The sequence below is a fragment of the Muntiacus reevesi genome, chromosome 1, assembly GCF_963930625.1.
Source record: "Muntiacus reevesi chromosome 1, mMunRee1.1, whole genome shotgun sequence".
In the NCBI taxonomy this organism is placed as follows: Eukaryota; Metazoa; Chordata; class Mammalia; order Artiodactyla; family Cervidae; genus Muntiacus; species Muntiacus reevesi.
The window spans coordinates 221799876-221867181 of record NC_089249.1 but is presented as its reverse complement, the minus strand read 5'-3'; the positions used below and the strand labels follow the sequence as shown (position 1 = coordinate 221867181).

Here is a 67306-nt window from a genome sequence, read left to right as displayed (position 1 = left end):
ATGGGATTCTCCATGCAAGAATACTGGAGTGGGTTGCCATGCCCTCCTCCAGGGGAGCTTCCTGACCCAGGAATCGAATTCATGTCTCTTGCATCTCCCGCATTGCAGGCAGATTCTCTACCACTGAGCCACCTGGGAAGCTCCAGTTACACAGAGGGAGCCCCAGATGTGCTGTGAGTGACCAAACCCTCTGGACCTCAGTTTCCTTTTCTGAGAAATGGGTCTTCCAAGAGGATGCAGCTAGAAGCCACTCCTCAGAGGGCAGATGGAGCTAGTGCAGGCAGGAGGGAGTGGGGTGAGGGGGTGGAGGAGGCTGGGGGTTCCTGTTGGGGATGGATCCAGTCCTGAGCTTCTGGGAGGCAGGGGACAGCCTGGGGCCGGTGGTAACACCTGAGCCCACTCAGGCCATCCACATTTTGAGCCTTCCTGCTCCATCCCTACCCAGGCCCCACCTGGATGCCCCAGCCTCCCCCTGGCCCACCAGGGCCCTCACTCCTGCCTGTGCTGGGAGCTTGGAAACAAAGTAACTTAACCATACCACTCTCCCACTCTCACCCACCATGGCTCCCCAGTACCCTCTGCACAAAACTAAAGTGCATCACCCTCTCCTATGGCATAGGAAGGTCTGGAATGGGGGTGGCCTGCAGCCCACCTTGGGGTGGGGGGAAGCTGCCCCCTGCTGCAGAACGCTCAGCCTGCTCAGGATCCCTCAGGCTCCAGGTCAGCTGCAAGGCCACCTCCTCAGAGAAGCCCACCTGTCTGCCCCGACACTGAGTCCATGCCTGGGGATGGGAAGCTGGTCCTGAGGACCTGACCAAAAGGATTCTTGGATGCCCCTGCACGCTAGAGGCAGGCAGCCTCAACCTCCCCGGACACCTGCATCCGCATGAGACAGCCTGGTCAGGAGTCGGGGGTCAAGGTCGGGTCGGTGGTGGGACCTCACCGAGCACTACGGACCCGCCCTTCCGCCCCCCACGCGCACCCTTCCCAGGCTGTCCCGGCCCGGGGGCGGCGCGCTTCCCTGTTTGCAGGGCAAGGGGCTTGAGCGCGGAGCCGTCCCGGGATTCCGCGTTCCAGAGCGCGCGTCCTCCCGCGCGGCGTCTCCGCCGGCCTCCTCGCTCCACCTAGCGGCGGCCGGAGCCGGAGCCGCGTGGGGCCCAGGGAGGGCACGGGGCCGCTGGACACACAGCCTGGGTCAGGCCCCAGGAAGGGCGCAAGGCCATTGGGCGCACAGCTGGGTATGCGCGCAGGGACCACCAGGCGCGCCACTCGGGTTGGGGCCGGGGGTACCCCCTCCCCGGGCGTACAGCAGCGGGGATGGGGTGTCACCCACCTCCCCACCAGGTGCACAGGGCAGGTCCAGGCCCGAGCAGGGCTGCAGGATGTGTTCACAGCCAGGAGCGGGGAGCTTCATACCCTCCTCCACCTTATTCTGAGAGTGAAGAGTCTCCTACAGTCTCTTGTTACAAAGTGGGAAACAGAGGCACAAAAAGGACAGGCATGACCCAAGGTCATCCAGAAGGACAGGTGAATTCAAGTCAGACTCTAGGGACCCTGGACCCAATTTATGTCCTTCCTCACCCCGGAAATTGAAGGGGTCCTGGAGCCCCTGAATAGCTGGGAGGAGGAGAGGGGTGGCTGGGTTGGGGTGGGGGGGTGGGTACGGTATGGTGACTGACTGCACTGCAGAAGGTGCGATGGGCCCTACCACCGTCCTGCCTGGGACCCTGGGACATATCTGAGTGCGGACCAAACCCCAGCTCTGCCAGACGATAGCCCTGGCCAGAGACCCCCTCTTTGGCTTCAATTTTCAATCTTCCCCCAAGTGGTCAGTGGTAAAGAATCTTACTGCAGAGCAGAAGGCACAGGAGATGTGGGGAAGATCCCCTGGAGGAGGAAATGGCAACCGCCTCCAATATTCTGGCCCGAGAAATCCTATGGACAGAGGAGCCTGGTGGGCTACGGTCCATGGGGTGGCAAAAGAGTCAGACATGACTGAGCACATAAAGGGTAGTTGTGAGATCCAGGGATATGAGGCAAACAATTGGCACTAAATAAATGCTGTTGATTAACATTGAGTAATACTGTCACTGGGCTCCTCCAGGCTTCCCCTGCCAGATCTCCTAACCTGCTCCTGCCACATGGGCCTCCCTGTGTTCCTCCGGCTGCCTCGGGGCCTTTGCATGTGCTACCTCTCCCCACCCCAACCCCTCCAGGCCCAATTAACTTGCCCTGAAGAGGAACTAAAAAAACCTCTTGATGAAAGTGAAGGAGGAGAGTGAAAAAGTTGGCTTAAAACTCAACATTCAGAAAACTAAGATCATGGCATCTGGTCCCATCACTTCATGGGAAATAGATGGGGAAACAGTGGAAACAGTGGCAGACTTTATTTTTGGGGGCTCCAAAATCACTGCAGATGGTGATTGCAGCCATGAAATTAAAAGACGCTTACTCCTTGGAAGGAAAGTTATGACCAACCTGGATAGCATATTTAAAAGCAGAGACATTACTTTGCCAACAAAGGTCCATCTAGCCAAGGCTATGATTTTTTCAGTGGTCACGTATGGATATGAGAGTTGGACGGTGAAGAAAGCTGAGCAGCAAAGAATTGATGCTTTTGAACTGTGGTGTTGGAGAAGACTCTTGAGAGTCCCTTGGACTGCAAGGAGATCCAACCAGTCCATCCTAAAGGAGACCAGTCCTGGGTGTTCATTGGAAGGACTGATGTTGAAGCTGAAAGTCCAATACTTTGGCCACCTCATGTGAAGAGTTGAGTCATTGGAAAAGACTCTAATGCTGGGAAAGATTGGGGGCAGGAGGAGAAGGGGACGACAGAGGATGAGATGGCTGGATGGCATCACCGACTCGATGACATGGGTTTGGGTAGACTCCAGGAGTTGGTGATGGACAGGGAGGCCTGGCGTGCTGCAATTCATGGGGTCGCAAAGAGTCGGACACTGAGCAACTGAACTGAACTGATTAAGCCCATCTCAATTTTGTCTACTTTGGTTCCCACCATGTTCCCAGCATCCTATGTAGGATCTGGCATACAGTTGGCATTCAAGAAATGTAGGAGGTCAGATGAAACAGGCCTGACCCCAGGCTGCTTTCCCCTCCCCATTTCACTATTTCCAGGAAACTGAGGCCCAGAAAGGGGGCAGCAACTGACACCAGACACAGGTGCTGGGACACGGGGGTGGGCAGGCTGAGGAAGCCACCACCTCCTCTTCCCAAACCCCAGCCCCCACAGAGGGCCAGGCTGCAGAGGCAGAGACCAGGCCAAATTGAAATTGATCGTGGGGAACAGCTCGGCAGGGTGGAACAGACACGCGGCCGCCGGGGAGTGCAGGGGCGCCCGAGCGTGTGAACGCATCCCAGCCAGCCAGCGGTGGGGAATCGTTTAATCTTCAGTGCAGGTTCCTAGCAGCGGCCTCCAAGGAGCCGGCAGTCTAAGTCACCTCAGCTGCCAGAAGCCAGGACACCCGCCTCCCCTCATCCCTTCACCCCGTTCTTCCTCGGGCATTTAGCAAGCATCTGCTTATTAATTGTCTCACTCTCTCGTCAGCCAGCCCTGCCAGGCCAGTAGAAGCAGAGAGAGGCAGAACGCTCATGCACGGTGGCCCTAGGTCAGGACCAGAGCCAGGGTTGACGTCCAGCACCATCCAGAGCTGCATCTATTGAGCGCCAGCTGTATGCCCAGCACCGGGCTCAGCCTGATTACTGCATTTCCTCATTTTATCTTCACAACAGCCCTGGCCACCAGGGGAAGGCCAGAGAAGGTGGCTTACCCGTGGACTCACCCCTGGGGAGGGGGAACTGAGATAAGAAGCCAGGCCACGGAACTTGATGGCCAAAGCTTTCATCACTGTTTCTGCAGCCTTTGTCTGGATGGGGAAAACTGTCTTGACATAAGTGGGAGCAATGGAGGGATCTAGATTAGAGGAGGGCAGTCCAATCAGAAAGCCCCTCCCTCACTCCAGGCCAGGGTCTTTGGGAGCCTATGCAGAGGGGACACCAGGGCCATGTACCTTCTTAGCCATCCCTCAGCCCGGAGGGGTGCACTGAGGCACAGAGCCACTTGGGAGTTGGGACCCCCAGCGTGGCGGTAAGCCGCCTTCCAAGACCCCCAGCTTTTCTAGAGTTTCGTTTTCAGAGCCTATTTTCAGGCTCAAAAAGGGCAACTGCTGGCCTCCGGTCACCAACCAGGAGGTGGCAGGGCCTTGGGGCTGCCGACAGCTCTGCCGGCCCTCAGTTTCTTCTGTGGGCCTCTGCAGGGTGGTGACCGGACACGTGGCCAAGGGGACTGATGTGTTCTCCAAAGCCCCTGTGACCCTGACCCGGAAGCCCCCCTTGGCGCCTGGGGTGAGGGTCACACCCGGGCCCATCTCTCAGGGCCCCTCCCAGTGAGGGCCTCAACCCTGGGATTAGGGGGCCGGGGTCAGGGGTCAACAGCATTTGCCTCGGCTCCTTTCAGGACTCCAGCAGATCCGTTCTCCCTGCCACCTCGAATTTCCTGGACAAAGGCTCGGTGGTGGGACTGGGCGGAGGGCCGGGCCAAGCACCCCTGGGAAAACTGCAGCAGCTCAAGGAGGGTGTCTGCCCCTGCCCCGCACTTCTGTCCACACGGCCCCATCAATCCTCAGACTACCTGCGGGCAGCCACGGCGGACACACCCATGCTACAGATGGGGAAACTGAGGCTGGGGAGGGGCTCAGCTGGGGCTCTAGGCCAGAAGCTGCTCTGCCAAAGGCCCAGTGGAGTTTTGTGCCGGCCTTGCCTGCTGAGCGCCGGGCTGGGGGCTGTGCTGTGCAGTGCTAGAGGCGGTGTCTGTGAAGGCAGGCGGGGCTGGCGGAGGACAAAGGCGGGCAGGCCTGGCCCGCAGGGGCGCGTTCCACTCGTCAGCGTCGGTTCCACTTGAGTCCATCCTGGACAGGCTGGAATAATCCCTCCCTCGACCACTGCTGGGCCGTGACGACTTGAAGGGGCCCCGCGGGCCTGACTGACGGCCAGGCCGATGGGGCGGGCACCTGGGGCCCCCCCTACACCCCCTAGTGCTGGGAACAGCCTCAAGCCATCACTGATGACAACGCGGGGAAACTGAGTCACGGGAGGGCACACATGACCTCTTACATCACACAGCGTGGGCTGGCAGCCCATCGAGGCCTAGACCCCAGGTCAGCTTCACCAGGGCCTCCCCATCCCCACTGGCCACACAGCCTCGCTGGTGACCTGGGGGAATTTTGGGGCCTGGACCCAGCTGAGTCATGGGAACCACCGGCCTCCTGTTCATTTCCCAGCACCTGGGAGGCAGGTACACACAGGTGGCTGGACCAAAGCCAGGCCAGGGGCCCAGGGAAGGCCCCACTGGCTGCTGCCAAGGCTGGTAGACACAGCTAGTTGCCATGTGCTCAGGCCGCTCAGCAGGGTGCGCCTCCTCCTCCTCCGCTGCACCTGGGTGCCTGGAAGGGATTCTGTAGGGAGGGATCAACGACCTCAGGAGGAGAGGAGGAAGCAGCTGGGCCAAGGATAATTAGCAGACTCGTGGAGCATGAAGGTCAGATGGGGTCAGCGGGAATGTGGGGACCACTCTGGGGAAACTGAGCCCCAGAGGGAGGTGGCCTGTGAGGGTCAGTGTTCCGCAAAGGATGCTGGAAGGGGGACAGGGATGGGGGACAGGGGTCAGTTGGACTAAAAACCTCACAGGGCTCTCTTGTGGGCCCTCAGAAGGAGATACTAGATTCTTTTCTGCCAGCCTCCTCCCACACCAACCTCGGCCCTTCCTGGGCTCCAGCCTTCACTGCCTCCACCTGCGGCAACCTCCTCAAGGACTCATCCTTCGTCCAGCGGACATCTATCTCCCACCAGATCCCAAGCTGCCCAGGTGGCGCTAGTGGTAAAAAACCCGCCTGCCAGTGCAGAAGCCACAAGTAAATGCAGGTTTGATCTCTAGGTTGGGAAGATCCACTGGAGAAGGAAATGGCAACCCACTCCAGTATTCTTGCATGGAAAATCCCATGGACAGAGGAGCCTGGCAGGCTACAGTCCATGGGGTTGCAAAGAGTCGGACATGACTGAGCATATACGCACGCACACAGACCCTAAGCTGCCCAGGCCCCAGGCTCCCTCCTTATTGTTCACTCTTTGCCCTCAGCACTGGTCTTCACAAACTGCAGGTGCTCAATAAAGGCATTCTTAAAGCACAAAGGAATTGTTGTTTAGTTGCTAAGTCATGTCCGACTCTTTGCAACCCCATAGACTGCAGCCCACCAGGCTCCTCTGTCCATGCGGATTCTCTAGGCAAGATACTAGAGTGGGTAGCCATGCCCTCCTCCAGGGGATCTTCCAGACCCAGGGATCAAACCTGCGTCTCCTGCATTGCAGGCAGAATCTTTACCTTCACTCTGGTTCTATCTGGACCTCAGACCCTTGCTGAACACAGGTCCTGGTTTCTGCAGAGTGAGATTGCTCCCCCACTGCCCACCCCTAGGGACAGCTTCCCCCAACCCTCCAAGGGCCTCACTCCACTAATCCACTAGCCAGCCTGCGCCTCGGTTTCCCCTCCCGGAGGCCTAATCCCAGGATTGTGGAGGCTGGTTTTACATACATTTAGAGGCTTTTCATAATAGATTTACTGGGCCCCAGAACGGCCCTTGCTGGGTGATTAGCTGCTCCTTAATTGAAAACTCCCTTTCCGCCCCCTCTGGCCCTCCGGGCCGAGCTCAGGCAGAGGGATGGGGCCCGGGAGCACCCCTCAGCCATGTGGGCCCCACAGGGGCCTCCCCCTGAACTCAGAGGGGGTCTCTCTCACAGCCAACCTGACGGGGGGTGGGGGGGGTTTACTAGGATTGTTACCTCCGGGAGGGGAGGGGCCCAACCAGGATTCAAACCTGTTGTGTCCCAGCCCCACGTCCAGTGCCATGGACTGGGGGGGGTCTCATTCAGTACGTCCAGGTCCTGGACGCACACCCTAGGGCTCAGAATTCAGGTCTCAGACCCAGATTTTGCTCTCTGACCCCTAAAGCCCCTCCAGGTCCCCAGCAGGCTCCAGGGGAGCTGGGATGTTCCCCAATAGAATGAAGGGCGGTCCAGGGGCAAGAAGCCAGCAACGCCTCCCCACCCCCCACCCCAGCCACTGCTGCAGGGTCCCCAACCGGGCGACTTAATTCCGCCTGTCACCAGGATGTGGGCTGGGTTATTTATCTGGTGTATATATGTATTTTAATTTAAAGATCTGCCAGCCAGCAGGGCTGACTCCTGTGGTGCCCCCTCTGCCCCCCTCGTCTGAGACAGGCTATTCCCCACTACCTCCCCACACCCAGGCCTTCCCTGAGGAACCAGCGCCAGAGAAGGAGGCCAGCACCGCCAGCCTTGCTGGTGAGCAGAAGCTCTCAATTTGGAGTCCATGCACCAAACACATTCAGTAAGTCATTCAATAAATGTTCAGTGGGGGCTGGCTGACATTGTGCCAGATGCTGGGGCCACCGGGGGTGGGGGAGAACTGAAAGTCTTGCCTTTACGGGGACATTTGGGGCATCGAAAATCCCCCAGGCAAGGAACTTCCCTGGTGGTTCAGGGAAGACTGGCTAAGACTCCACGCTCCTGATGCAGGGGACCCAGGTTTGATCCCTGGTTGGGGAAGTAGATCCCATATTGTTGTTCAGTTGCTCAGTGGTGTCCGACTCTTTGCAACCCCATGGACTGTAGTACACCAGACTCCCCTGTCTTTCATTATCTCCTGGAGTTTGCTCAAACTCATGTCCATTGTGTTGATGATGCCATCCAATCATCTCATCCTCTGTCCCACTCCCTCAAGTAAAGGGTCCTGCATGCCTCTGCTGGGACCTGGCACAGCCAAATAAATAAAGGAATAAAAAAAACAGACTTAAAAAAAAAGAAAAAAAGAACCCCCCCACCCCAGGCAGAAGCCCCACCATGTGCCACTATAGCATCATTTTCTGGGCCAGCAAACTGAGGTTCTGAGAAGAGCAATGACCCAAGCATGGTGGGTGGCAGAGGCCGCTATGATGGAACCTCAGTCTGCCTGATGCCTATAGCTATGCCCTCGGCCAGGTAGGGCATTAACCTCTCTGGGCCTCAGTTTCCCCTCCTGGCCACCGTACGTCTCTAACCTCAGTGGGGCTGCAGGCATGATGCATGATGCTAATAAAGACCCCCGGGTGCGCGGGGCCGGGGGCGGCGCTGCGTCATTAACACCCGGCCCGGAGGGGAGCAGGATATTGCAAACCATAACTCTGGCGCGCCTGCCGGGCGGCACGGAGGCAGAAGCGCGGAGGGAGGGCCCTTTCGGCGTGCCCCCCGCAGCAGGGTAATAGCAGGCTCTCATTTTTGCCGTTTAAGGAGGACTCCCAACGTCGGTCCTGCCGCCGCGCCCCGCCCGCTCAGGCGCCCCAGCCGAGCCGCTGCGGAGGATTCTGCCCATAATAAAGACTCCGGACCCGCCTGAGCCGCTGGCTGCCTCCCTCCCCATCCACCCCTCGCTGACGGCCAGGTCCCAGCTGTGGGGCCCCCTCCTCCGGCCTCAGTGTCTCATCTGTAAAATGGGTCTCAGCTGGGTCTCTTCTGCTAGTAGAAAGGTCAACTGAGGCCCAGCGAGGGGGGGGCGTTCCACTGGCGGGGGGCCCAGTGGAGAGAGGCTGAGTGCGGGCTGGGACCCAGGCCTTGCACCACTTCGTACACCTGGGGAACTTGAGTCCTGGGGAAGCCGACTGCTCGACCTTGCCTGCCCGTCCTCCCCTACCCCCAACACCGGAGCTCACGCCCCCACTTCGTAAACGCGGATACTGAGGCCCAGAGCCGGGTCTTCGAGGACGAAGTGACGCCCTTTCGCAAGGGAAGGCGCGCAGGGGACCGTGGCGCGGGTGGGATGGGGGACCCGCCTGGGCGGCGGGGCGCAGTGGGCGGGGCCTCACTGGAGGGGTAGGGCCCTGTCCTAAGTGTTGGGGAGCCACTCAAGGATTGGAGCAGAGGAAGAGGTGCGGGAGCCGGGACCTTGGGTTCCGCGGCGTGGGGTGGTGTGCCCGGATGCCCCTCCTATCTCAGGGTCAAGGCCTTTTCCGGTGGGGGCGCCCCCAGCCTCAATCCCCACTGCCGTCCCCCCCACCCGCCCGCGGGTCCCAGGGGCCGCAGGAGGCTTTTCAGCACTTAGAACCGCAAACTTTTTGAGGGGAGCGGCTGGCTCTCCGGTCCCAACTCCAACCCACCCGAGGGTCCCCGGGGCCCAGCACCGCCTCTTGCCTCTTCTTCCTCCCATCGTGCGCCGTGGGGGTGGGACAATGCCCCGAGGCTGCCTCAGTGCCCCCCACCCCATCCCGCCGCCTCAACAGGTCAGTGCAGACCCCTGAATCAGGGAAGCCACGGAGGAAGGAGGCCCAGGGGACCAGAGACTCTGAGGGCGCCATAGACAATAGCCCCCTACGCCCTCTGCCTCTCTGCGCTCCATCCTTGCACAGAGGGGCGGGAACTGGTGGAGTTGCCCACCGCCAGGGTTCAGGCCCTGAGGGGCTCAGGTCCTGGGGTGCGCCCCCCAATCCGACCCCGCACAGCCTGGTGGGAGAAACTGTGTTTCCTGGAGGACTTGCAGGGTGGCACCCACCCTGGCTGCTTTGGGGAGACCCAGGCCTTGTCCATCTCCGGCTGCCCTGGGCCCAGCTCAGATCCAACTCCCAGGTCCCAGGGAGGCCTGGGACTCCCCGTGGATCCACCCTCATTGACCTGTGGGGCCTCAGTTTCCCCCTCTGCACAGGAGAGGGGTCTCCTTCACCACTCATCCATCCCCTTTCCCAGGGACTGCATCGTCCATTAGGGCCCATAGGTCGTCTCTGGGACTCAGTCACTGTTTAGGGATCAGTGGGGCAAGTCAGGGCTGTCAGGCAGGCGGCCCCCTGGGAGAGTCTGTCTCTCTGGCCTCAGAGGAAGGGGTCCAGCCCCCAACCTCCCTGCCTCCACCCCGAGGTTCCCAGCTGGCTCCCGAGAGCGAGGAGAGGATGGCTGGTGTGCAGTTCTCCTGCGGCAGGCGACACTGCAGGGAGGAGACAGGGAGGGCCAGTGGCCTCCTGAACACCTCCCTGGGGGAAGCTGAGGCCTCAGGCTCAGCAGACCCCACCCAGAGTTCACTCCTCCTTCCTGGCCTCCAGTCCTGCCCCAGAGCTCCTGTGCACACCCCCGCCAGCCATCTCTTTGCCCCTGCCCCCTCCCTCCCAGCCTCCCAGCCTCCCACAAGACCACGCAAAGCAGTGCCTGAATCCCCAGCAATCTGTCCCTGTCCTGCACCTGCCCTGAGCCCCATATTTGAGCCCCTCCCTCCCCTCTCCAACTGCCTTGCCCCAGCCCTAGTGATCATCTCCAGTATAGGTCCAATAAGGGCCATCGCCAGCAAGCTGGGATGGGAAATTGAGTGTGGGAGGGTCTCCTGGCTCCCGCCTACCACAACTGCCCGTCTCAGCCTCACCGGCCTCACTAGCCCAGCTGTAGCCTCTTAATTTCCAGCATATATGTCATCTTGTGATTTATGGTTCCTTGGGGGCTCCCAGATTGTGAACTCATTTTTTATTTGTCTGTGTATGGCCATCTGCAACCAGGTCCAGGGTGCCCATCACTGTGGCCTCCTCCCATGACCCATATGCCCCCAAATGTGGGACCCAGGGGCCATGGGGGCAGGACTCAGCACCCTCGCCCTGACCCCATAGACTGAGGGAGGGCTCAGCACTGATGGCACACAGGAGGCGCTCACTGAACGCTGAGGATGCTGACACTGACGCCGGAAACTTGGACAGCGGGACATCGTGTCGGAGGGCCCCTGAGGGAGCAGGTGAGGAGGGAGGAGGGGGTGGAGGCACCTGGAGAGGGGAAGTGAGCCCAGGGCCTCTGGAACAGTGGCCTTTCCTCTGATCTGACCCACTGCGTGGCTGTGGTCAAGGGACTTGATCAGACCCCCTGAAAGCCAGGGTGGTCCCCATCAGTCCGGAGGGCAATGTGTGAGCCCCTTCCGTCATGGTCCCAGAGTTGGGGGCCCAAGGCATGGCCTGGGGCTTCTTCTCAGACTAGATGGGGACACAGCAACCCAGAGGGGAGGGGCTGCGGTGCCTTCCTGTGACTGTGGGCATTGACCCCCCCAAACCAAGATGTCTACAGATCAAAGAGGTACCTGACCAGGAAGCCCAGCTCCACCCAAGAGTGACAGTCATGATGTGAGGGGAACCTCAGAGTTCTCCCACCCCGCCTCCCAACCCTCTTTCTGTGGGGAACCTCCAGGTACACACAGGACCCACATACCCATGGCCGCCTGGAGTACCTGCTGTGTCCAGTGCAGCCCCAGGAGTGGGGGCCACCCTGCACCTTGGTGTGGGCTTTAAAGGCCATTACCAGTGGCCAGTGATGGATGGCGTGGTTCCTGAGAGACCTAGGTCCCAAATGCAAGCACCTGTCCATACAGGGGGCGTACAGATGGGCAAGGCTGTGTAGTTTCTCTGCATATGTGTGTATGAGTGTCTGCCGTGGCAGACGACAAGTCCCAGGGGAGACACGACTGTGGACCAGTCCTCCTCCCCTCTGGGGACTCTCAGCCCATAGGGAAGATGGATGGACAAGTAAAACTATCAGAGATTTAACAGCAGGGGGGTGTGGGGTGAGGGCTGTTTGACCAGGGAGGTCGAGAGGGGACATGGGACATATTTAAAGGGGGTTGGGGAGAGAGCCAGGTGTGGTTTGCTGGGGGAACACGTGCAAAGATCCCAATGTGTGAACAGAGCTCTTTGTACTTACCCATCCCAGGTCACCTTTTGTGTTAAAACTTTGTCTCAAAAATAACAAAATCCTCATAATAGCTAAAAGCAAACAACCCAAATGTCTGTAAGCTGGTGGATGGATGAATGTCACCCTTCCACATATTGAAATATTACTCAGCCCTGAAAAGGAGAGAAGCCCTGACACTTGCTATCATGTGGATGGTCCCTGAGAATACTATGCTCAGGGACAGAAGCAAACACAGAAGGACACACAGGGTGTGATTCCACTGATGGGAAACATCCAGGTCAATCCACAGACACAGAGAATGGGTTCCTGGTTGTCAGGGGCTGGGGCAGGAGTGGGGTTATTTTGGGGATGATGGATTGTTCTGGAATCAGTAGTGATGGTTGCTCAACCCTGTAAATGAATAGAAATTGTGGAATTGCACTTGAAACGGATGGCTTGTGTGGTATGAGAATTATATCTCAATAAATTTTTTAGTAACAAAATCAAAATAAGCTGCTATGATTCTGCCCCACAATCCTCGCATTTAACCCTTTCACCAGTTTCTTCCAGCCCTGTGGTCGAGTTGGGGTGTTTGGGTGAGGGGTCTCGGGAAGGGTAGGCAAAGGAAGCCTCGGAGTGCAGGGGTCCCTTGGCTCTCCCTCCGTGGCACTCTGCACAGTGGCCACCCTGCGTCCCCTGATGCTGGGCAGGGCGGGTGGGGCACACACAGGGGTCTTTGTGTCGCTTGCTGGCCTCATTAAGAGGCAGCCCCCGTCGCCGGACCCAGCACGGCCGAATTAATTAGCCAAGAGCCTTCCCTCTCCACTAATTGTGCCGGGGATGCTACAGTCCCCTCGGGTGGCACTGAGGCGAGGAGCAGCCCCGAGGCCCCCTCCCTCAGCCCCACTCTGTGCCTCTCCTGGGCCAGGCTGGGGTGAAGGCCCCTGGGACTCCAGAACCCTCTGATACATGCCGTTTGGAAGCCGGGAGGGGATTCGAGCAGACAGACAAACCTCCACGCTGGTCTGGAGTCACTGGGGACACTGAGTCACACTTTGGCAGAGCTTGGCACCAAGATAACATGGAACTTTTTTTTCCCCATTGTTTTATTATTTGGCTGCACCAGGTCTTAGTTGTAGCATAAGAGATCTTCAGTCTTCACTGTGGCACTCAAGATCTTTAGCTGTGGCATGTCAGATCTAGTACCCTGATGAGGATCAAACCCGAGCCCCCTACATTGAGAGCTCAGAGTCTTAGGCAGTGGACCACCACACATAGAACTTGGTAGGATCCTAAGAGACCTGTCATAGAACCTGGGGACCGCCCCCCAGCATGAATGAGGGGTACAGGAAACGACTGGCCCTGGGGTCTGAGGATTCCAACCTGCTCAGGTGCATTGGGTGGTGGACACTTAATAAGCCCCTGCTGTGTACTCAAAGGCAGCCCCACCACTTCCTGGCCTCCCCATAGCTGCCCCAGGGAGAAGGGGCTTGTTTCCATTTCCCAGGGAGGTGAAAAAAGGCACAGAACCCCACAAATGCTCATGCCAGGGCCCTGCGCCCAAACGACACATGCCCAGAAGCATCAGCCCTATTCGCCATCAGCCCTATGGTCTGCAGACACTGCTCCCCAGCAGATCCCAGACCCGATCCCAAATTATGAGCTCAAAGCACCCCTCCAACAAGGACTGGCAGGCCCCAAATACAAATACACACCCTGGATGCTTACGCTCATTTTATTATAAAAAAATACAGAATCCAAAGTTGATTGTGACGGAGTGGGGGAGGCCCCGTCACCAGCTCCAGGCGTGGCAAGGCCGCCCGCCCACAACCCCTACAAAAGCCCCCCCACCGCTGGCGTGCCTGAGCCGGCTCCCAGCGGCCGCGCACCATATATATTTATATATAATATATATAAAACACAGATCAGGAAAGGCGGGTAGAAATATGAAATCTGTATAAATGAGCTGTTTACTTCATTAAAGTGTCTTCCGGAGGGGGTTTCTTTTGGGTGGTGATGTTCAATGCCCCCCTCCCCCCAGTTTTGTTTTGTCCTGTTTTCCTTTTTTCTTACAAACATTAGTCATAGAGGAGAGGGAAGGGGGTCTGACAGACAAAGGAGCTTATTGCGAAGTGCGGCTTCTACACTAAAAAGTCTACCCCACCCCCCCCGCCAAAATAAAACACCCTCCCCCCCACATGAAGGGGTGAGAAAAAAAAGAAACATTCCAGTCCATCCTCAGGAATACAGTAAAAATAAATCACAGTATATACTTGCTGGCTCTATTTACAGAAATGTAACGTCTTCTCTGCCTCTGGGGTGATTGTGGGAGGCTGGGGGAACGAGGGGGCCTAAGACATCGCTAAGATACTAGGATGCTATGATTCCCAGGACTAGGGCTCCATGGCGACCTCCAGTGAAACCCCGTGGTTTCTGCTCTGGGAGACAATGACCGGGAGGGAGGAGGGGAGAGCTGGGTTGACAGGGGTCTGAGGGCCCGTGGACCAGAGTCAGGGGAACTCACTACCCGCCTGCCCCTTCTGCCTCAGGCCAGCCTATCCCAGGGCACCTGGGAGTCCACTCCATGGTCACCTCCAGCCAGGACCAACAGATGGAATGACCAGGGCAGGGGTCCCTGGTTCCCCTTCTCCCAGTGGGCCGGGAACCCCTGCCCCAGCCATCCATTCTGTTTCCTTCCCAAAGTCACAGGCGACAGCAAGGAATAAATTAAATTAGAAACTCAAGTCTTTCCGATCCAACCATGAAAAATACACTAAAAACAAAACAAAACAAAAATCCAACATTGCCAAGAGGTCCCTGGGTTCACCAGGGCCTCCAGACAAGACAGCGTGGCCATGAGCTGGGCGGACAACCAGCCTCTCAGGCGCGGGTTGGGGGGGCCTCGGCTGCCCCCGCCCCAGCCAGCCTGGGACGTGTGGACAGCCCCACCTGCCAGAGCAGCACCAGTGGTAGGAGGAGTGGCGTCTCTATTTGGTCTCAGAGGCGGGCCGTCAAGGTGGAGCTGATGTCCTGTGGCAGGCTAGGAGCTCAAGAGGGTCCACAGCACGGGGACAGTGCTGAGGAAGAGCTGGCAGCTGCCCAGGCCACTGCAGGAGTTATTGCTGGTGAAGATGGGCTCAGGGGCCTCATACAGGGTCTCATCTGTGGGGGGACAAAGAGACAGGGTAGTTAGTGGCAGGCCCACCCACCCCCACCCTTCTTCCCAGACCTCATCAAGACCCAATGTTGTTATACATCTCAGTTTCAGTACTTCCCTGACAGTGCAGTGGTTAGGCCTCCAGGTTTTCACTGCAGAGGGCACGGGTTTGATCCTTGATTAGGGAACTGAGATTGCACATGGTGCACAGTGCAGCCAAAAACAAAATAAAATCAAACAGCAAAAATAAAAAAACAGTGTCACCAGAAGATTGACCTGAGATCATGACTCTGCTTTAAGGGCTCCATGTCCCTGTTCCTCTGGGACAACGCCTCCAATCAATACAGAGTGTGGTAACCAGCAGGAGCCCAATAAATGTGCCTGGAGCCGGGAGAAGTAGTGAGGCCATGGGAACCCCCCTTCCCTCTGAGTATCACAATATTTCAAGAGCTCAGAACATGGGTATTCTAGAGAACTTTCCTGAAGCCCACTCTGGGTAAAGAGGGCTTCAGCCTCAGGGAGGCCCAGCTGCAGACTTCAACCTTCATTCTTTCTTAAATTTATTTGGTTTTGGTTGCACTGGGTCTTCATTGCTGCACACAGACTTTCTCTAGTTGCAGCAGACAGGGGCTATTCTTCATTGTGGTGTGTGGGCTTCTCCTTTTGGCTCCTTCTCTTGCTGCCGAGCTCGGGCTCTAGGGACATAGGCTTCAATGGTTGTGGTGCATGGGCTTAGTTGCTCCGCAGCATGTGGGATCATCCCAGACTAGGGATCGAACCCACGCCCTCTGCACTGGCAGGAGGATTCTTAACCACTAGACCACCAGGGAAGCCCCAAAACTTCATTCTTGAAGTTCTGACATGGCCCTATTTGCAGGGCCTGTCCCAGCCATTGGAGAGGTTGTGGGACTCCCAAGGGTATGCTGCCACCACCTCCATCCTGACTCCACTGACCACTCAGTGGGTTCTGTGAGTTGAGGATGCCATTGACCCCCAAGCACTTACTGGTTGGCCTCACATAAACCTTCAGTCTCAGGCAGGGTCGGTCCACAGCATTGGGTGGTGTGGCAGCTGGAAGAGAGGGGTTGGGGATTAGTGGGGCAGAGGACCTCATGGGACTGCATCTCCTTCCCCATGCCTGTGACCCAAGCCTGACCCCAGGTAGGGGAATCCACACATAAAACTCCTCATCATACATCAAAGGCCCAGACATAATGCCCATGAGTTCCCAGAAATCCTCTTGCATGCTCCCCTTGCCCCTCACTTCACTGTATCCTAACCCCAGAGATGGGGGTGGGGTGTCTATGTCTGACTCCATCTTACCCCAGGGCAACACAGGGCAAGGTTCAAAGGTGATGAACAAAAATGTGTGTTTTCAATAAGAAAATATAGGGAATTCTCTGGCGCTCCAGGGGTTTGATCCTTCATCAGAGAACTAAGATCCCACATGCCACACAGTGCAGCCAAAACCAAAACAAAACAAAATCAAATAGCAAAAAAACCCACAAACAAACAAATGATTGACCTGAGATCAAATCCCGGTTCTCAGGAATCTGAGATGTTGGCAAGTCACCCCCTACCTAGGCCTCATGTGGCCCAAGGTAGGTGCTTTGGCGTGCGTGCACACTCAGTCATGTCCCACTCTTTGTGATCCCATGGACTATAGCCCACCAGGCTCCTCTGTCCACGGGATTCTCCAGGCAGGAATACTGGAGTGGGTTGTCATGCCCTCTTCCAGGGGACCTTCCCGACTCAGCGATCAAACCCACATCTCGTGCGTCTCCTGTATTGGCAGTCAGATTTGTCATCACTATGTCACCAGGGAAGGCCCAACTGGGTGACTGCCTGAGCCCATTAGGCCTGGGAAGGAAGCAGCATCCGGCCTCCCTTGGACAGTGGCCCACAAGGCCTGGGGTCACGTGAGGTTGAAGTGCATTGAGTCCTCACACCTGAAGCTCCACCACAAGGCTCCCTGCTTCTTGGTCCACATGGGGGACAGGGAAGGTCCAAGAGCACTGGCCATGAGTCAGGAGAGAGGGGCTTGGGGGCCAGGATGGGGACAGGGAGGGAGGCCTGAGGCCCCGTGGGTGGTGGGGTTCACACAGGTGAACAGGCACGGGCACCCACATGGCTACAGCCGGGCCTGTGCCCGCCTGTGTTCTTGGCCGGTCCTCTTTGTGGCCGTCACCTCTGCCTGCCCCCCAGAAGTCCCTTGTGCTGGGAGATGAAGATAAAAAGCACGTAATAAAAATAACATTCGTCACAGAGATAGGACGAATAATTACAATAATTATCTTTATGAAACTCCCATCTCGGAAAGAAAAATGTAATTTTTCTTACATTACAGGGACTTAATTTAAACACCTTCTTCCCCTCCCCCACCCTCTTCTTCCCTGAATTAAGAGGAAAAAATCCAAATAGAGCAGAGGAAGGAGGAAATGGAGCCTCGTAGAGTTTAATTTGACTCAGCGGGAACCAGGGTGGTGAGGCGCTGGGTCCCTCCCCGAAGCCTGGGCAGGCCCCCCCAACCCCCTCCCCACCTGCTCTCCATCAGCCTCCAGGACGCTGAGAAATGGAACCGCACAACCCTACAGAGTCAGCGACTTGGGCCCGGGTGGGCTTCCTGGGACCCCATCTTGGCAGGGGCTATGGCGGGACCCTCCTGTTCTCAGGTTCTCAGAGACCACAGGCTGCTGAGGCCTGGCTGGTGGGAACTTGAACCCTGGGCACATTCCGCCACGCCAGGCCCTGCCGTTGGCATTTAGTGGGGAGGAGGAAGAAGGGGCCCCTCGGGAGCCCCTAACGCCCAGCAGAGGCGGGGACAGTTTACCCGCCTGCCCCCCCGGCCTACAGCACGGGCATGAATGCCCAGTGGACCTGGACCAAGGCTGCCTCCGACCTTGAAACGCCTCCACACTCCTCTGGGAATCTGGGCGCTCCGGTGCGAGGGGGAGAGACGGGGTAGGCACGGTGTGTCCTCCATCACTCCTCCCCGACCAGACTAGGCAGGCCTAGTTTCTGGCCTCAGTGCAACATGGGGTGGGCCCCCCTGGTCTCAGGGTAAGACGAATTGACCGTGGGGCCACTGGTTCAACGGCCCAGAGGCTAACCCGCGGGAGGAAGGAGCGAGCTCGGAGACAAGAGGCCCCGGCGGAGGAGGGATGAGGGAGGGGGAGGGAAAGGGGAGGAGGAGGGGGAGGGGAGGGGAGGGGGGAGGGGAGGGAGGGGAGGGAGGGAGCCCGCAGGGGAGCCCGCCCCCACTCACAGATGTAGTAGTACTCGTGGCCTGGGCGGAACTCGAAGCCCAGAGAGAAGGGCGTGAAGAGCTGGAACTTCTCGGAGAACTTGAGCGGGCCCCCGGGCGCCGCGGGCCGGTTGCACTCCCAGCGCTTGAAGCCGCGCTGCCTGTGGTCGCAGGAGGCGTGGCCTTCGCCGTTGACCATGTACAGCACATAGTGCTCCATGCGCTCGGCCGGCGGCAGCGGCGCCCCGTAGTGCGGGCAGTAAATGTCCAGGTAGTCGTTGATGCTCACCTCCACGGTGTAGCCGCCGCCGTCGTCTGCCGCGCCCGCGTGGAACCTGGAGGCAAGGCCGGCGGTCAGCGCGGGGGAGGGGGGTTCAGGGATGCGGGGCAGGGGCCGGGAGTAGGGTGATGGGTTAGTGCAGGAGAAAAGGTAAAACTAACGGATGGGGTAAATGGGGAGGGGTCATTGGTCAGCGCAGGGAAGGGGTGGGGCCTGGGGATGGGGAGCCCGGGGAGGGTGTGGAGTTGACGGGTCAGTGCAGCAGACAAGCGCAGAGTCAGCGAAAGGGTAAATGGGGAGGGGTCACTAGTCAGCACAGGGGGATGGGGACCCCTGGGAGGGTGTGTGGGTGATGGGTCAGTGCAGGGTAAAGGGTAGGTAGGAGATGGGGGAAGGGCGAGGGGTTGGGGGGGGGCCTTGTCCACAGTCAGGTGCCAGGGTCTGAGCCCATGGTCTCCTGCCTGGCACAACAACCCTTCCACACCAAGGCCAGAGCAGGTGCCTGGAGACCCAGACTAGCCCTGAACCCCAGGCCCACGGTGAGGTTTGTCCCAGGGAAGAGGGCCTGCCCCCAGGCATTCTGGGTAACCACATGCACACAAGCAGGCTCCCTGTGAGTCACAGCCCCCCAGACCCCCAATTCCCTGCAGAATTCACATCTGGGCCCTTCAGCCACAACAGGCCTGGCACAAGATATCCCCCCACCAGGAAGTCCCACTCCAAAAACTTTAACTGCTTGATTTCAATGCCCCCTCCTCCAGGCAGCCCTCCATGCCATCCCCAGAGACAGCCTCCTATTTTCCTTCTGCAGATCTGCCTGCCAAGAAGAACCAGGGTATCTGGGACACAGGTCAGTGATCCCTACCTCTCTGAGGCAAGCTTGGCCCCTATCCTGTATCACCAGAGGGGGTGGGGCTTGACACCCCCTCAGATGCTCAGACACCCCCATCCCTCAGTCCAACTCAGGGGTGCCCTGAGTGACATTCTTCGTCCTCCCTCCAGAGTCTCCAAAATCTGGCAGCTACCCCACAACTCCCTGATTCCCCACCCCTGACACCTTGGCCCACCAACTCTGCCTCCCAGCCTTGGCCCTGGAGGTCTCCTCAGCTGTCGCAGAGCCTGTACCCCTTTCCCTGGGGGCCCCTTTGACCCAGCTTCATCAGGCAAGGATGGAGGTCAGCTGAGCAGGGGACAGGGAGCTACCCTTCCATCAATGCCTCCGGCTACAGCGCCAGGAGCCCTTAGATCTCCGGGACGCAGTCCCCCGGGCCCCTGTCATGTAAACGCGGCCTGGACCGAGGGGGGACAAGGGGGCCTCCCAAGAGGGGCTTATTAGCACATAAAAGGCCTGGCAGCCGAGGTTTGGGGGCAGGCTCCCCCACCTCCTCCCTCCCCACACCAGCAGGGAAACTGAGGCCTGGTGAGGGGCGGCGGCAGTGAGGGAGGGCAAGGTCACTGGGACCCGACCCCGCTGCTGCCTCTGTGCCCGTATGCCAGCCACCCCGGACCGCAGAAGGGAGCAAGGCAGCCCCCATACCAGGAACACTAATTGGCACAGCCAGCACCTGATGGGGCGGCTAACCAGATGGCATTGGCTGGCCCCCCGCTACCCCGAGACAGTGTCAGATGGGGGTGAGGGCTCCGGGGACCCTCAAACTGGGAAGGAGGCAGGCAGGGGACTGGCCCATGGTGCCTCAGTTTCCCCACCCGTCAGGAGGGACCTGAGATGATGATTTCAAGTCTGTGGCTGAAGTCAAGGTTCAGAGAATTTCAGGTCAGGGAGTAGGGGGAGTGGATTCACTCCCAGCCCTTCCCTGCTGCACTGGGTTCACCCAGGAATAGGGTGCCCACTCCCTCCCACAGAGGTGGGAAGGCCATTGCAGAATGAATGTGTCTGGCAGTGCACGTCCGTTGGGGGCCGAGGAACCTCATCTGGTTCCAACCCAGGATGGAGCCCAGCTGGGTCTTGCCTTCTCAAAGACTCAGTTTCCAACTCTGTCATGGAGATGGTCCCTGAGGCGGATGGAAGAACTTCAGCTGTGCTCGCAGCAGGCACCCCATAGATGCAGGGCGGCCCTGAGTGGGGCTGGGAGCCTGCCCATCCCATGGGCTGCTCTGCGGCTGGCCGGGCACAGGCGTCTCATTGACCGGCCGCGTCCTCCGGCCCCTTGGGCACGATCGATGCAGAAGCTGCTCCAGGCTTTTTGAAAAGTCATTTTCACTCCTTCCCGGCCCCATTGAAAGCCCAATTGATCAACTGATCGATGAGAGCCACAGCCCAGCAGCCGCCCAGGGGCCCACCCTCACCCCAGCAGGCCCTGCAGGGGAGGCTGTGACGGGGAGCCACAGGCAGAGGTGGGGGAGTCCTGGTCCTGCCCTCTGGGCCTCAGTTTTTCCTCTCGTCTTGATGCCAGGGATGTACATTCAGTCTGAAAGAGAACGTGACTCCACGCAGGGCACTTCTACAGAAAAGGTGGGCTGCACTGTCTCCCCTTTCTCCCCTCTTGACACCAGCACCATCAGGTCCCCCCAGCTCATCTTCATTAGAATATCAGCGACCAAAGCTGCTCTGCTGGGTCAGAGGCTGGACACCCAGGTCCCACTTGAGCCCCCCTAAATCCAGGATTCACTTTCCTGAGTGTCCATCAGACCTCTCCACCCACTGGCTCAAAGCCTTCTATCAGCTCCCCATCACTCAGAACAAAATCCACAGTCCTCTCAGGCTCATGGGGCCTCATATGGCCCCCACCCTCAACCTCATCACCCCCTGACTTCCCCAGCTCACTCCCTTTCAGCCATGCCAGCCTCGGGGCTGCTCCTATCCTGTCTCAGGGCCTTTGCACACACTGTTCCCTCAGCCTGACAAGCCTTTCCCTACTTTCCCCAACTCATCTCTTTTGGACATCATCGTATTCATACCATTACACAGTCCACTGTCTGCCTTCCAGGGGTCAGCCTCCTTCTCTGTACCTTGCTTGGTGGCCAGCATGAGCCCAATATACAGTGGTGCTCGATACATGTTTGTTAGTCGGTCAAAGGCCAAATGCTCGAGGTCTTTGAGGTGGTAGAGTCATGGGAGCAGAAAGCTGCCTCAAGGTGGGGAAACCGGGACCCCAGGTAGGTGGATCCCAGGAGAAGCCCCCCCACTCACCCCCCACACCTGAAATCTGGGAGCCAAAATGGACATTTTTCTCCTTTCCCTGCTCTAAAACAGCCACAGCCTTGCATTGACATTCCCAGTTCCAAGCTGGTGCCTCGCCCCTGCTCAGGGTGGCACTGATGCAGGGGAGATGGACCCCACCCCAAGCCGAGCCCAGTGAGAGCAAAACAAAGCCTTTATTTCCTCCACCAGTGCGGAGGCCTGATATGCAAATGATCCCTGGGAGCAGTAGATACAGATCGAAATTCTCACTAAGGGGTTAATGACTGACTTGGGATGATTCCCAGACATAGGGCTCCCCGAGGCTTCAGACCTCCCCGCCCCCAACCTCTACACCTTCACCCCCAGTGGTTCACCCTGCCCGCCCCTGCCAATGTCCACCCTGCAGGCAGCCACTCCAACCCCACCCACCACCCCTTCCTCTGGCAACCACCCGGCCTGCAGCTAATTAGCTCCAGTCAGGCGACAGTCAAGTCATTAGATGCTAACAGCACAGAAACTAATTAGGAGTCTCACCCAACATGGGAGTGGGGTGCTGGGCTGCCTTCCTAACCTGGAAACTGAGGCAGGGGCAGGCAGGCAGGGGAATCTGTCCCCTTCACTCTCCGACTCTCTGTCTCTTGTCTCCCTGGTCTGAGCCATTTCACAACTTCTACTAAAGGGCTCAGAGATGCCAATGAAGACCCCACCAAAGAGACACCCAGGCCTGCTCGAATGGACAGCAGGGCCCCCAAAGGCCAAGGCTGGGACCTCACTGAAAATTAGGGCCTCAGGACTTCCCTGGGGATCCGGTGGCTAAGACTCCATGCTCCCAATGCAGGGGGCATGGGTTTCATCCTTGGTCAGGGAACTAAATCCCACGTGCCACAAAGAAGCTCAAAGATCCTGCGTGCTGCAACCAAGACCTGGCACAGGCCAATAAATATATAAGAAAAGGCTATAAAGGAAAAGGAAAGAATATCATAGCCTCACGACAGTGCAGCATCAGCTCAGAAAGGACGATTATGGCCTTGTGGGTGCAGGGTAAACTGAGGCACAGGCCCCACCATGGAAGCAGGAGGTGAAACAAATGGGGCAGGGTAGGTGGGGAAGGTGAAGGAAGGGCCACAGGAGAAGCCCACACACACCTCCCCCGGGCCTTGGTCTCAGGCAGGAGGAGGCCCGGGTGCCCAGTCCACGGGGCATGCCTGCCCAGGTCACCCCACCCTCCTCAGCCCCCACAGCGTGTATGGTGTCCCTGCACTCCTCAGCCAGTCCCAGACCTGCATGCCTCTCAGAGGGGGTCCCCCCACTGGACATAACTTCCTCCTGGCCATGGGTAAATCACTTTCCCTGGGTCCATGAAACGGGGGCATAATGGGGAGCCCGACCCATGAAGTGGACAGGCGATATGAGGGGGTGCATGGCTGGGGGAGGGGGGCGAGGGGAAATGTGGCCGAGGTGGCAAACAGAGCCCCTCGAAGTCGAGACCCCGCATGGGAGTGGGTATGAGGGTGAGCCCCCACCAGGGCCAGCCCTCAGAGCTCGGAGTCTGGATTGTGTGCTCCAAGCTCTCAGCTGTGTGTCCGCGATGGGGCAGCACAAAGGTGGCTGTGCCCTTCCTTACCTGGCCCACTGCACAGAGGACACAGTCAAGCCCTCCTTTTGGAACTGTCCCCCACAGACAATTTCCCCAAGGCAACGCCAGGAGGGTGGGGGGCAAGGCTGGTCCGTGCTGGGTGCTTTGGTGAGGGGAGGGAACTTGCTGCCAAGGCAGGACCCTGCATTGGGCTTAGCTCAGGGGCTGCAGAATGAGCCATCGAACCTGCAGGAACCCTGCCTTCCAGACCCCCGTTCAAACACCTGCGCATCCCAAGGTCGGCCACCTCTGCACCTGCGGCCTCAAGGGACGCATGACCCGCAGGGGACATTTGCTGAAGGCCCCTGAGGTCAGAGATGGCTGCCCCTTCCCCGGGCCCAGCTCCCGGGCAGGCTAGAGGCCAGTCCCTCCCCTTTCCCCAGTCCTCAGCTCGGCTGCTGCCTCAGTCTCCTCCTCTGCATGCTGAACTGCCCAGGGTGGGGGTAAAAAGCAGTTGTCCACCGTGGGGAGGGACCAAGGCTGGGGAAAGGGACCCTGTGGATCCCAGCCTCAGAGCCCAGGCTGCCAGCAGGTGGGGGCACCTCAGAACTGGCCCCCCACCCCAGCACTGCGGTTCCCCCCCCCCAGCACAACCACCTGAACCTTGCTGCTGCTGCAGATGCACTGCGGGCCGGTCTGGAGCCTCCCTGCTTGCCTGCAAGCAGGAATGGCCTCCGTTTCCCCTCCCCGTCGGGGTCCTCTGGTCCCTTGGGGTCACACCCATGCCTCGGGCGTCCACACCGTGCCCGCCCTGCTGCCATCCGCAGAGGGGCACAGCCTGCCGCCCTACTTTACAGAGGAAACACGACACAGGGGCTCTGAGAAGCCAAGCCACTAGCCCAAGGGCTTCCCAGATCCCCAAGTCCGAGCTCCAGCCCTCCTTGGCCCCCCAGGCCACACCCTCGGACCCCAAGACTCCCAGGTCCATGGGTCCTCACTCTCCAAGTCCCCCTTAAGTCGGAAGCTTCTTTCAAACAAAACAAAAAAGCCTCATGCGGCAAAATATGGCATCGCCCCCTTCAAAGCCGGTTCCCTGGAGGCCTGGGTATGGTTGGCAGGCACCAGGGGTGCCTGACACCCCCACAGGGAGGACGCAGTCCTAGTCGCCATCTTCCCCTTGGTCATTTGAGATGGGAACATGGCCGCTGCCCACACCTAAGGGCAATCAGGGCCCCACTCAGGGTCTGCACCACTGGGTCCACCCAGGCTGCAGACTTCCAACTAAGTGGGGGACTCAGGGACAGGAGGGTCCCTGCCAGTGCCAGCTCTGAACCTTGATGGCCCCTCTGCACCATGGGCAGCAAGGAGCCTAGCCTGCAGGACCCGGACACGTACCTCCAGAAGGGACCCACCTGGGCTGGAGGAGGTGGTGGAGGAGCGGTCAGGTAGGTGTGGAAGGCAAGCTGTGACCACCCCCCTCTGGTGTAGGCTGTCAGCACCCCCACCAGGGCCCCCAGAGCCAGGCCGTACATACAGACACGTGTGCACGCCATGAAGACGTTCCAAAGACACGCGTGCACCCCACATACAGACACACCTTCTCCCCAGGTGTTGATCTGCATACACAGATACACACGCACACCCCACACCCAGACACACTGCTGCAAACACGCATGCACCCTACACACGCATGTTCTCCAGGCACACACATGCGGAAACGTGTACAGACACACAGGGCCAGGGCTGCTAAACACATGTAGGCACTTGAGTGTCTGTGTGGCGGTGGCGGGGAGCAGTGTGTGTGCTCCACACACACAGCCATACACCTCCCGGGCCCCGGGACCCCTGAACCGCATGAGAAAGAACACGCAGCTATGGGGCGGACATGCCCTGCAGCCCAGCGAGCCTCTGAGGTGTCCCTGCGCCCCCACAGCCCCAGAAGCAGCCCGCCAGGATGCCCGGCCCAGTCCAATACGGCCACAGACAGGCCCAGAGATGCCCGGCAGCCAGACCCACAGTGCCCAGCTCAGGCGGGGACCGGACGGATAGACGGCTGAACAGCTGGCCGGCGAGGGTGCAGGGGTCCGTGGCTGGACCCAGTCTCCACCCTTCAGCGGCGATGGAGGTGGGTGTGGGGCTCCCTGGCAGCGTCGGCCAGCCTCGTGTGCACAGGAAATCCACGGCACAGCAGGAGAACACAATTGGGGAAGCACAGCCACACACTCAGCCACACACTCATTACCTCGGCGCAGGTACAGGCCAGCCAGGCGAGGGTGGACGGCCTCACTGCAGCTCTGCCTGGGCCTGGTGGTCCTCCACCAGCCCACACGCATCCCCGTGGCTCCTCTGCTGCCTGACGGTACACCACCCGAGGTGGCCCAGCCCTGGCTCAGTCCCCTTCCCAACGCACGGTGCCTTTTGTGTGCGCCCCCCTCTCTCTCTGCACGGCCTGTCCCTGCGTCTCCTGGCTCCTCTGCCGGCCGCCGCCACCAGTCTCCCTGTTTCGACCCCATTCTCGCCTGTCCCTGCACAGGCCTGTCTCTTGTCTCTGCCCAAAGCACTGCCTCCCACATCAGGCCCACCCACTGACTTCAAACCTCTCCCTGCACCCTGGCAGCTGTGCCCGCAACTGGGCACCCTCAGGAAATGTCCATTCCGGGTGCCCTCAGAGCCTGAGGCTGGGCAGCACCCTCCTCCTCTGCCCGGCACTCACCCAGTCACTGGACACAGATTCCGCTCCAGACACCCCAAGATACCCAGCCTTCCAAGGGGGCCACCCTTTGGCAGAGACCCCCAACCGTAGTGGTGAACAGAGCCCTGATTCTTGACCCAACCGGGCTTCCCAGGCGAAGGGCTCCCTGGGACCCCAGGCCCCGCTGCAGAAAGTGGGGGAGGTCACCTCCCACCCAGGACGCCCCAAGCAGGATGAGGCAGAGGAGAGGCCAGCCCTGACCGCCAGGGTCTGTGCCTGGACAGTGAGGCTGTCCCTTCGGGCGGCTGGTCAGAGAGAGCTGTCGGGTCAGCAACAGGAGGCGGCTGAGCGGCTGGACAGAGCCGGCCCCGGGGGCTGCCTCCTTCCCAGCCAGCATCCTGCCTGCAGCCCTGTGGCAGGTGGGGCAGCGGCCGGCCCCCGCAACCCCCTTCAGTCCCTGTTGGAAGCTCCTGGTGGGTCTGGCATTTGCTAGAACAAAGGACAGGCCACGCTGGGACGCTGGGACGGGATTCCGAGGCTGAAACCAAAAACTTGGGCCGGGGAAGCGCTGCCCGCTGGGCTCCCTGCTTGGCCGCAGGGAAGAACCGTAATCAAACCCACATGTGACCAGTGGGGCGGGCGACGCAGGGAACCCGCTCCACAGCGGCCCAGCCATCCCTCCTCGGCCCCGGGTCTCTGCCCTCAGTCCTGGGGCCGACCCCACAACCAGGCAAATGAGGGAGGTGGTGTCTGGGTGGGCTACCTGCACCGACCTGGGACACAGGCTGCCCTGGTCCCAGGGCTGGCCTCAAAGACGGTCCTTAATGCAACTCTCTGCAGGAGGACCGAGGACAGCAGGGGACGGCGAGGGGATGGCGGGGGACCGCTGGCTTGGAAGCCAGGCAGTTCTGGCGCTTGAAAACCGAAAGAAAGTGACTGGAGGCAGAGGATCAGGGGGTGGGGAGGCTGGCGCCCCTGCCCCCACGTGCAGCCCAGCTGGCCTGAATATGACCATGACCCTGACGGTGGGGCGGACTGGGAGCTGTAGGACCCTAGATCCCATCTCCTATGGGACCCCCAGCCCACTCCCGCCTTCCGGACCCCAGAAGGTCCGAGGTTTCCACTGCTAACCAGGATGTGGTCAGTCCCCAGCAAACTTTTCGCGCTTGAGTAGCAGGGGCTCCCGCTGCCCCCAGACCGTACTCAGTACCCGACCTAGAGGAGGTCTGCAGGCAGGCGGGCGGGGCATCTGGGCCGGGTGTGACAGGTTGGGCACAAGGCCACCTGGGTCCTAGCCCCAGCTCTGCTCCCCTCACCGTGACCTTGAGCCAGCTGCTTGGCCCCTCTGCGCCTCAGTTTCCCAGTCAGTGGAAGGAGGACCGCGGAGGACACAGCCTGATCAGGACTCTGGGGACAGACCCTGAGCCTCTTCCGTGCCTCAGTCTCTCCGTCTCTTTGAGAGCCCGGACCAGTGACCCGCTGGAGCAAATGTGGACACTGGTCCACGGGGAGGAACATTCCAACTTCCCCAAGTTCATCTGGGGAGTCTCCGAGAGAACGCGCCTGAGGAACCCTCCCCCGGGGGGCCACGGTCCCCCACCTCAGTCCCTCACCTCTGGGCTCGGCTCAGTGACAAGATTACTGGGCATTCCCACCAACTCTAAAGCTAGCGGAGGTCCCCAGAGAGACCTAAGCATTGGGTCCCCCATGTCCGGGGAGGGAACTCAAGGCCAAACGGCTTCTGAGGGAGCCAGAGGGGATCCCCAAACTCCTGGGCCGGCGGCGCTCCGAAGCATGCAGGGCGCCAAGTCTCCCAAACCTGTAGGCGGAGGGGCGCCCCGGGGGGAGATGCACGCGGAGTGAGTCCCCCAAACTCCGGTGGCCGGAACTCCCTGGAGGCTCCCGTGGGAAGCGGGCGCCCCCACTCCTGGGGGCAGCGCGCAGGGGCGCCCCGAGCCCGGGGTGGGAGGCCAGGCTGGGGTGGGGGAGTCCGGGGTCTCCCAGCGCGCGGTCCCCGCCCGCGGCCGCGCTCACCTGGGGTTGCTGCGGTTCCAGTAGACGGCGTAGCGGTCCGAGTTGGCGCGGGCGGCGTCCTCGCCGTGCGCGAAGGGCGGCGGCGGCAGCGGCAACAGCAGCAGCAGCAGCGGCAGCAGCGGGCGCTGCGCGGGCGCCATGGCCCCGGTCCGGCCGCCGCGCTCGCCTGGCCGCCGCCTGCCAGCCGTCTCCGCCTCCTCCGCCGCCGCCGAGCGGGCGGGCGCGGGGCGGGCGGGAGGAGGGCGCGCCGGCGCTTGGAGATCCCCAGCCGCCCCCGCCTGAGCGCGCGCGACCTCGGGCGCCGAGAAGTCAGGCGGCGGCGGGCGGGGCGCCGGGGTCGCCCCGGGCGCCGGCCCGGCCGCGCGGACACCAAGAGCGCGGGCCGTCGCCACCGCACCCGCCGGGGAGGGGCCGGGGCTCCGGCCTTTGTCCCGCCCGAACGCCGGGAGGGCCGCGGGCGCCCCCTCCTGCCGTGCCCCGGCCACGCGGGGGCTGGGCGGGGGGCTGCAGCCCCAACCGCGCCCCCACCTCCCCATACCCCTGCTCCACCCAGACCGTCCGGGATGCCTCCCCCGGTCGGGCTACTTTCACCCCGTGCCCCAGGTCCTGCCCCCTGTCATCCCAACTCTGTGGGGCCCTGAGTGCACCTTCGTCATCCTAGGGGCCAGACCCAGGGTCTCGGAGTTGTCCTCAACAACCTCCATTCAAGCCAGCAATCTGGTCTGGAAAGCCAACCAGGCGAAGGGAACAGAAGACCCAGAAATGTCTCACCTCCCTGTGCCCTCCCACAGTCAAACCCGGACCCCAGAATCCTAACGCAGGCTCCCCCAACACCGAGCCACCCTGTCCATCCTGATGAAGGGTTTTGCAGTCTCATTGCCCAAAATGGGAAGTCAGCAGCCACTGCTGCCTCCCTGCAGGACCCCAGGGACACCCCCCTCCTCACGGGGGTGGTCAATTCTCATTGAGTCTGTCTCCTCATCTAGGAAAGGAAACAGAAATCCTGACCTCAGCCACAAAGGGTGCCAGGCATAGCAGGTGCCCAGTACACCCAGCAGCCCAGACTGGGGTCCAGGCCAGCAGGAGGTGGGAGGACGGGGAGTCTGACCAGTGCAAAGAGCAGGAAGGGTGTCTGGCAAGAGGGTAGAGCAAAGGGCTAGAGTGCCTGACCCATTTGGGGCACTCAAAGTGACAACTCCTAGGTGTGGGGAATAAGTTGGTTGGGAGGAGGCTGACTGTAGGCCAGGAAACGGGGTCCTGTCCTTCATTTCGGCTCTCATCAGACTGAGTTTGTGAAGGTACACTGTCACCAAGTGCTGACTGGAAAGTGTCAGCAGTGCCCAGCCAGGTTCTACCTCTCTGGACTTGTTTCTCTCTTCCAGGCCTGGCCTGGCGCAGAGTCTGGGAGCCTAGAGCTGAAAGGTCATGCATGAGGGATTATCAGAACTCCTTGCAGAAAACTCATAGGAGAGGCCAGAGCTTCACCACAGTCAGGTGGGGAGGGTAAATGCATTTCGGATATGCTGTGGGCATGTGCCAGGTGTCCCCTGAGCATTCTCCTCCGGAACTTACCCCTTTTTGCTCAGGCTGCTACCTGGGAGGCCTTCCCCTTTCCTCCTGTTAAATTTCAGTTCTTCCTTCAAGGACTGTCCTCCCCATGTTTCAGCCCTCCTCACCCCCAGCGCCACCCGCAAGGTTGTCTGTCCTCTGCCTTCCAGGGAACTCTGCCCATCTGTTTGGGGTGTTCTGGCTTCTGGATCTTGTCCATTGACTGTAGTCTGCTGGAGTCTGAAGTCCCAGGCCTAGCCTAGACGGCTCCACACAGGAAGGTAGGAACATGCCCCACCTCCCGCCCCTGGCAGTGGCCAGGACAGGCCCAGAAGGCTGAAAGAGGACCAGAACTGGCCCAGACTCACCTGGCAAGGCCGCCAAACAGTCTGTCTGGACCACTGGAGCCCAAGTCTGGGGCTCCAGCCACACAGGCCAGGCTCGGCCCAGGCTGGCTGGTCTGGTTCTCTGGGGAGTGATGGGGTGGCCACTCAGGGAGGCATGGGGCCCAAGCCCAGGGACAGGGGCCATGAGCCCAGGGGGCCAGGCCTGGCTGCCAAAGGGGACCACCTGGAAGCTCTCGCTGCCCTGGGACGAGAGCCCCCTCCCACATCATGAGACCTCATGGGTGGGGGGGTCTTCTCTGTCACACCCAGCAGGACTTAGACCTGCAGGGGTGGGGGTGTCGGAAGGGCACAGCGGGCAAGGGGATGCCCTGGCTGAGGCTGGGATGGGTCGACTCATTTGCATGCAGGGGCCACCGAGGCGGGAGCCGCCGCCACTGCCGCTGCTGAGAGGATTTGAGCAGAAGCTCCGTTTTCCTTCTGTTCTCGTCTCTCTCTCAAGGTCAGAGCCCGAGCAGGGACAGGAACAAAGCGCACGTCCCCCATTCAACCTCCCTGCGCCTGCTGGCCGCTCCCGGAGGAGGGGGCCCAGGGAGGGGAGGGCAGGGCAGCTCCATGGCCTGGCCCCAGGCGAGGCAGGGATGGGGCCACAGGCACAGCTGCCCAGCTGCCCTTGGGGACCCCTGCCTGGTGGGGACCGCTGTGGGTGCCCAGGAGGCTCTGTCCCCTTCCAGAGTGCGTGGCCATTCTGGTCTCCAGACCAGCCATCAGGAGGTCAGCTGAGGTCAGGTGTCATGGAGTCAAGGGTCAGAGGTCAGGCTCACTCCGGGGACAGGGGTCAGTCTTAGTTCAAGGCTCAGTTCAGGGACAGGGGTCACTGAAAGCTGACTGTCGGCCTCAGCTTCAAGCCCAGAACAGGGTCTTTGATGGGGGTCTGTCCCTGTTCACAGTGGTCTGCTCTCCTAGGCTTGAAGGTCTGCCTCAGACTCTGGGAGGGTCTCAACTAAGCCAGGCCCTGACCTGCCCCTAGCCTGTGCCCATCAGCTCTGGTCCACCACCCACCGCCTACTGCCCAACAACTGTGACCGATCACCCACTACCCACTATTCCCGGCCCAGCACCCACTAGCCCTACCCAGTACCCACCCCTGCTCACCCACTGCCCACCACCCCCAGCACATCACCCACCCCCCATGACCCACCCACTAATCCCAAGTCCAGTGCCCACCACCCAGCACCCATGACCTGTGGCACTCCAGCCCTTCGGCAGAATTGCCAGGGCTGGGGATCAGTGTCCAGGGCACCCTCAAACTTCAAAGGCTGCGGTGCCTTGGAGAAAGCTAAAAATATGTGGGGAGAAATTTCTCATTACAGAAAAAAGTGGACCAAATCCATCACCTGCTCTGATTCAAGAGTTTTTCAGGAGGCAGGAAAGGGTTGCTGGGATAGTGGGCGCCTTGGCATGTCTGGGGCTCCACAGGCCCAGGTCAGAGTGGGGTGTGGTGTGTGTCCCCACGGGCAGTGGGGAGCAGGCATCTGCTGGCATGTGGGAGAGGTCTCAAGGAGAGCTCCCCAGGCTGTTACTGAGAATAAACAAACACACCTGTCCCTTTCTCTTGCTGATCAATTAGAATTCACACCCTTGTGTCAAGTGTCCAGTCAGGCCCTGGAACCTCGACCCACATCTAACATCCCTATAACCCCCCCAACCAGGCTAGAGCCCAACCAACCAGGTGCCTCCCCTGCAATGTCCCTCCCTCCTCCTCCCCCCTCCCCACCTCCTTCCTACCCTGGGTTCACCCTCCCAGTTGCAGGACCCAGGACACAGCCCCCCTCCTCCCAGGGCCACCTGCCAGTCTGGGGACTAGACCACTGCTGTCCAAAAGAACTTCCCACAAGGATGGCCAAGTTTCAGATCTGCTGGGTTCAACACAGCCACCACCAGCAGCTCCATGTGGGTACTGGGCACAGAACATGTGACAGCAGGATAAGGAGCAGGGTTTTAGACATCACTTACTTTCAGTGAAGGTACATCTAAACAGCTGGTCCACCGGCTGACACAGCTGTGGGCGGAGTCATGCCTCGGTGGGCGCCTGGACATGAAGGGCCGCCAGAAGGAGGGAGGTGGTGGCTCAGACAGCCCAGAGAGCAGGAGATGGGGGGCCCTGAGTCCCACCGGAAGAATGCGGGATCAGGGGAGAGGTCCCAGAACATCCAGAGGGCACAGCTCCCTTGCCTGCTGATCCCAGGTGAGCAGGTGGTGGCAGAGGAGCCGGCTCTCCAAGGAAGACGCCTGGCCTTGACCACTGGCTACCCACTTTCTGAGCCCAAGGTGTCCAGCCTCCCCCACCCCCACCTGGCCCCATTCCCCAGATGGAGATAGGAAGTTGGGGGCGGGGTGTTTCGCGCACAGCGAGCCACGCAAGAGCCAGAGACTCCCACGTGGCCCCGGCAGGCCGAGGGGCTGGTTTGCTGCGTGTCCAGTGGTCACTCCCCAGGTAGCGAGTGGAGGGGACGGAAGTGGTGGGAGGGGCCTCGAGGGCGCAGGCCGTGAGTCTGCGCATCGGCACCTGGCACGGACTTGGGACCGGCTGCGAGTGACACCCCTGCATGAGTGTGGGCTTGTGTCCTGTGTGCATCCCGCATACGTGGCTGCCATGTCGTGTTTCCCCGTGGCTGTGTGTCATGTCTATGCCCGTGCGTGAGTGCACAAGGTGGAGGAAGGTGCTGGAAGGCCTCCCGATCCGGCATGCTCACGTACACGCACGCACACACGCACACGTGTCCCTCCAGCCAGCCGGGCCCCAGGGCCTTTCATCTCGCGCTGACAGGCCCCTCTCCCGGCTTTTAGCCGCCGAGAACTTCCTGCTAATAGTGCATTAACCTTGGCGGGAGCTGCCAATTACTCGACACTAATGCGGGGGGTGCGGGGGGGCGCGGGTGCGCGCGCTGACTGCGCTGACAGGCACAGGGGCCGGGTAGCGGGCGGGGCTCCCCGTCCCACCCGAGGGGGGCGGAGGGGGGCGGGCAGGAGGCGCAGGGCTGCGGGGGCACGCGGTGTGTTCCCGGCTCAGGATGGCAGAGCGCGGGGTCTCTCCTGACCTCATTAGAGTAATTAATGTGCCTTTTGAAGCTGGAGAAATCGCTCAGAGCTGTGGGAAAGGGGCGCAGATCACAGGGGGGGCGGGCCGTGGACAGTGTCTGCGTGCCTGTTAAAAGCGTGTCCCAGTGAGTGAGGCACAGAGAGAGCCCGAGTGACAGAGAGGGACAGACGGAAACGGAGGGGGGCCGAGGGAGAGGCAGTGCAGATGGTGAGAGACACCAATAGGGAGGTAAGCAAGGCTTCAGAATTAAATAAAGACAGACACAAAAAAGCAGAGATGCGTGGAAAGACCCACAGGTGGAACAGATGGGGAAAGAGCAGGGGGGTTGGGTTGGGGGATGTCATCTCAGTGCCTTCCTGGGACTGTGGCCTCAGTTCCTCAATCTTCCCTGGGGACCTGCTGGCCACTCTGTACAAGGTTCTGCCAAAGAATGGTAGTGGGCAGTCAGGGAGGACCTCCTGGAGGTGGCAGCAGTGCATCAGAAGGGGAAGAGGAATTGTGAGCAGCCTTGGGGATGATGGGAGATATTGCCAACAGAGAAGGAAGTCAACTGGGGGCCAACGCAAAGGACCCTGGCTGAAGGTAGGGGGGACCAGCTGTGACAGAGATGGTGCTTCTTCAGGAATCCAGGCTCAGGCTGGGCGGGAAGGGTCAGCAGGTCTGAGGGAGACTGGCCAGAGGGGCTGACGAGGCTTGAGTGGGCAGCACGCTCAGACCACCCCATGGTGGACATGACAGCAAGGTGGAGCTGAGGTGTGAGAAACAGGGCCCCAGCCGAGCCTATTTCCCCACCTGTACAAAGTTTGGCTCAGGCCACACCTGGGACCATAGGCCAACAGGGTAGAGACTGTGCAGCACAAGGCTGCCACCTGGTGGCAGCTCCCTCTGATGACAGCTCCTTCTAACAACGTGGCCTCCATGCTTTCAGCCAGAGGCCTGAGGGTAACCTCAGGCTGGGCACAGAGCTACAGCCAGCCACACTGGTCCTGCTTTCCACAACCACATTTATAGGGTACAGGGGAGAACAGGCCAGAGCCAGACTCCGCCTAGAAACAAGGCCCACAGAGGAACTCATCAAGCCCATCACAAGGAATGGGAACCAAGGTACTCGGTGGGACTCAGGTGACCAGTATGGGCCTCAGACGGTCAAGATGGGGACTGAAACACCCCTGTGGGGTCAGGTGCCAGGATGAATCCCAGATTATGAGGATGGGGACTGAGGTACCCCTAAGGGGTTCAGGTGCCCAGAATGGGGGATCAGTTGCCCTGATGGGACTCAAGATGCCTGAAAGGGGTTTAAGTTCCAGATATGGGACTGAGGTGGTCAAGATGGGCACTGAGCTACACGCTGTGGAATTCAGGTGTCCCCGTGGGACTCGGGAGGCCAGAACAGAGGCCTGAGTGCCAGCACAGATTGCCTGGGATGGGGGATCAGGTTCACCAGTGATTTCACTGGAGGCTGAAAGGAGGGCAGGGTGGGCACGGGGAGCCTCGGCTGGTTCCAGACCTGGACGCTGCAGCCTGGGGCTCTGTGAGAAATGACTCTGGAGTAGTAGTGTGTGGTGTAGCAGAGGACACCACCTTTGAGGGGCCCTGGGCTGAAGTCGGCCTGGAAGGGAAGCCCTTAAGCAGTTTGGTGGACAAATAGGAGTTCTCCTTTACTAAGCCTAGAGGTAACTAGTGGCAGGATCTTCTTCCAGACAGGTGGGGGCAGGTCTCCCCCATCTCTATCCCTCTTTTGTGGGATTTCCCATGGGACCCTCTGAACAGCTAGGGATGATCCAGATGGTCACAGGTGGGAGAACTGAGGCTGACATAGACCCAGATCTGCTTGCCCCCTGCCCCACCCGTGAGCCAGGGCGCCGGGTCTGGCCCGCTGTGGAGCTGGGTACCAGCTACAAAAGCACTGCTGCCTTTATTGTCCCCGCCCCAGAGGAACGGTGCTCCCAGACAGGACACCCAGCCTGCCCGCCTTCCAGGCCTCAACCTGGGGTTGCTGCATTCCCACCAGTGAGGGCGACTGATATAAGTCACATCATGGCCAGGGGCCTCAGAGTCCTGTGTGGGGCTGCCGGTGCCCCTCTGGCTTCCACCTGGTAACCTGGGCAGTCCTGTCTGCGGGGAGGGCTGAGTTGGCTTCCAGTGGGCCGGGAGGGCCCCACACACACTCTCTGGTCCAGGCAGGGTGTTCCAAGCACTGGGAGGGCCCCTGCCTTTCATCCTTCCCCCAGGGCCACTGGAAATGCTGCCTTCCCGAACCAAACATCTGGAAAGGAGGAGTAGAAGGTGGTGAGAAATGGTGAGCCCACCCCGCTCTGCCCCCACCCAGCTGTGTTTGAGGCTGAGTGCTGAGCCCTCTAACATCCCAGCCCCTGCCCCCAGCCTGCAGGCCTTGCTGACACCCGACCTGGGGGGAAAGGCCGTAGGTGCCGTAGCCAGGAGATGCACACACCAGAGGGATTCGTGGACCATACCCACGCCTCCCTCTGGGGGTAGGAAGGGGGCCAGAAAGTCAGAGTCATCCTATGGTCTCCAAGCTTCTGGGCCTGAGCCTGCAACATGCTGGGGTTAAAGGGGCCATCAATCCCGCTCAGGCAGTCGCTGGCCCTGAGCCCAAAGCCCCTGGGTCACCTCAGTTGTCAACCCACTCTCTTCTCTGCTCTCCCTGTATCTGGGACACTCTTCCTAGGGCTGGGCGCTGGAGAGGCAGTCTCAGACCCATCCTGCAGCTTTGGTAGCACCTGGCAGGAATCCTCCATCTCTGACACTGATCTTGGCCTTCAGTGTCAGGCAAAGAGGAAGTGCTCACCTACTCCAACCATGCAGCTAGTTCCCATGTTAAAGAAATGGGAAACTGAAACTGTGAGACAGGGGCCTCAGATGAGGCCATGCAGCCCGTGACAGCAAAACAGTGCTCACTCCAGGCCCACCCTTGCTGCTGGGTGCTGACTATGCTGAGCACAGGCACAGGTGATCCACCTGACTCTCTTCCTGCTGATCCCACCCCCAATCCACCCAAGGAGCCCCTGAAAGTGTGTAGAGTGCTACCCTACCATCTCAGGTTCCTTGTCTCAAAGACTGTCTCCTCATCACTGTCCATCGAGGTCATCTCGGTGGGGTCCTCAGTGTTGGCCAGGAGCCCATATCTCCTCCTCTGTGGCTTTTTCAATCTGAAAGCAGGCCCAGGCTCACTCAGTGACTCTCTCACGACCTCTCCGTGAAGCTGCTGACCCCCTGTCCAGCTTCCCACCTTTCCCCATAATCCTCCTCTGCATGACTCCCAAAGCCTTGCAGTGTACCTTCCCGGCCTAACTGCACTTCTTCTCACAATGGTCACAACGATCATCAACTGCTCTTATATCAATAACAAAAGGTGGACATCGGCAACCCCCCCCCCCCCCAGCTAGGACCCTGTGGGGGGGTTTCCTCCCACTATACAGATAAGAAGACTGAGTCTCAGAGAAAGTATTAGGGTTTGCCAGAAACATCAAGTTGAGAGCTGTCTCAGACAGAAGCTCTGGCTCCGGACCACCACCAGGGAAACCGCGAGGTCTCTATGAGGCCTCTATGATGGATACACCGTGCAGTGACATGGAGACAAGTGTTGTGCACCCACAGCAGTGTTCGAGGAACAGAAAATGCCCGTTGAGAGCGCCTGAACATGGTCAGCTCTGTGGGACACAGGCTCTCTGGAGATCAACCCCAGAGAGGAAGCCAAATGCGGAGGTCAGGGGCCCGAGGAGGGGCCAAAGGGCCCGCACCAGGCACGGGGTATGCCTCGGGAAAAGCAAAGTGAAAGAAAGTGAAGTCGCTTCAGTTGTGTCCGACTCTTTGCGACCCCATGGACTGCAGCCTGCCAGGCTCCTCTGTCCAAGGGATCCTCCAGGCCAGAATACTGGAGTGGGTTGCCTTTCCCTTCTCCAGGGTATTTTCCCAACCCAGGGATCGAACCCAGGTCTCCCATATTGCAGGCGGGAAAAGCAAGAGGGTCCTCAACTTGGGGGAGCATGGGCAGAACCTAGACACCGATAATCATGTCCAGCCCTGGACTGAACAGGAGCAGCAAAGCGCCGGGGCAGGCTCCGGGCTGTGAGCATTAACTACAGGGAACGATGCGGCCAGCCCCGGGTCGCAGACGCAAATTGGAATGGTGGCCGCGACGCTCGTCGCCAGGCTGGCGGAGCCGCATAGTGTTCCGGAGACTCCCGGTGCCCTACGCAACCCACAACCTCTCGCCTCCGAGGCTCCCTCTGGAAAACTAGCAGCAGCAGCACCCAAACTTCAGAAAAATAACAGCGTATCACGTGACTTTCTTACCGCACCCACCCAACCATCCACGTGACGCTGGTGCACTGGGCTTCAGGCGCCTAAGCACGTGGGGCGCGAGGCGCGCGAGGATTGGCCGCGCCCGGGCGGCGGCGGCGTGCGCCTGACGCACCTGAATGCCCGGATGAGGAAGTAGAGCGCGGCCAGAATAATGAGGCCCGTGACCACGTAGAGAGAGCGCAGCAGTGGCGAGCCCGGCGAGTCCGGCGAGCCCGGCGGCCGCGGATGTGTGTTGTTGTGCGGTGCAGCCGGCTGGCTCCCGTTCGTCACGACGGGCGGCGGCGGCAACGTGGCCTGTGGTAACGGGGGCGTGTCCTCGGCTCCGCACAGCAGTGGCGGCAGCAAGAGCGCCGACAGCAGCAGGAGCCGCGGCGGCAGCAAGCGCGGCCCCATGGCCCGGCGGAAGCGCTTGTTGCGCCCCGCCCCTCTTTAGGCGCTGTCATTCAATGGCGCGAGGCAGTGTCAGCCAATGGGATTCAGGGGCGTGGCCTCGTAGCCGGAAATGCCTAGCCACTCCCCCGGCCGTTCACATCACTTCACCTGAGCTCATGTTTCCCCGAGTCCAGAGCCGGCTGACTCCTCGCTCAGCCTGCTCCCGAGGGCTCGAAGCCTCAGTCCTATCCCCCGACCGGAGCGTGAGCACCGCGGCCGCCCCGCACGCCACGTCAGGAGCGGGTTATTGGGAACACCTACCAGTGTCAGGGACTTTGATGCGGAGGCAGGTGCGACGGGATCCGGCAAGCCTCCCTCCCAGGTGGGCCCTGGGAACATTTGCGTCCCCACACAACTCGCCCTGGGCTACGGTGACAGCTGCGCGGTGGCACACTGGGCCTGATCCTCCCGTGGAGGAGACATCCAGGCCCCGAACCTGCACATCCTGCTTTTGGGGGCGGGGGAGACCAGAAGAGACCAAACACATCCCGTGGGAGAAACAGGGAGTTAAGCCAGTGACCTGGACCTCACAGGGCCACACCCTGCTCGGAGTTAATACAACCAGCCCAGAGCCCGAGGCAGTGGAACCACGGCTCAACCCTAATGTTCTGCACCCCAAGACTGGGGCAGAAAGCAAGCAATTGGGAGCAAGGCCACCAGCCCCGTGGGCTGCAAAGATGAAGATGCCCAGGGTCACTAACAAGACCTCAGCCTGGGCTCTGGGAGAGATGCCTGCCCCTGGGATGGGGGACCCAAGGGACCACCTCCTCCTCTGCTCAGGCTGGCCACACCCTCTCAGACCCTGAGAGAACAGTCCCAGGGGAACAGCCCAAGAAGGCAATGAGCTGTCAAGCTGGTCTTCCTGGTTTGATTCCAGCTCATGCCCAGAAGGAAGGCTGAAATAGGTTTTCTCCAGTGGACTCTCCACCACACCCCTTCCATCTGGACCACCCCTGCAGAATCGGTGTCCGCCCTCCACACCATGCCCCAAACGAGACTCAAGATTTGTGGGTGGACACACCATCCCTTTATTCACACGTGACTTCCATGCTTTCTTGTCACATCGAGGGTGAGGACCCACCGCCTTGCCAGCACCACAGGCCTGTCCTCCTGGAGCACCTTGAACCCTGTGCCCCAACCTTGCCAGTAAAACATCTGCTGAAAAGATAGGAGGGATTGGGGGGAGCACAAGGGCCACTCCAGCAGGAGGCGAAGACGCTGTCCCCAATGGATCACGCTGCCGGGAGGGGAGAACCCACTGCAAGGGCCTGGGCCAAAGGGCCACATGCCTCCCACCCCAGGAAGCACTTACAGGCGACGGGCTGCGAGGGCAGGCATCCGTGCCTCTGGCTCGATCCTGGGTAGAGTCCCTCCTGGGACAGGAACCCCAGGTCAACACTGTTCTCAGGCCACACTTCCTCCGGGTCACACTGACTTCCATTCAACCTGCCAAAGCAAACGAGTGTTAGCCCTTACCCCCTGGCAGAGCTGAGCTCCCCTCCCTGCTTCCCCCAGAACAATCCACAGCTCCTGGGAGGGTCTCAAGCTAGTCATCGGGGCCAACCTGAGGCCCCGCCATGGGCAGGCCTGAGCCTTTCAGACGGGTAAGGCTACCTTCCACTCTTAAGCAGAGCCAGCCACCCACTTGGGACGGAGCTGCTTAGAAAACGGCACAAGCTCTGGGAAAAATGTCATGGCAGCAGCAGACACCGTAGAGAACTAGTTAGGAGTGTGACTTAAAGAGGTCTGGAAAAGACAGTCAATTGATGAACAAAAAATTCCAAAAGGCAGGGCGTTTGGTGGTCTCCAATCCTACTAGCGGGTGGAACCTACCGGTGAAGCTCAACTGCCCAGGCTGCTCGCCTGGCTGCAGGTGGGGAAGGGCAAATGGCTGGGACCTGCCTTTGGTTCCACCTTGTTTTTAAAAAAAAAAAAAAAGGAAAAAAAAAAATAGAAAAGCAAAAAAGTCAAAGGAATATTCCCCGGGTAATATGGCTTTCCTTTCATATGAGCGCCCAAGAGAGGAGGAATGCGGACGAGCAAAAGGAGTTACCTCGGTGACAGGACTATCTCCACATATGAGCTAGCCCAGGGAGCGGCTTGCGTCTCAGAGGGTTCTGTTGGGCGCACAACACTTCTGTCCTCCAAGGGGCTGCAGCTTCCATAGGCTAGCAGAGAATGCTCAGAACTTGTAAAGCAACAGCAGAGCTAGCTAATGAGCCAGTCAGTCTGTGGTCACCCAGGGACACTGTCTGCATCCGCTCGCTCTCTGGCCTGATTCTAGATTAAGGGGCTCAGGGTCAGCGTTGGGCGCCCCCATGTCCACTGTCCCTGCTAGGCTGCCCGCCCATTGAGCCCTCCAGCTGCCACGGCCAGAAGAATCCCAGGGCTGCCCTGCAGTCCGAGAGCCCACTCCCGTCACCCACCTGCTCACCTAACTGGGTGGGGGCAGTCGGTGGTCACAGGGGCCCAGCCAGCATCACTGGCTCTACCTTCCTCCTCTAGCTCTGGGAGCTGCAGGCAGGATGGCAGCCCTAGTCCTCTAGCTGCCCGCTCTGCTCTACTCTGCCTGCTTCAAGCTGGCAGCAGGACGCGTGTGGTGCGATCAAAGGGAGATGCTCAGAGCGAGGTTCATTCAGACAGTCTTTTAATCAGCTTCGTGAAGCCAAAGAAAACGGCATACAAGGATTCCTCAACCACTTCAAATACAACAGTGATGGCATATGTGTATGACTTCCAGTAAAAAAGGACAATATAAACACACATTGTCAAGAACCTCTTGGGGACTGTGGGTCGCACAGGACAGGCGGGCAGCCCGGGCACCTCCACTGCCTCCTGCACGGTCTGACCACGCTACACTCAGAAATGTTACACCAAGTTGGAAAAAAGCCACAGCTTGCTCAGCTTCCGACAAAGAGAGCGGGTCCAGAGTTCGTTCAACCTCAAAAAAGAGCAACCTCACGGGGTTGATTGACCCCACTGAAAAGAAATGAAAACAGCAACACAACCAAAAACAAAAACAAAACCCTCACAACCCCCAGTTATTTTCTAAAAAATCTCTTGGCTAGTGGTAAAAAGGTTAAAAGTAAAACTGGAAGTGCTTTTCAAAACAATTTAAAAACCCTTAAAAACAGAATGCACTTCCTTAAAAAGCAAAGGGCAGCAGTGAGGCCATCTGGGGGTCAGAAGCAGTCAGGCTGTGTTTGACAAGATCAGAACCAACAAAACTACAGAAATGGGCACAAGGAGGCGTGGTCACTACACACTAACGATGCAGCGGCGCTCCCCAAATCCTTAAACACACAGCCATTGGAAGGACGATCTCGAGCAGGAAGGATTTTTACTCGTTGTGTGTAGCTGAGAACAAGAAGCAGGCACAGTGTAAAGGCGCGGAAGCAGATGGCAAGAGGCAGCAGTCCACGCCTGGCCCGGCCCTGGGGGCCCAGCCCTGCAGCCTCAGGAGCAACCAACCCCCCCACAGCCGAGGGTGGCGGTGGCCCACACGCACGGATGCTGCCTGCCCACTCTGCTCAGAGGCCCTGGATCTCCCTTTTCTCCTTGGTCAGTAGAAGTGGCTGCTGGCACCAAGACCTGAGAAGGCAGTCTTGTCCCTTACAGGGTCAGCAGAGTAACCAGCTCTGATCGAGACTGGCAGAGCGCACCGAGGCGCACTGAACTCCCACCACCAGCCCTTGGAGTGCCACTTACCATAACTGTCGTAGCTATCTCTGTAGGACCCGCCAGAGCTCCGGTCGTACCCGCCACCCTGACTCCGGCTGCAAGAAGGACAAAGATGGGCGTGGAGGGCACCTCGGGGTTTCCACCAGCCCCCACCCTCTGCAGGACCGCTGCCCCCACCTGCTGTAGTAGTCTCTGGAGCTTCCATAGCCCCCACTCCTGGACTCGAACCTGCTCCCCCCATAGCCTCGGTCCCCACCTCCTACAGAGGGCACAGAAGGAAAAGTGTCAGCTCCTGCAGCAATGCCCCCCACCTCATCCCCGCAGGTGGCACTCACCTCTGGAGAAACCACGGCCCCGGCCCCGGCCCCCGCGGAAGAAGCCCCGGCCTCCAGCAGAGCCACCTCGGTATCCACGGGATCGGTTATCAGATGACTTGCCTGCCTGGTCCACCCGGATCTGCCGCCCATCCACAGACTGGAGACCAAGAGTGAACACGGTAAGCCTCTACACCTCCCGCCCTAGGTCTGCAGCCCAGACCCTCCGGACCCCAAAGTGGCCACCCCTCACCTTCCCATTCATAGCCATCATGGCGTCCTTGGCATCGTCGATGTTTTCAAAGGTGACAAACCCAAAGCCCCTGGATCGCTGGGTCTCCCTGTCTTTCACGACCACCACTGTGCAGTAGAGAGGTCTGAGGTCAGGACCCCACCCTCCCTGCGCGCAGCCCTGCTCAGCCACCTCCTCTGGCACCAGTCTCACCTTCAGAGATCTGTCCGTACTTTGAGAAGACCTGCTCCAGTGACTGCTCATTGGTGTCAAAACTCAGCCCTCCGACGAAAAGCTTGCCCTCATCTGATGCCATGGTGGCCTGAGGAAAACACCATTGAAATACTCTCAGCTCCTGCAGGGGCTTCCAAACTCACCCCTCCCTATTTTACTTTATACAAGTAACATATGCTCATGGGGGAAACCGTGAGAAATTATTTAGCTGCCCTTTAACTGTCCCAAGCCCACACCCAGTACTTCATCTCAAACAAGCCCTTAATTCCTTTATCACTTCGGGCCCTTTGCCTCTACTCTGAGCGTGGGCCAAGTCTACCCCTCTCAGCCAATACTCGGAGCTCCGAGAGCTGGGTCCACACCACGGTTCTGCCGCGCTCGTCAGTGCTACTTGACCATGGGGCCCCCAACTCCAGCCTGGTGACACCCTCATAGGAGGTTTAACACTGGACCCTTAAGAGGGCATCGACCACCATTGCCATGGGCTGAGTGCACCTTGGCTTCCGCACTTTGCAAACAGCGGAGGACTAAGTTCTAACAGTCCTAACCAGACCATCATGGCAAAGTGCTTGGTCCACTTGATGGTACTGTGCAGGGAGTGGCGGGGGAGCTGGAGCGGGGGCGGGGGGCGTCTGCGCTGGGATGCCAACGCAGGGCGGGATTGTGGGGCGGTGCTTAGATTGACCCTTTATGGGACACAGGCTTCCGCTAAGGAGCCAGAAACAGGCTAGAAGGCGACCTGCAGCCGCGAAACTAGGACCCAAACTTAAGCCGTGGGTGGCAACGGGGCTGTGTTGCCCTCGCAGAACGCCAATAGGAAAGCGGGGAGGAGCCCTGGCCCGGCCACGCCCAGCATGCGCATGCGCCCCCGCGCGCGTCCTGCGCCACTCCATCCGGGCATTGGCGCTCCCGCCATTTCGATAGGCACTGTCTCGCGCTCGCGGCCGCCATTTTACGGAGATGTCACGCTCGCGGCAGGCCTGGCCCACAAGGACTGCCGTCCGGCCACGGCTCTACCCGGTCTACGCTGCCCCTCGCCGTTGGCGGGGCGGACTCCACCCCGTGCCCGCCCTGGCACCGCCCCCGCCCAAGGGCGTGCCGCCACCGCCCCGCCCAGCTAGCCGCAGGCCGCCCGCCGCCCCGGGCCCGTGGAGCCGGTGCCACCAGGACCCTCACCACTGAGTTGGGCAGGTCCCTGGCGCAGGCGGGAAGACAGGACAGCAAAACGACCCGAGCCTCCTAACGCGCGAGTGAGGAGGGGGGCGCTGTGCGCCTGGCCTTATATAGTTCGCCGCCAGGCCCCGCCCCTGAGCTATCCTCCCCGCGCTGCGCCGGCCAATCCCAGGCCCTGGAGATCGTGTCTGTGCCTCATATTCATGAGCTGGGGGGCCGGGCCTGTAGCGGTCCCGCCCCCTCCCGCGCGTGGGCGCTGGGCACAGGGACGCGCGGGGTCCGCAGTCCCCAGCCAGTGAGTGGGGGGCGGGGCAGGTTCGCGGCGGGGCGGAGCGGACCTACTTCCGCATGCCCGCCCCCTGGCCTGTGGCGGAGAACAAAGGGGCTCTGGCGGATGTTGCCAGAGCATCTCCTGGGAACCTTTTGGGGGTGCCTGAAACCCCCAGTTTTGCGGTGCTCCAGCAATTACCGACCAACTACTTAGGTACCCAGAACCACCCGAGATACAGTTCTCAGACACCCCACCTTCATCTGAACCCCGGCATCAGTCCTTATAAATTTGCCAACCTAACGGACAACCCAGAACTCCTAGAACCTCAACTCTCCTGAATACGCCACTTCATGTGGTCAGCCCCAAAGCCCGCCCAAACCCTAACACTGAGACAACTCCATTTATGTGGACCCCAGTATTCTCCACGATCCGAATTCTTCCTGCTTCCCAACTTTGTTTCCTTACAAATTCCAGACTGCATCCACACCTAATTCCCACCTCAATCCTGACTTCACCAGGTCTGGTAGGTGGCACCCACACCCCACAGTCAGCCGGCCAGACATTTTTGTGCATCCCAGGCTCTAGATTGCAGACTGACCTTGACTTGGGCTCTCAAACCCACAGAGCTGGACTCTGTGCCCAGCCCTGGAGTCTCCATTGCACCCCAACATTCAGCTCAGCCCCCTCCCATCTCCTCAAAGCACACTGTTTTGCACACCTAGAACCCACTCACTGCCCATGCCAGGGGCGTGCCACTTGGCTCCTCCCCATGAAACTTTTTCCTGTCTGGGGGTCCCAACACCTCTGCTATTGCAGAGATATTCACCCCCAAGGCTGTTCCCGGTTTCTCCTCTTGTCACCCCTTTCCCCCTGCCCAGGCCTTGGCTCATACTACCTTCTGTGGCCCTGAACCCTTCCATGGGGTGCAAGAAGCTAGTGCAGACCTCTGCCTCCCCAGACCAGAGGTCCAAGATAATGGTCCTGCTCCAGACGGTCTTCAAAGGCAGACATTCTGCTAAAAGTTAGAGAGATTTGAGGGACTTCCCTGCTGGTCCAGTGGTTAGGACTCCCCACTTCTTATGCAAGGGTGCAGGTTCAATCCCTGGTCTGAGAACTAGGATCCCATATGTCCCAAATTGAGGTTTAGAAAAAGAAAAATTAAGAGGGAATCCGAGAAGAAAGACCTCACACACATACCAGGCAAGCTCCAGGCCTCCCCAAGCCCCACACTCGATCCCACACTCGGGTGGGTCTAGCTGACACAGTAGGCACGGGAGTATGGACACTGTCTCCTGTGACAAGGTCGCTGGGACCCCTCCCAGTTTCAGGCAGTAGTTCATGACTCCTGGCAGCCATCTCTCTGCACCTCGTCCCCCACACCACAGCCCCCACCATACAACTCTGTCAGCAGCAGCAGAAGCTGCTGCGTCAGCCACTCACGCAGGGCGGTTATTAAAAGGAGCAGAGGGACTCATCGCTCAGCTCCCCCTCCCGCGGCGCCCATGGTGGAGCCCCAGGGCCGGGCATGCCCAGCCGGAGTGTAATCCCCCCCTCCACCGGCGTTCTGATCTGCTCCCCCAGCAAAGTCAGGTCGGTGGCTCCTGGCCCCAGCCCAGGCGACGGGGGCCCCGGAGTCATAGGGGACCCTCAGCCCCCGCCCCCACTGTTCTGTGGTTCCTAATCTGCCTTCTCCTAGTTTTATGAAGTACCTTGGTTCATTCATTTTTCCACGAGCAGTTATTCAGCGTGTACTTACTACGAGGCTGTTGCTTGGTACAGGGCTGAGTAAGTAAGTACCCACGACTGTCCTGGGTTCCCATCGCAGTGTGGACCTATACCTGTGGATACCTGTCCTCAGGTGAGCCTGCCCCGGGCACAGTGTGGGAAGTGTGTGCTTGCGTCTCAGGTGTGGTACCTGTATCCGTACCTGGCTGCCGGCGTGTCCCTGTGACTCAGTGTGTAACAAGGACTGTTTGTCCCCGTGAGCGGCGGGGTGGGGGAGGGTGGTCGCAAGGGGCTGAAACCACCTTGCTCCCTGCCTCGGCCCTGCTCCACGTTCTCCCCGAGGACACAAGGGGGCGCTGCGGCCTCGTTGTCAGCCTGGCCAGGGGCTCCCGGACCCGCCTCGCGGTCCAGTCGACTGCCACGAGCATTGGCGTGGGAGGGGTTTCCCGTCCCGCCCTTAGGCCCCCCCCACCCCACTCCTCCGCCTGAGCGCTTGGGGTGGTCGGGGAGAGGGGGCTTAAAATAGCCTTGGGCGGGGGCGAAGCTGCTATTCGCGGCCGGCCGCGATGCGCGGCTTGCCGCCTGCCCGGCTGGACGCGGATTAGCCCGAAGGTCTACTTCTGCGCATTCACAAGACGCCCCTCCACAGGCGCCCGCCCGAAGACCACCCCACTTCCTCGGGGCAGGACACCTCACCCACTCGCGTTGCCACGGAGACGGGGGTGTGGCCGTTGCGCTCCCGCACCGAACCCCCAGGCCTCCCCACTGGGCCCGGCCCGCCGGACGCCGGGTCCTCCCCCGACCCCGGCTAATGACCGGGCGGGAGGCGGTAATGAGCGTCTGGGCTCGGGTCGGGCGTGGCCGGGATGAAAGGCGCGTGGAGGGGGAGAGACCCCGGGGCCGCGTAATTACCGCCCCCTCCCGGCCGACCAGGCGAGGGCCGGGCCGGTGCACCTGGCGGCCGCTCGGCGGGGGCGCGGAAGTGGGACGGTCCGGGCAGAAACTCCAGCCCGCCAGCCTGGCCCAGATCCCCGGGGCCCAGAGCCAGGGAGGGAGAAGTGGGGACTGGATGTATGTGTATGTTGCCAGGTGTGGTGCACATATGTGCCTCTGGGCAGGGGACCCGTGGGTGCAGAGATGGAGAAACAGGATCTGAGGACCATGCCTGTGTGAGCATGAAAGTGGTGCTGTGTGCACGTGCACATGGTGTGGAAGTGTGTCCACAGAACTCACGTGTATGTGTATGTGCAAAGTGGCATGGAGGTGTGCGCATGCGTGTGCACACATGGAAACATGTTTGCATGGTCATTTTCTATGTGCAAGAACAGAGGGGTTGTGCATAGACCCCAAAATATGTGCAAAACCAGGATGTGGAATCAGCCCAGAAGGGCTGGGTGTGCGTGACTCAGGGGACCAGAACTCCCAGATCATATGTGCCTATGGCTGGTGGCATGTTGTGACTCATGACCCTGGGGTGGGCACATGCCTTGTGCTGTGTCAGCAGCAACCAGGGCCTCTAGGGCAGAGGAGGGTGACAGGAAGGAGGCCAGAAGCCCAGAAGAGGTTAACTGCCCCCCATTTCCCACCTGCATGCGTAGGGGGCACATGTGAGATCCCTAGGAAGCCCAGGTGGCTGCCCACGGTGCGTACAGAAGAGTTAGCTGACTGCAGCCTGGCTTCTGCTTCCCTCCTGTTCCTAGGAGGGGGCTTCCTGGTGGAGGGGGTCATGGCGGGCACCTGGGTGGAGCTCCCTGTGACTCATGGCCCAGGAATGTGATGGCTGTCTCTCTTCTGCTCCTGCCCGGGTCCCTCATCTCAGGAATACAATGGTCAGGCAGCTCCTGGACCATGCTAGTGACTGCAACCCCCACCAACTGCAGGCGGACTGTGAAGGGACCCAGGGGACACCTGGAGGCCGACACCAATACATGCATTCACGCATGAGACATATCAAGTGTGTGTGAAATGCAGGCCCAGTGCAGCCACTGCATGCTCATGGAAACCCCAAAGCTTCTCTGGGTAGGGGTGCTGGGGAGGCAATACCTCCTGGGTTTCTGAGACTGGGGCAGGGCTGTGTGGTCCACAGCCCCACTGCAGAGGCAGGAGGAGCTGTCCCACTGAAGCCCAGTCGACTCCCTTGACCTTGGCCCTATATACAGGCTCACTGCAGATACATGGAGGGGCCAAAGGACCCCTGACTGGGGCTGTAGTTTCCATGGCAACATTGGGAGTGGCAACCATGGAGAGAGCCCGCCCTCCTGGGGCAGCTGCCAAGGGCTCAGGAAAGACACCTCTGTGACCTGTGTGTCCAGGCAGATGTACATAGCAGCCTCCACATCCCTGCCCCCACACCCAAGCTGGCAGACACAGGTACCTACAGGACTTGTCCTGCCCGCTGCCCATCCCCGTCCCTCCTTCAAGGGTCAGGGACTGCCTGGGTGCCCAGCTGTGAGGGCAGGCAGTGTCTGGGCTTCTGTTTGAGCCTGGGGTGCCGCAGCTGAGAATGGGTGCAACAGCAACACTTCCCTGGGTCAGCAAGGGTCATAGCGAGGCAACCAGGGCTCACCCTGGAGTGGCTCCTAGGGCCGTTTTTCTCTTCTTCCTCTGGGTCTTTAGGCCGCTCAGGGGATGGTCCGCCGTGCAGGAGGAAGCCCCACTTTTTCTGACGGTGCACCTACGCTCCTGCACCTGCCCACCCCAGTGGCCGCTTTGCTTGGCTGGGCCTGCAGGAGGAAGGGTGCGTAGGCAGTGTCTGTGGCTGGGGCGCCCCGGGTTTGGGTGCCGCCTCCGCTGAGCAGCGTCTCTGAGGGTCTGAGTTTGGGCTGCCTGATGTGACCTTCAATGCTGTGGTTTTTGTCAGGGAGGTCTTGGCCCTGGGTGAGAGCAGGTTCTGAGGGTCACACAGTTGACTGAGGTTGTGGTACCCTTAAGTGTAGGTTGGGGTAGGTTTGGGACTGTGGGGGGCGTTGCATATGGGGGTCCCTGTGCTGCAGGCGAGATAAGCCTCTCCCGTGGACTGCAGAGCGGGTGCAGCGCGCGTGTGGGACGGGGAGGCGGGTTGGTCTGGGTCTGGTGGCAGTAAGGGGCCCTGCGTGAGCGTTCGGGGTTGGGTTGATTCTCCGAGAGGCCCGTGGGGAGGGTTCGGGGTGTGGGCCGTGCACAGGGCAGATGTAGCCAGCCGTCTCCGGCCGGCTCAGCCTGCGGGCGCGCGACCTCCTTCTCCCGACCTCGTGGGGCCGGCCCAGCCGACATTCCAGAGGAGTTAGGGGGTGCCCTCTCCAGCCCCCGCCGGCTCCCGACCTCTCTGACTCCAGCTCAAGCCTTCCCGCAGCATCTCGGGAACCCACCACTGCAGCAGCTGGCTCCAGGGAGGGGCGGCGAGGCGGGGGCGGAGGCTGGAATGTACGCCGGGGTTGAGGGAGGGGGCCCCCAAGAGGGGGCGGAAGCGGGGGAGAGGTAGGGAGGAGGAGTCGGTGAGGCCGAGAATGGACGAAAATAGAGGGAGACCGCCGAGAGAGATGGAGACTCCGACAGAAACACAGACAGACCCAGAAACCAAGAAAGGCGGAAAGAAAGGGAAACAAGAAGACACAGGAAAGGAGAACTCAAAGGGAGGAGGGGGAAGGGCACACGTGGGTGAGGGGAACCGAGGCAGCAGGGCAGGGCTGGGAGAGGCTCCCGTCGGGAAAGGGCCCCAGGTGACAGCGGCCCCGCCCCCACCTGCGAGCTGGGCGGCTCACCTGTCCCGAGTGACACCGGAGGCTCCTTGTCCTCTGCCCGGCCCGGTGGGGGCGGCCGTGGGTGGGGCTGGAGGGGAGACTCCTGAATTGAGCCCTAGCACCCTTGGCTGTAGCTTGACAACTCCCATTCCCAAGGCGTCTGGAGAGGAGGGCGTTCCCGCCAGGCCTGGGCGAGGGTGGCTGTGCTGGGGCACACGCCCGGTGCTGGGGGTGCTGGCGCGCCCCAGCAGGGCACCACTCACCCTCACCTCCCCAGGGACCTGGCTTCTCTCAGCGTTCCTCCCAAGTCACCCCAATGCCGCGTCCTTTGGCATTTCAAAACCGTGCAGCTAGCCCCAATTACCCATTTGGCCGCCCCGCAGGGGACTCGGGCCTTGTCGGGCCTTGAACAAAAAGACGTGACCCCAGTGACCTTCTCTTTCCCGCCCACAGCTGCCTCATCACCCCAGAAGCACGGCCCATCTGTGAGCCAGCACCTGGATCCAGGCCTCTGGACTCCACACCTTGGCAGCCACACCTGTCCACACCTCCAGTGCCAACCCCCATCTAAGTGTTGGGGCTCTCTGTCAGCCCCAGCTAGCCCCAGGGGTAACCTCGGACCAGAGGTTTTGGCTCACATCCTCCCCACCTGGCAAAGGCCACCTTGTTCATACTGATCGCTGCCTTCTCTGAGTGAACTACTGGTCACAGCAAAACTGAGGCATAGCCACGCAGAGATGAGGTCTTCCTGCCGCCATGACCCTTCCTGGGTCCCCAACCTCCGAACTCCCTGCAGCCCCCTTGCCAGACATCTCACTGTGAACCAGAGGCCCCCTTCAGACAATGCCTCATCTGTGCCTTCCCAGGTTTGTCTAAGCAGAGCTCCAGACCAGACATCTCCTGGGATGTTCCGGCCTCTGCTCCCTCCACCTGCTCCTCCTCCTTGGGGTCCCCATCTCATCGCCCCCAAGCCAGATTTGAGGAATCATTCCTGTCGAGTCTTTGCCGTCGCCTTTTGTTTTAGGTCCCCCAAACTGACTTTCAGATGTTTCCCAAATGCACCCGCATTCACGTCTTCAGACATGGGGCACCATTTCCCTCTTCCTGTAATTGGCAAACTCCTATTCTTTTGGCAGAGCCTTAGCTCAACTGCCCTTCTCCCGCTTCCCGCCCTGCGCTCCCCTAGCCAGGAGCTCGCGCACACAGGGTCGGGGGAAGAGACAACAGACAATGGCCGGGCTTGAAAGGCGGGTGCACGCGATCGCGCCCGTGCGGGGGTCCACGTGCGGCACCCTCAGGTACGCCCCCTCTTCCATCTCAGAGCTGCAGCGGTCGTCAGACCCCTTGGCGCGCCTCCCGCCCCCAAATTGCGGACGTGCGGCCAGAGGGAAAAGGAGGTGGCGGGGGGGGGGGGGGCGGGGGGGGCGGGGGGGGCACACGCCCCCGCGCCGCGCCTGCGCACTCGGCCTGGCCACGCCGCAGTCCCGCCTCCGGCAGCAATCCCGCGCGGCTATTGGTGCGAGCAGAGCAGCGATCGAGGTGGCCGCCAATGAGGCGTCCCAAGAGTAGGCGGAGCCTGAGCCTTTCAACGCTAGGACGGGGGCGGGCGGGGCACCCGCCCCACAGTGACGTCAGGCCCGGTTCGCGGCGCGTTGCCATGGAAGCCGCGTTTCCATCCCTGCGGGCTTCCGGGGGCCGCCCCCTCCCATTCAACTTTTTCCTCCCTGGGAGGAGGGGTTGGTTGGTGCAGGGCCGTCCCCGCCTCCTGTGATTCCGCAGCCCCTGCCTACACTGGGCCTCAATTTACCTTTTTGTGCTGCCCACGCCCACGTGGCTTGACCGGCCGCCTCTCAGATCGCTGCACCCCTTCGGCTGGGCGCCTCTCCCTCCTCGCTCCCCCCGCAGGCGTGTGCGTTTCAGGCCCGCACAGCGGGAAAGGACCAAGGGCCACAGTCCCAACCCGGGGTGGGGTTCTAGGACTCCCGGGTAGGGCTGTGACCCTCGGACCCCAGGGTTGGGCGCCAAACAGCGCCCTGAGAGGAGTACCCGGCAGTAGACCAAGTGCCCCCCCACCCCCGCCCTGCACCGTGCAGACACAGTTCCTGTGATTCAGCGGGTGCCTTGATCTACACACTCCTTCCTTATCCCCTACCCAGCCCTGCAGTGGCCAGCTGGTTCACAGCCCTAATCTCCGGGGGTCCGGCTGCGTGGGTAGGGTGTTCGACCTTAACTATCCCATCCCCACCTCCATCTTGTGGTCCTCCGAACCAGAGGGGACGTTTGCGCTTTTGACCTTAAGGTCTGAAGGTATAAGGTGGACCGGGCATCCTACCTTCCGGGCTTGGTTGTGCGATGATTTAGGGGTGACTGGGTGGCAGGAGGGGCAGAAGGGCCTTAGCAAGTGCTCCCAGGACACTCCTGGACTGCACCTGTTCCCTTCCCCCTGGGTGGGGCTCCTGGAACTGGGGCTTAGGAGGGCTGGGTCTTGGCTACAGGAAATGAGCCTAGGGACGGCGGTCACTAATTTAACAAACACCCCCAGTGCTCTGGACCAAATGGTATTTCTCTCTGGGCCTGGGTTTTCTCATCTACCAAGTGGGAGGATAATTAGTTCTCTTAGGTGACTGTTGTGAGGAAAGACATGTAAAACGACCTTCAGTATTATGGTGTGTGTCTGCCCAGCCCCAAAGTGGATGAAGGTGGGACTTGCGACCTGGCCCGGCCCTCAGGGAGCCCCAGGTGGGCTGTGGTGGAAGACGCAGACTGGGGAAGTTCCCAGCCAGAGCTGGGGCACTAGGAGTGTTCCTGGGTAGGGCACGGACCGAGCAAAGGCCTGGAGGCTTGATCGCAGTGGTCAGGGCTGGGGAGAGCTGGAATGCAAGGGTTGGCAGGCCGAAAGGTGTCCACTAAGGGCCAGGGTGGAGCCAAACTGATGGGCCTTGAGTGCCTGCCCTAGGCCCTGCCTTGACTCTGGGTGCGATGGGTGTCGTGGAGGCGTGGCGCCACCCCCCCAGGGGTGGAGCTTGGGCCAGGGGTCCTCAGGCTGCCCACAACCCCCCACGCATGGGCGGGCGGATGTAACTACTTCCCCCTTTTTGTGGCTGGGGAACCCGTGGCCCCGAGTGTGTGGCCAAGTCTCCCTGGAGACTAAGTCTTTGGGCTCGTCTGCAGCCCACTTAGAACTGAGAGGCCCCACCCAGGGCACACAGACCTCGGGCAGCCCCGTGCCCACACCCTGCAGGACTTCCGGCCTTGGGTACCGGGAAGTGGCCGGCCCCTCCCTCCCTTGCCAGACAGCTTCCTGCCCACCCTCACCCCAGGGCGGGGAGGGAGTGTGGGAACTGTTATGGGACGCGCCCCTCTCCCCGCAGCCCTTCCACTCTCCGGGGTGGTGGGCTACCCCAGCATCTGACCTGTTGGCCCTCCTGGTAAAGACCACCCTCTCTCATACTCAGAACCCACTCAGTAACCACTCCACCCTCCAGGTGAGCAGGCCGGACGTACACTTGTGTTTCATTTTCTGTTTATTCCTTGAAGTCACCGTGTTTGTGTAGGCTTCTTTTCCAATTTCATGTTTTCATACAGGAAACTCCCGCAAGGTGCTGGGACACCCCACAGACCAACCCCCCCCCCCCCCCGCCAAGGTGGGTAATGCTTTCTGGGGAGGGGAGGGGCCCTCCCAAAGGCAGAAAGGGTGGACAGTTCCTGCCTGGGGCCTCCACCCTCAGACCAGCGGAGGCACATACTGTTATTTAAAAATCGTTAAAAAAAAAAAAAAAAAAACATCAGAACACACATTAAATAGATATCCAAGACAGCGTTTCAAAAACAAACCCGCCCCTTTTTCTTTTTTTTGGAAAAATGAAAATAAAAACAAAATCCTTGACCCCTCCCCTCTGACCCCCCCCGTCCTCCCACCCCCCCCCCACAAAAAATGTACAGAGCTACAGTTAACACAAGATGTTCACATCTGAAACCATTAACTTTAACACATAACCTGGGGTAGGGTGAGGACCTGGGGTTCATCTAACAAGGAGGGGCAGGCAGAGGGTGGGGGGAGTGTTGCGCAGCAGAGGGGCGGGGCCAGGACAAGACTGACAGGTGGGGGGCAGGGCCCAAACGTCTCCATTATCAGTAAAAAATAAGTGAATGAAAAAATAACTCCACCCCCACTGAAATGGCCCCAATAATGGGGAGGTCTGCCCCTCTGCCCTGGAGATGCCCCTGGGACAGGGGCGTGAATGGGGGGGGTCCAAATTAGACCAGCAGCGAACCCCCCCCCACGGGGGGTTAATGCTACACAGCTTTTCCCCTAGTGGGGGTTTCACAGCTCAGCACCCCCGCCCCTCCTGGCTGCTGAAGGGTCCCCCAGACACAGTCCACAGGCCCAGATCCCTCAGGTTGGGTGGGAGGAAGGGCCGGGGGTGGGGCATCAACCCCGCCCTCCCCCCCCCATCCATTTCTCCCTATTTTTCAAGAGATTCCCAACCACTATTGGCTCAGTCAGAAAATTAATAGTCTATAAATACCCCAAGCGCAGAAAAACGGGGTGGGGTGGGAGGAAACGCACAGTGCGTGGACGGCGGCGAAGGCTGGCGGCAGGCTCCTCCCTCCCTTTCCTTTCCTGGTAGGAAAGGGTCCCCAGCCCGCACCCCAAGGCAGGCTCTGGCCAGCCTCTCCCCTGAAACGGCTTTTCTTTTCTTTTCCAGGAAAAAGGAACATGGAAAAGGAAATCAGAAACAAGAGTTCGAACATGGAAGAGAAGCAATCCCTGGCAGTCATGGGCTTGGTCGCGGTTGACGCGCACCTGACCGCGGGGTTCCTCGCCCGGTGGTTTCAGAGCCAGGGTTTGCGGTGGGGGCTCTCCTCTCCGCGGCCCCCTCCCCTGTCTGTAAAGTGCATAATGAGGCATCTACGTTTTTGACTTAAACCTGAAAGGAGTGGGGAGGGAGGCAGAACGGAAGGGGGGGGCGGCTTCCTTGTCTCCGCTCTCTCTCAGCCATCTGGAAAGACTGCTACATATTTGGAGCTTGGGAAGGTGGGCGGGAGGGACCGGGACCCAGTGCAGGTCGGGAGAAGGATGAGGCAATGGAGGAAGGGGCGGGGAGTATGAGCCGAATCAAGGAGGCAGGAACCCAAGTCCACGGAGAGTTCGGAAAACCATGGTAGGAATTGAAATTTTAAAAAAGAAAAAGAAAAAAAAAACCACCGGAAGGACACGGAACTGGGAGGAGGGAGCCTCTTGCTGCACCGAGAGACAGCCTGCCCTCCCGTGCGAGGCCACACTGGCGGCCACCCAGGGCTGGGGCGAGGGATAGGGTTCCTAGGCCACCACGAACTCTGATTTGATGTCGGGGTTCACTTCTGGCTTCCAGACGGAGTCCTCGAAGTCGAGGCCCAAGCCGGCCGCCTCGCTGGGGCCGCCACCTCCCCCACTGCCAGTGCTGTCGCTGCGGCCGGCCTTGCGGCTGGGTGGCCAGTGGTAGGGACCGCGGGCATCACGCCGGGCCTTTCTGCGGAGCCGTTTCTGCTGGAGCAGCAGCTGCAGGCGCTCCACCTTACAGCGGGTGGCTCGGTTCTCTGTCTGCCGCAGCCGGTCCCCTGCAGAGGACGCAGTGGAGATGACTCTGAGGGTCCCTTGGAGGCCAGAGTCCCAACCAAATGCAAGGACCACCAGCAGCTGCCCCTGGATATCAGGCCCAACCCAGGACACTCCCTCCAGCAAGGGAGCCAGGCAAGAATATCTACTGAACCTTCCATCAACTGGGCTGTCAGCTCCATGAGGGCAGGGTTGGCCCAAGACAGCCTTTAGTGACTCAGCTGTCAAAAGCACTAGCTGCTCAAGCTGTATCTGTTTCCCCTTCAGGACCCGGTCTCAGGGGCCCACTTCACAATTCTGAAGGACTCGGAATGTGTCCGGAATAACCAGGTTTTGTGGGGGCAGGGGGGCGCAAGCTGCCCTTGAGCAGGAGGAGAAGCTGACCCCCTCTCTCCCTCAGGCTGACTGGGCCATTCACAGTGGTTTCACCCACCATCTGGAGAAGGTGCCAGAGGGGGGTGAGGAGGAAGTGCGGACGGACCCCCTCTGGAGGACACAAAGACACTGTGTGCCCCAGCACACACATTCCCTTCTCTACAGGCGCCTGCGGAGCAGGGTGAGCGGCAGCTGGCGGCCCCCTCCCCACCACCGGGGGCTCAGCTGCTGGAAGAGGCAACAGAGAGGCCTTGAGAGACCCATTGAGGGGGGGTGTAAGGGGGACACTTACCCAGGGGCTTGCACAAGCGGGCCTGGCTCAGGGAGGCCGGGGCCGCGGCCGCCAGCTTCTCGCAGGAGGTAGTTTTGGGGCCGAGGTCTGGGGTGCACTGGGCATGACAACGCAGCTGTGTGAGTGATGGGGGCATGCCCTGGTAGTGCCGTGTGGCACTTAGGAGGTCATTGAGGATCTGCAGGATGGTCCCGATGTCCCGCCTCGGCCGCCCGCTGCTGTCCTGGCAGTTGGGGTGCAGCGTGCCTGTGGGGAGACATGGATGAGGACACCTCTGGCTGACTTAGGCACTTGCACCCCCCATTGGTGGACCTGTGGCCAGCTGTATTGTATAGCCAGCCACGTGCATGGTGACCCCGGGGAGCGTCTCATCCCTAGTGTGTGTTACCGCTCATGGGGACACTCTGACACCTACCAGAGAACGTCCCTGAGAAGACCCCTGGGGCGTGGTTCACGAAGCTCTCGATGACTGCGCCAGGTTTGCGGGAGCGGGAGGTGGGGCTGCCCCCAGTGGGAGACGTGGGGCTGGCACCGGTGCTGGCAGCGGGGGAACAGTCCATCTGCTGATGGGGCAGGAAGGCACGTGAGCTTGGGGTGCAAGGGTAACCCTTGGGGTTCAGGGCCAGGGGATCACCCACCATACCACACAAGCCCAGGTTGTGGGGAGAACTATGGGATTCTGGATACAGAAGACATATCTGGGGCTCTGCCGTTCTCCCGCTGCACCCTTCCCCAGACTCACCTCGGGGCAGGTGGTAGAGGCTGAATGGGAGCGGAAAGAGCCGGCAGTGACAGGTGAGGATGCAGGGGAAGGGCTGGTGGGCACTGGGGGGACGCGGGCGGCACTGGACACTGGCCGGCAGGGAGAGGACACAGGGGTGGTGGTCATGCTGGGGTCCCCGCGGGTGGCGGCGGCGGCAGCAGCCAGCACGTGGCGGTGCTGCAGTGGGGCATGCTGGGCTGCAAGCTGCAACTGGACAAACATCATGTGGTCCCCCACACGCAGCGCCAGGGTCAGCGGTGAACGGCCTGACAAGAAGTCACTGACCTGCAGAGAGAGGCCTGTCAAGTCTAGGGCCCTAGCCCACAGTGCCCCCAGCCCGGCCCGGCCCGGCCCCCCACGCTGTGTGACCTGGGGCCTCTCGCCGCCCCTCTGTGGGTTCTGGGGTCCCTGTCGGTGCCACGGATGCTTAAATAAAATGAATCGGTATTTCCGGAAGCCGCCTCCGCCAGCCCGGCCCAGGTCGGGAGCCGCTGGGGGCTGTGGGGGGACAGAGGCAGATGAGACGGGGGCCTGGACCACCCTGGCCAACTTGGTTCTTTCAAGGGGAAACCGAGGCCAGAGGGGGCGGGGCCCAGCCGGCATCTCTGCTCTCAAATAACCCCCAGCTCACACCTCTCCCCACCCTCTCTCTGCCTGCACACTGCAGGGGCTAGGCTCAGGCCCCTTCCCAGCTAAGCTACTTGGGCAGCGAGTGGGAGGAATTCCTGGACAAATTCTTGTCCTAACCTTTGCTTTCTCAAGATAAATATTTATCTGTCCTGGGCGGGGCTGAGGCTAAGAGGGAGGCGTTGCCTCTGTCAGCAGTGGGGGGGGCCCTGACCATTCACTCTGTGGCCTGAGTCCCCCAAGGCCTCAATACAGCCCATGCAAACATGAATCTCCAACCTGGCAATCCCTTTGGAGCAGGTGAGGAGCCCATAAGATCCCCCCATCTGCACTGGCCCCCTCCTTTGGGGGACCGCCAGCACTGCACTCTCCCCAGGGGCCGGGATTGTTGGGGGGGGGGTGGAGGTTTCTGAGAAATGACACAGGCCGGGATGACTCAGAACCACCTCCTCCCTGCTCTCTGCTGGCAGAGACTGGTGTAACCTTCCCTGCTTGGGGGCCATGGGGAGGAGGCAAAGGAGGCGGACAGAGCGCACTCCCCACTCCCCGCAGCCCCTTCTGCATGTGCCCTCCCCAGCCCGAGATGCCCTTTGCAAAAAGGGCCTGGGTGGCTTTGTAAGAATGGCTGCCCCCCCCAACTCCACCCTGCAACTTCCTCCCAGGGGAGGGCGAAGGGGCAGGCATGACTTGGTGCCAGGCAGGGAAGCAATGCTGGGAGCCCAGTCACTCCGCCCAGCGCCTCCCCGACTCCCTCCTGACGCAGGCACCCTGGGGCGGATGTGAACCCAACACGCCCCAGGGGCCCCCTGCCAACCACAGCACCGCCCCCCTCCCCAGGAGCAGGGAGCTCAGGTCACATCTGCCCCAAAAAGCACACCCCCAGCTGGCTCCCGGCTCTCCCCCAACTCCTCTGCCCCTCCTAATGGCGGACCACCCAGCTCCCAGGGCCCCTCCTCCTCCCCTGTGCTAGCCGGCTGGCAAGGGCAGGACGCAGCACGCCGGGGAGGGGGCGAGGGCCTCGGGGCAGGAGGAAGGGAAGCCGCTGAGCAGGTTCTGAGGCCGGGGGCCAGCCCAGCCAGGGAGGCTGAGGACTTGCCACCCCCACCCTGGCAGCAGGCGGATAGCTGAGGCCTGTGTCACCCTCCTAGGAGGAGGGCCCCACTGCCAGAAAAATGAGGAAAGGAGGGGAAAAAAAAAAAGCTGCAACAAAACCGGGAACCCTGTGTGGGCCAGCCCCAGCCTTCCTCCTCATCGCCCTCCCGCGCGCTTACTAAATATTTTCCTAACATCCTGTCTGGGCTGTGCTGGCCCCAGGGCTGGGTGCCCCCACCCCCTCCCCCTTTTGGGGCAGAGAACAAAGGCCAGAGGAAGGAGGAGTAGGGGTGACTCCCCACCCCTCACAATGGGGTCAGAGAAGGCGGAAGGAATGTCACCCAGAACCACCCCCCCATCAGAATGTTAAAAAGGTTGCTCTGGGGAAACCGCAGTCTGGCCAGGGGGAGCCCTACGACAAAGCCAGTGGGGCTGGGGACCCAAGCCCCGGTGTGTGGGAGTGGTGTGAGAGTATGGACCAAGGTCACCCCGCAGGCAGGCTTGTGAAAGCTGGGCCCCCTCCCCCATGGCGGCCACCGTGGGAGAGAAGGCTCTCAAGGTCAGGTGGAGAGTGCTGGGGGGGCGGGGAGGAGGAAGAGGAAGCTGGGTGACCAGGCCAAGCTGGCACGAAGGCGGAGCGGCACGTCCCCTCCCCTTCCCACAGGCCTCCTGGGAGCACAAACAACCCCTAAGCTCTCCGGAGTGGCCGGGTACTCCACCGGTTGCCCCCAGGGGTTGGGAGGGCGCTGGTGCCCGTCTTACCTGGGTCTCCGTCAAGCTCTCCAGGGCCTGCATCACAGACTGTTCTGGCCTGGAGGCCTGAGACTACAGAGAGAGAAAGGAAGAAAAGGAGACCCTGAGGGTGGGCCCTGACAGAGGAGTGGGGTGGAGTGGGGTGGGGTGTGCAGCCCTGCAGGGAAGGGGTCCTGTGTCAATGCTGGGGGCTGTGCTCGCAGGGGAGGGGGCTCTCTGCTAACGTGGGGCTTCAGGGCTTGCTGCCCCAGCCATTTACCATGAGGCCCGCCTCCACGGTGGGCACGAGCGTCAGCTTGCTGCCATCCCCCACGCCGAACTCCTGCAGCTTCCCCGAACTGAGCCGGCTGAAGGGGGGAGGAAGGAAGAGGGTGAGGCTATGCCGCCGAGACAAGGCAGGGACTCGGAAGCAGAGTCCGCGGGGGAGGGCTTTGCTCATGTGGTAGAGACAGGAGTCCATCGCCCCCACCCCTTCCTGGTTTCCAGATCCAGGGCCCTGAGTTTGTGTGGAGGGTGGAGGTCAGACCCTGGGAGTCCCATGCTGGCAGTTCAGACCCCTTATTTCAAGGCACCCCAGTTCTGGACTGGGACACTCCAGCTAAGCCTCAGAAAAGCACCTTTTCACCATCCAGGCCCAGCGCGCCCCTTGGCACCCTCCTCCCACCCCGGGGCCGCCCCCTTGTAATTCAACCACCCGGCCTGGGCTGTCCCTGCGGGCCAAGCGCTTAGCCTTTCGGGGCTTTGCCGGGCGGGCTCCCCTCCTCCCTCCCTCCCTCCCAGGCGCAAGCCGCCGCCGCTCAGACAAAGGAGACCCTCCCCCACCCTCCCCTCCCCCACCGGGCCCCTCCGCTGGGGATGGACATTGCGTGTCCCCGGAGGCCCGCGGAGGGAGGGCTCCCCGGCCTGGAGGCGATTTAAATGGCAGGGGGGAGGGGTAGACTGCGGAGAGCGCTCGGTGGCGAGAACAAAGGGGGGCAGAGAGACGCGAGTTGGGGGTGAAACAGTCAGACGCAGAGGGGACCGCTGAACAGATGCGGAAGCCGGCGGGTAGCAAGCAGAGGAGGCCGCCGCAGAGCCCCCCACCCCCGCAGCTGGGACCCCTACTCCGCCCGGAACTCCTGCCTTCCCGTGGGCGACGCCGCCTAAGACCGACCCGAGGCGCCCTCGCAACCGCCTTTGTGCAGCGACCCCGGGCGGGGGAGGGGGCCGAGACACGCAGGCCGAGCAGAGGGCGCCCGTGAGCGCGCGGCGCGCCCCCGCCCCCCGTCTGGCCGCCCCCTTCCTTCCCCGAGCGGCGCGCTCTTTGTTCCCGCCCCGGGGCCGGGGCCCGAGGGGGCGGCGCGGGGGCTGGGGGCGCGCGGTACCTACGTGTCTTTGTGGAGCAGTGCCAGACGCTCCTTGGGCACTTTGAGGCGTTGGGACAGCCGCTTGCGCAGCCCTTCCACCGTCTCGTCGGGGGGCACCGACAGCTCGTAGCGGGTGCCTGTCGTGCTGTGGATGGCCAGGCTCATGGGCGCCGTCTCGGCCGTCGGGCTCAGCTCGCAGGCGCCGCCGGGGGCCCCGCGCCGGCAGCTCCGGGCGCCGCCGGGCTGCGGCTCCATCCCCGGCCCGCGCTGAGGGGCTGGGGTCCGCGGGGCGCCGCCAATTCTCGCCGCGCCTCCGGGCAGAGCGGGTTGGGGGAGAGATCCCAAACTGGTTTCCTCTGCGTCCCTGGAAGCGGGGGGCAGCGAGCGTCCCTTTGGAGAGGGTCCCAGGAGTGGAAGGTGAATCAGAAATCAAAAATCCGAGTAGAGCTCCGAGGTCGCGTCGGCTCGCCGGGGCGCCTTCCTAGGTGGGGACTACACTCCCAACTCCTTTCCAGGGCGGTGGGCTCGGGGAAGGGTCCCAGAAGAGGGGGCGCCGCTCACCCAGCCGCGCTCAGGGATGTCTGCTACTCGGGCCGTACTTCCCCTCGCGTCCCCTCCCTTAGCAACAGCCGCCGCCGCCGCCGCCGCCGCCAGAGGATCTGGGGGAGAAAGTAACAGAAAAAAAAGTTATAATGTATCAACGTTCCGAGGGGCGGGGCCGCCGCCCCCTCCCATTCACTACTTACTCCACCGGCCCGCGCCGACCAATCAGCGTGCGCCGAAGGCCCAGTCGGCAGCGTGGTTCGGCCAATGGGAGCCGCCGAGGCACCGCCCCACGTGGCCGCGCGGGCCCGCCCTCTCGCCCCGCCCCCGATCCGACGGCCAAGCGGAGTGCGACGGGGGCGGAGCCAGCTCCGCTCCGGCCCGCCCCCGCCCCCGCCCCGCCCCGCCTCAGCCATTCATAAGGCCGGGACCCTCAACAAAGGGCAGGGGGCGGGGCGCTCGGGGCCCGAGACCCCCGGGCTGGGGTGGTTTGTCGTGGGATAAGGCGGCGGCCCGAAGCTGGAAAAGTAGGAAGCCGGGGCCTTCCCCTGGGCCCGTCCGGGAAACCGCTGCAAGCGGAAGCGGGACGCGATCCCCGCGCCTCGTGGCTGGGTCCCCGCTGAAGGGCTCGCGGCAGGGTCGACCTGCGGCGTCCCCTTTCCCGAGAAGCGTGAAGCCCCTGCAAGGGGTGGAGTTGCGGGCGGGGCCTGCACCCCGGTGACGTGGCCGCTGCCGGCCGGCCCCTCCCGCGCCTGTGCCACCTCGCGTCCCACCCCCGTCCCGCGGGCCGGGCCCGCTTCCCGAGTCGCGCCCGCCCGAGCCGTGACGTGACGCGGCGTCCCCGGCTGCGCCCGCGCGCGCTGCTCCGGGCTGCGGTGAGTCAGCAGCGCTGGTGCGCCCTCTGCCGGCCCCGCCCGGGAGCGCTGCCCAGAGACCCGGGCAGGGGGCGCCGATGCAGCCCGGGGTAGGGGGCAGTCAGACGCGACTGCGGGCGTTAAGGGAGCCTAAGAGCGTGAAGCCTCTGCGTCAGTAGACTGGGGCTACACAGTCGGGGAAACAGAGGCCAGAACGGAAACTAACTCAAGGTCACTCGCGGGGAGTTGGAGTGCCCCGGGGGCGGGGCGGGGGCAGAGGTCCAGACTGGGCTCTGCCGGCCGCGCCGAGTCCTTCCCATTCCACGTCCCAAGGGGCTCCCCACCAGGGTTGGAGACACCTTGAACCCTGCCTTCTCAAAGAACAAAGAAAAGTAGGGCACCCTTAAGAGCCTAGAGTGAGAACCCTCTTCTTCGGCCAGCGAGGTCCCGCCCCCCACTCACCGGGAGCGGATCGTCCGAGGTCCCAACTGTCCTGAGTGTACCCACGTCCGGTACGAGTACGCGGTGGCGGAGCCGGTCTGGGGCTGAGCGGGCGGCCCCCGAGCCTTTATCCGCACCGCCTTCCCTCGGGGTGGAGTTTAGGCGGCCAGGGGGCGGGGGGCCGGGCGGTCGGTGACGCAGGCCGGCCCCCGCCCCTGCTTGACGGCCAGGGCCCTGGGGCACCGTCCGGCCTGGGCCACCCGCCCCCTAAGCTTCGCCTATTTAAACAGGGAGGGGTGTAGCCCTCCTTGTTTGCTACGAATCAAGGGTCACGGTCGGCAGTGCTGACGACTGAGGGCACCCGCACTCCGGCCCCCGCCATAGGGTTTTGGGGTGCACGGCTGGATTTGCTGCCCCGCCCCTTTCCTGCTACCCCAGGCCCGGTGCTTCCGCTTGGGGGCGCCCGCATTGGGGAACGGAAAGGGGGGGCCTGAGTCAGCGGCCTGCGTCCAGGAAAACAGGCCCGTCACCTGCCTGCAGTGGGGGTGCCCCAGCCAGCTGCCCTGGCCTCCTGCATCCCTTAACGGTGACCTCAGAGGGTATTTATGGAGCGATTCACCAGCTCCAGTCCTGCCCTGTGCATCCGTCACTACCTGCTGGGCTCTGTGACTCTGGAGGGCAGTGACCTTTGTGAGCTCCTGTGGTATGGAGTGAGAAAATACAGCAGGTCTCTCTGGAACCCCAGGGATACAGGGCCCTCACCTAAGCCTGGCAATCGACATCAGCCCATTAGGTTAGCTCACCTGCTGGTGTCCAGCCTTAGCTGCGGTGTATTCACCCTACCCATTTTACAGGGGATGAAACCAAGGGCATACAGTCATTGGTTTGTCTGCAGCTTTGTCCCTGCAGGTCGTCTCGTGTAGGCTTTCTAAGGGTGACCCTGACTAAGGGCAGTTCCCTCTCCGTCCTCCTTCCCTCTCTGTCCAGAGGGGGACCTCGGGCCACCCCCATCCACTTATCTGTGCCTCCCTTTATCTGACCCAACCACCTCCACCTCCACCCTTGCCCTGGGGCCCCTCCCAGGGCTGTGCTCCTTTCTAGGATGGAGTCAGTCCTCATCCTGCTCCCACCCAAGGCCCCCCAACCCTGTCACAGGCACACCCAGACACTCCCAGTCCCACAGGATCAGGGCTGCACCTGAAGGATGGACAAGAGCTTGCCAGAGACAGAAGAGCTCCAGGGAGGAGCAAGTCCACGCCAAGCACAAGAGGCTTGAAAAGAGGGCCCCAAGGTCAGGTGTGGGACCAGGCCGTGGGCCTGCATCCAGGGAGAGCAGGGAGGCAGCATGGGGGACGTGGGCTCTGGAGCTGCAGCATCTGAGCACAGTAGGGCTCCAGGGTGGGCAGGCCAGGTGGGACCCTCAAGTCAGCAGGTGGCACTGGGTGGGGGTGTTGTGGAGACCTCAGCTGGGTCTCCGATCTCACCTGGCTGGGCTCCTCTGCCTGCAGGGGAGTGGGCTGGTCCTGGCATGGGCCCCCTGAGGGTCACACACACAGGAGGGGACCAGCCCCTGCCTGGCTTTGCAAATCCAAGTTGATTAAATGTGCCAGATCAGCCTGCTTCAGGCTCTCCTTCTCAGAAGACCCCTCTCACCTGGCTGCTGGTCCCAAGTTGCGAGCACACTCTAGGTATGAGGGCATCCCTTCCTGGGAAAGACATGAGCACTATCTAGCCTGCGCTCTCAGTAGGGGGTCATGGTCTCTGGTTCCTGGCCCTGTCACCCACTCCCACCCAGGGTGCCCTGACCCCAGGACAGGACCTGGCCTATGCTGACCATCCCTGCAGTCTATCAGCACAGAGGTCCCCAGGCCAGGCTCCAAGCATTGCCCATCCCTCAGGGGGCCTGCTCTGCGCTGTGGGGCCGGGCTGTATCCCAGTCCCAGAATGTGGCCTTGGGGCGAGGGGCCGGAGGCAGGTTCCCTGGTGTCAGGGCCGCTGCTTCAGTGGTCGGCGATGGTCTCCTGCAGGCCCTCTGCCATGTCCTCACTCTTATTTATAGACCAGATGAGGAGCTGGCCAGGAACTGGAGGACCTGTGCCCCAAGCCAGGGGGGCGGGGGTGGGGTAGGGCTGCACCTGAGCCCCCACAGCAGTTCCAGCCTTATCTGAGCTGGGGATTCCTGGGCAAGTGGGGACTGGCCACTTGGCCTTCACCTGCCCAGAAGGATCAAGCCTGGACAAACGCCGTCTTCAGACCTGCAAGCTGGCATGGCAGCTCCCAGGACATCAAGCCTCAGAAACAGCCGTGGGACAGTCATTTGCACGGGACCATGACACAAGACCAAACAGCCCATCCGTACCAATGAAGAGCCCTGGAGTGGCCTGTCACCGTCTAGCTGCCAGTGACACACAGGGAGGCCCAAGCTCTCCCACACATTCACTCCCCTGGAATCCCCTGCCAGCTCTGCTCAGACCCAGGGCCAGGAAGGGGGCAAGGCAACTCCTGCCGGCCACTTGAAGCCAGCTCCAGGAACACCCCTCAGTTGCAAAAAAAAGGAGTGACTGGCTGAAGGAGGTGGGACAGCACTGAAGCTTCCAGGTGCCAGGACTGCCCTCGCCCAACCACCCCACCCATCCAGGGCCATTCCAGGGGCCGGGGTGCCACGGAGCTGCCAACACCACCAGGGACTGGGCACCCGGCCAGCTGGGGCCACCCACAGGCCAGGAGAACACAGGGCGGGGCCTTCGTGGGAGCAGGCAGAGCCGGCCCCTTCCCAGTGCAGCTAGGGCGGGGCGCCCGCGGGGCACACGTCACAGTCTGGAACCTGGTGGAACCCTGCTGTCCGCTGGGCAGCCCAGGCCCAGCCCACAAGTGGCAAACCACACCCCTGCCCACCATCCTCAGACCCAGCTTGGTGACCTTTGCCTGTCCCCACCCTCTCGGGGTGAAGGCCAGAACCCAGCCTGGTTTTACTAGCAGTGCCCCTACCTCCCCCAGCTTACTGCAGACACTCAGAACGTTTAAGGACACAGCCTGCGGCCCCAGGAAAGCTGAAGCTGGCATTCAGCGCCCCACCTTAGTGGGCAGACACAGGAAGCCAGCGAGACGCTGGGCTGGATCCGGAGCCCACCACCAAGCAGGATAAAATCAGCGTACACAAGTTGAATCCCAGGTCTTTAATATGGGCTGGGCAGGGGGCAGGCTGTCTGCTGGCGGTGGCTAGGAGCAATAGTCTCTGCAGCAGACACTGCAGGAGCAGAGTGGTGGTGCAGATGGCAGGAGACCCCCCCAGGGGGACAGCATTCCCTGCAGGCAGGGCAAGTGTCCCAGCTTGCCCCCAGCCACCCGACCTGCCAGAGCTGGGTTGTTTCCCTGGGTTTATTTAGCATACAGGGGCAGGGCCCCAAGAGGCGCTCTGGGCAGAAACTGGCACTGTGCTGCCCCCTAGTGGCTTTTTAACAGGACAGCTCCCCGCAGGCCCGCTCCCTGTCAGCCTGCACCCACAGGGAGCTGGGTCTTCAAGCCAGGCCACCCTTGCCCAGCTCCGGCCCGGTCTCCGGGCTGGACCAGTGTGAGGCAGGCACCGCCTACTCCAGAGCCTTCACCAAGGCCTCGTTGGCCTCGATGCGGATTTGGATCTCAGCCCGAGTGGCCTCGTCTGCTGCCCCCAACAGCTCCGACTGTGCCTTCTCCAGGTTCGCTTTGGCTGCCTGCAGGGGGTGGGGGTGGGTGAGGGCTGAGCAGGGACCTCAGCCCAGCACCTGTTCCCACCAAACCCCAGCTTCCCCTGGGACACTCACCCCCAGATCCAGCATGTCCAAGGTGACGGCTTCCTCAGCCAGTAACTGCACGGAGGAGTCGGCATTCACTGTGACAGAGCCACTACTCACTGCAGGAAGAGGGAGCTTGAGAGTCAGCCCCACAGCCCCTGTGAGGCTGGAAGGCTGACCCTACAACCTGGCTCCAGGGTTCAAAGGCCCCAGCACACAAGTGGACAGGTGGCCACCAAGTGCATCCACTGGGGGTTGGACATGGAGACAGAGACCCCGCTCTTTGCCCAGCAGCTAAGTTTGGGGTGATCCCCAGCTGAATTCCAGTGCTGGACAGGAGCCATGCTGTGGAAGACCTTTACAGAACCAAGGACCCCTTCTCCAAAAGGCCCCTGCCAGGCAGAACTCTTAGATCTCTTTCCCCAGTCTGTCAGTCCCAACTGCTGAGCGGTTACATCCCAAACCACAATTAGACCACTGCCGGTATGGGGGCGGTCTATGTCCCTGGCGCCCTTTCTCAAGCTGCCAGCTGAAAACTGGACTGAAAACAGTCGGCTGAGACGAACGTCCCCTACTCTCTGTGCGCCCACTCGACTCACCGAAGTATTTGGAGGTGGTGCCATCCTCAGCGTGGACCACAACCAGGCCTGGCCGCAGGACCTGCAATGTGGGCACATGGGCTGCAAGGATGCCGAAGGCGCCGGTCTGCGTGGGCACGTCCACCTGGCGGACGTTGGCGCCGTTGAAGAACACCTAGAGAACACACGTGAAGAAAGGGTCACCTAAGGCTAGCCCCTCGGTGTCCTCTGTAGTTAAATAGCTAGAACAGGACTGACAGCTGGGGGTGGGGGGCACAGGCGGCTCCGCTGCGGCCAATGTTTCGGAGAGGTGCAGCACCTTCCTCTACCTGAGGACGAAATCGACACCCTAGCCTTCGCGGAAGCAGATACGGTTAAAGCACCACCAGCGAGCCGCCAGGGAGGACACACTGAATTCTGCAGAAGGGCCGAGGGGCTCAGGTTGTGAACCCCGCGAAGACGGGTGCATGTCGAAATAGGGGCTGAGGGCAGGCGACCCGAGAACTGGGGGCTCGGATCCCAGACCACAGGTCCGGCATGGAGGTGGTCTCCGACCTGAAGGTTGGGGGCCCGGATCCCGGACCACAAAGAGGAAGGGCGAGGGTCTGGAACGCGGGTCCCCGACCTGAGGGTCGGGAGTTCGCATCCCGGATCACACGGAGGAGGGGCGCGGGTCTGGAGTGGGAGTCGCCGACCTGAGGATTGGGGGCTCGGATCCTGGGCCACATGGGGGAGGGGTCCAGAATGGGGTCCCGAGCACCGCGGACGTCCGAACCTGCGTGGGTGAGGCAAAAGTGAAGGCCATCTGTCCCGGACCCGCCGCAGGGGCCTGAGCAGCGGCGGCCTCGGCGTAGGCGCGGACCTGGCGTACGAGGCGGCCCAAACCCGGACGGCGGAGCAAAGCGGCGGGCAGCATGATAGCTGGCGGGCGGCGGAAAGCAACGCTGGGGCGACCTGACTCCTGTTAAACGCGAGCGGCCTGGAGGGCGAGGAGGACGACGCGAGAGGACTTCTGGGAGAAGGATCCCGGCGAGAGCGCACGCGCGAACTACGACTCCCGGCGCGCTGCGCGCGATGCAGAAGACGAAGCACCACCTGGGAGCGTGGCATGCTGGGGATTGTAGTTTCCTTCCGGTGAGCGCTCCTAGCCCTGTGGTACCTTGAAGGAGATCGGTTACACGGCTCTGCACCCTGAGGACCAGAAGCCTGCACGGAGAAGTTACGGAAACACTTAATTCAAGATTTGGGGGACGCTCGTTGGATGTCAGGCGCTGGGGAGACATCAAGGAAATAGC

At 61.1% G+C, this 67306-nt stretch overlaps 4 protein-coding genes across 13 annotated transcripts; all 4 read right to left on the bottom strand.

Moving 5' to 3' along the window:
• Positions 1-13959: 13959 nt before the first annotated feature.
• On the bottom strand, positions 13960-28234 carry EFNA2 (ephrin A2). The gene is made up of 4 exons (XM_065935233.1): positions 27877-28234; positions 18174-18487; positions 15914-15979; positions 13960-14913 (listed from the first exon to the last, which is right to left on the bottom strand). The coding sequence occupies exons 1-4, from the start codon at positions 28014-28016 to the stop codon at positions 14792-14794; spliced, it is 642 nt and encodes a 213-aa protein (XP_065791305.1). The 5' UTR covers positions 28017-28234; the 3' UTR covers positions 13960-14791.
• A 6533-nt stretch (positions 28235-34767) lies between these two features.
• Positions 34768-43423, bottom strand: CIRBP (cold inducible RNA binding protein). 6 transcript variants are annotated; one of them, XM_065918481.1, is made up of 13 exons: positions 43267-43423; positions 42070-42178; positions 41878-41984; positions 41646-41784; positions 41488-41569; positions 41338-41405; positions 39683-39797; positions 38942-39075; positions 38651-38787; positions 37891-38074; positions 37310-37491; positions 35925-36041; positions 34768-35137 (listed from the first exon to the last, which is right to left on the bottom strand). In XM_065918481.1, exons 2-12 carry the CDS (start codon positions 42170-42172, stop codon positions 35994-35996), a joined length of 1299 nt encoding a protein of 432 aa, XP_065774553.1. In that variant the 5' UTR covers positions 42173-42178; positions 43267-43423; the 3' UTR covers positions 34768-35137; positions 35925-35993. The 6 variants fall into 6 exon arrangements, with proteins under 6 accessions (XP_065774553.1, XP_065774551.1, XP_065774552.1 ...); XM_065918479.1 differs by having other exon boundaries at positions 37891-38787; XM_065918480.1 differs by having other exon boundaries at positions 37891-38784.
• Positions 43424-52490: 9067 nt separating this feature from the next.
• Positions 52491-64574, bottom strand: MIDN (midnolin). Of its 5 annotated transcripts, none has more exons than XM_065918466.1 (10): positions 61685-64567; positions 60387-60484; positions 59848-60215; positions 58739-58826; positions 58489-58551; positions 56377-56505; positions 55987-56292; positions 55660-55807; positions 55245-55490; positions 52491-54579 (listed from the first exon to the last, which is right to left on the bottom strand). In XM_065918466.1, exons 3-10 carry the CDS (start codon positions 60078-60080, stop codon positions 54302-54304), a joined length of 1491 nt encoding a protein of 496 aa, XP_065774538.1. In that variant the 5' UTR covers positions 60081-60215; positions 60387-60484; positions 61685-64567; the 3' UTR covers positions 52491-54301. The 5 variants fall into 5 exon arrangements, with proteins under 5 accessions (XP_065774538.1, XP_065774540.1, XP_065774541.1 ...); XM_065918468.1 differs by having other exon boundaries at positions 59848-60189; XM_065918469.1 differs by having other exon boundaries at positions 55660-55804; positions 59848-60484; positions 61685-64574.
• Positions 64575-64824: 250 nt separating this feature from the next.
• ATP5F1D (ATP synthase F1 subunit delta) lies at positions 64825-67048 on the bottom strand. Its single transcript, XM_065918478.1, has 4 exons — positions 66787-67048; positions 66033-66186; positions 65464-65552; positions 64825-65373 (listed from the first exon to the last, which is right to left on the bottom strand). Exons 1-4 carry the CDS (start codon positions 66925-66927, stop codon positions 65251-65253), a joined length of 507 nt encoding a protein of 168 aa, XP_065774550.1. The 5' UTR covers positions 66928-67048; the 3' UTR covers positions 64825-65250.
• Positions 67049-67306: the final 258 nt, after the last annotated feature.

Bases quoted from the DNA above. Each gene is read 5' to 3' on its own strand.
- ATP5F1D (XM_065918478.1), bottom strand. From the start codon at position 66,927: ATGCTGCCCGCCGCTTTGCTCCGCCGTCCGGGTTTGGGCCGCCTCGTA. The intron at 66,187-66,786 runs GTTCGGACGTCC...TGTGTTCTCTAG, and splicing joins CTTTTGCCTCACCCACGCAG to GTGTTCTTCAACGGCGCCAA. The intron at 65,374-65,463 runs GTGAGTGTCCCA...CACCCCCTGCAG, and splicing joins TGGACATGCTGGATCTGGGG to GCAGCCAAAGCGAACCTGGA.
- MIDN (XM_065918466.1), bottom strand. From the start codon at position 60,080: ATGGAGCCGCAGCCCGGCGGCGCCCGGAGCTGCCGGCGCGGGGCCCCC. The intron at 58,552-58,738 runs GTAAATGGCTGG...CTCTCTCTGTAG, and splicing joins CCGTGGAGGCGGGCCTCATG to TCTCAGGCCTCCAGGCCAGA. The intron at 54,580-55,244 runs GTAAGTGTCCCC...CGTCCTCTGCAG, and splicing joins CCGCTTGTGCAAGCCCCTGG to GGGACCGGCTGCGGCAGACA.
- CIRBP (XM_065918479.1), bottom strand. From the start codon at position 42,172: ATGGCATCAGATGAGGGCAAGCTTTTCGTCGGAGGGCTGAGTTTTGAC. The intron at 41,570-41,645 runs GTGAGTGCCACC...TGCCCTCTGTAG, and splicing joins GGGCCGTGGTTTCTCCAGAG to GAGGTGGGGACCGAGGCTAT. The intron at 41,406-41,487 runs GTGGGGGCAGCG...TCCTTCTTGCAG, and splicing joins TCCAGAGACTACTACAGCAG to CCGGAGTCAGGGTGGCGGGT.
- EFNA2 (XM_065935233.1), bottom strand. From the start codon at position 28,016: ATGGCGCCCGCGCAGCGCCCGCTGCTGCCGCTGCTGCTGCTGCTGTTG. The intron at 15,980-18,173 runs GTGAGTGGGGGC...CCTCTCTTCCAG, and splicing joins CCACGAGTACTACTACATCT to CTGCCACACCACCCAATGCT. The intron at 14,914-15,913 runs GTAAGTGCTTGG...GTCCCCCCACAG, and splicing joins GGTTTATGTGAGGCCAACCA to ATGAGACCCTGTATGAGGCC.